This window comes from Saccoglossus kowalevskii, chromosome 14 (genome assembly GCF_978046115.1).
Source record: "Saccoglossus kowalevskii chromosome 14, keSacKowa6.1, whole genome shotgun sequence".
Classification (NCBI taxonomy): domain Eukaryota; kingdom Metazoa; phylum Hemichordata; class Enteropneusta; family Harrimaniidae; genus Saccoglossus; species Saccoglossus kowalevskii.
The window spans coordinates 18,243,900-18,315,988 of NC_140654.1; the positions used below are offsets into that span (position 1 = coordinate 18,243,900).

The following is a 72,089-nucleotide window of genomic DNA, read 5'->3' on the forward strand; positions in this document are numbered from 1 at the left end:
CCTGACAGATATTTTAATTAGTTAATTAGGAAACCAAGATGACCTCCCTTGTCCACAAAACTATATATTTTCGGAAAGCTTATTGTATGAATTTTAAATTTTTTTTAGTACTTTTTTATGCACACTGTAGTTTGAAATATGCACAAAAATGTGCTTTTTTTGATAAAAAGTGATTTAAAAAAATTAGCTCCTAAACCATGCTTCTGTTTCCTGTCAATATTGGTTTGTGGGTACATCTGTTTACTATGAAGAAAGCGCTGTCGTCTTGAAAACCGTCTACCAGTTGTCAATTTTGCAGAGCTGCAGCCCAAATTTCACTACTTCAAGTTTATGCATAAATTAACACCCAGTCTAGCTGTCTGTATGATTTCTGTAACACTGTTCAACCAAAAACAATGCCCCGCCGGCATTTTGAAGATAAACACATTGTCAATCATTTGTGAAAATTTAAAAACAAAAGGTCAAAGCGTCTAGGAGCTATTTTTTTTTAAAGTTCTGTGATGTGCACTAAAAAGAAGCTGAGATAATTGCTAATTTGCATAACAACTCACTCAGTAAGAAGTTTGCTAACGCTCATAATTAAAATGGCTGTAACAGTTCCAAATTTAAATGTATTATCGTTTGTAGCTGTGGGTCCATAGCTCTGCTTGTGTCGATCTGATGTTATAATAAACGTACTTGAAATTTGTATGGTATTGTCGACACAGTAGAGCTATGGTGACAGCCATAGAGTACCGTCCATGTTGTGCCGCAATAAAACCATTGCGCAAATAAACGATTCAAAATCATGCAATGTCTTGTGAAAAACGACTCCAAACTAAGGTCGATAGATTGTACATTTATTAAATACTCACCACAGCAATTGAAACTTAATAATTTCAAATAAAGCCCATTCACCCGAGTATTCTTGGACGGTCACGCTAAAACACAGCTTGTCGCCATCTTACACACACTGGACGAGGTCGGTATCACATGATCAATATGACGTCACGTTGTTGTCATTACGTAATGCGGTTAGGGATTCCCCAAGAATACTTGCGTAAGAAAGTAGCCCTTTCATGTTAGACTTGTCGGTACACCCGATAAACTATACGTAATGGCAACATTAAATGATATAGTTTGTTCTTGGGAGAACACGTTCAATCGCATAAAACGTTCTTACAATGTGCATTATCATCTGAAACCCGAGCAAATTGATGTCATTACTCATATTTTGCGAAATGAAAATTGCTTTGCTGTGCTACCAACTGGATTTGGGAAAAGTATCTGTTACATGCTCCCACCAGTTTTGTTAAATGAAACAATCAGTGATAAACGGCATTACGGTTTGATTATATCGCCACTACGAAGCCTAATGTACGACCAGGTGCGTAGTTGCAATGCTATGGGCATTAAGTCATGCTGCATCACAAGGAAGAAAGATATGGATACAGAAACTATTGAAGGTACGCGAAATTTGTAATTGTCTCAAATTAATATTTTCTCAATGTTTTATCGAGATAGTAAAATTATTGAAACGTTAATAACTAGATTGGCCTCCTAGTTACTGAGACTGTATTCTGTATCATAGGTATAAAGAAAGGACTGTTTACACTTTTATTTATGTCGCCCGAAGCATTGTTATTTATTGACTCGTGGAGGCCAATTTTGCTTCAATCCAAAATCTACGGAGATGGAGTTTGTCTCATAGCCATAGATGAATGTCATGTCCTAGAATTATGGTAAGTATTTCCGAAGTTAAGTCTCCACAACTATATATTTAATTAATATATAATTATTTTTGTCGTTGTATTAGTATAATTGTAAACCAGCATTGTATTATTCTGATTTATTTTATTTAACAGGGGTGACGATTTCAGACCAACATACAGAATGTTAGGCGAACTACGAAGCCATTTTTCTTGTTCGTTTTTAATTCTGACGAATGTTATGAAACGTAACATTCTTAAACAATTGTACTTCGGTGAAAATGAGATGCAGCTTGTTTCCAAAGTGCCCGACAGGTAAATTAACCATTATACGTACATAAGATAATCGTCTCAATTACGTTTCAATGTTGGACTTTACCTACGTATTTTCTAATATCGTGTAATTAAAGATGTGTGATATCATTACCTATTTCTCAATCTGACTGATTTACACAGAGTTAATTGTTAAATTAATTATTGAATTATTTAGGCCTAACATTAGTCTCTACTACAAGTTTGGCTCATTGTCCATTACTGAAGAGATGGCTTGGTATCTAAGGGAACTCAAAAGTGACGGCATCACAGCACGGAAAGCCATCATTTATGTCAGGTATATCATTTTTATACATATGTATAATAACAATAAACAGGTAGTTGATTGTTTTTTGAAAGTTTACAAACACGAGAACGTTTAAATGTAGATCTAATGTATAATATAATATAATATAATATAATATAATATAATATAATATAATAACAATTTAGTAAATTACTGACTTTTCGACTTTTTCCTTGCAGAACCATCACTCAGTGTGGCAAAGTATTTGCTAATTTTATGGCCTACCTGGGAAATGCTGCTTATGGAGATGGAAGCAAAGTTATACAAAACCGAATTTTGGAAGTTTACCACGGGGCATTGGCCAGCACAGACCAGGAGAGAGTTGTTTCACGTTTCTCGCAGGATAATGTTTTAAGATGTATAATTTGCACTGTGGCGTTTGGGATGGGGGTGAACATCCCAGATTTAAATATAGTTGTTCATTGGGGATGTAGTAACAGCATAGTTGAATACTGGCAGGAAGTAGGTCGTGCTGGGCGAAATGGTGATCCAGCGGAGGCACATTTATTTCCGCTGCCAAGAACGGTTTTACACGTTGAAGATGATATGAAATCACTCTGTGAACAACTTAAACATTCAAACATTCCATGTCTACGAGTCCACATTTTGGAACACCTCACTATTAAAGGAATGAATCCTCATATAATTGACGAGATAAAACATCGCAAGTCATGTGACATGAAATGTGAGTGTTGTGTTTGCCTCAATTGTAAGTGTTGCACAGCTTGTAAGCTTAAATGTCCATGTCGGGTCAATTAAACTCGCAGAGGTAGGCGTCGAAATACTGTCAAATTGCCATTTTTTATTTTATTTTTTGGTTGTTGTTCAGCATGTTAGAATTATGTTATTGAGTTAAATCTTCACACGCAGATAGCAAATATGGCCACATAGTGTTATGTTTATTGTGTACCACAGTATTGTGACAACATTGTCTTTTCATCCTGTGGTATATTTAATATGCGAATAAAATAAATGCTTCTTGGCATTGAAACATCGTTATATTCAGTTGTATTTATTTTCATCATCTTTTGGTGTCATCCTCTCGTGCGCGAGATTTATAAGTTCGACAATCAAGGATGAACTAAAATGATAAATCAATATTCTATTTGAAGCATTTCCCAGTATGATGCACACAAAAACTATTATTTCCTCTGTTCGCGCTAATTGAACAATAATTCATAATGTGATTTAATAATAAACTGACTGTACTGAATGACTGCTTGAAAACTTATTTCATTTGTAATCGGCACCAGAAATTTAGATAATGATGTTTTTAGGTTTCACTCTGGTAAAAAAATAAAGCTGATGAACATATCTTCATCATAACGAAGGTATTGCTTGCTATAAAATAAGGTGAACGAAAAAGTAACCCAGCCAACAGTAAAGGAATATAGCTCACTGTTTGGCTAACAAAGTAGTAATATTTATTGTTCCAATGTAACAATCCGTAATCCAATCATGGGAAACAACTAATCCTGTGGAAGGATTTCCTTCAACAGGTCAAGGGTTCTACAGTGTGATTTCAGTCGGGATACCAACTTATCACCACTGTGAATGGCTACTTTATTTCGAAAGTTGGAAAATCCAGCGTGATACCGACCCGGAATTTGTTGAAATATGCCATCGTCTCTGTACTCCTTTACAAATTAGGAGACGTCTCGTCTGTAATTAGCAGATGTAGTTTTAGATTTATGAACATATTCGTCCATAAATTTGGTCATGTAAACACATTCTAAGTCAGTGGCCAATCTTCCAACCAGCTGACTACATCTAGCAACATGGGTGTCTGTGTAGCGACCATGGCAGTGTTTTAGGTTCTCTGCAATGTATATGGAAATAAGCATTTGATTACTAATCATATATAACAAACGGGTGTAAATACAAATAGATATTTTCACACATAAACAACGGACACATATATGCCGAAAGTATTGGTTGGGTTGATGTAAAAACATACATTCAGTTAGTAAAAAAAGACCTTTCACCATTCCTAATTGTACACTTACGTTTAAAGTCATTATTTAGAAACTCGTTAACAAGATCTAGCGGTATGTTGTTCCCAGCTCCTCCTTTCAGGTTAGCAGTGCTATTCCAAAGCATTTCTTCTCCTTGCCTTGGCGAAACATAACCATTTATACCTGAAGTAAACGTTGAATATATTAACCAATATTTACTTGTGAGGATCGCCAGTAATTTTAATCACATATTTGAAAGTTACTGAAAAAACGATAAAATAAACTTACATGCTAGCAATCTATGGCCAATTATAAGATATTTATAATGGTTATTTTCCCAGAAATCTAACATTGAAACTCTCCAATTCGACATCATTGCGGGACCATCGTTTTCGCGTTCTGCATCTCTTTCTGCCATATGGAATAACCCTCTCCATAATACATGACAGGAGTAATTGAAGAGGTAGTCAGCACCGGTGTCCTGGTCTGGATTTGATAAAGGCCCTTTAACTTGACAGTCATCTGAACAAAACCAAGAACCATCTAGTGGAAAATTTATCAACAGATTATTATTATTATTATTATTTTTATTATTATTATTATTATAAAAATATGTAGTTATGGGCCTATCAGCTTACCTGGGCATTGATTCAAACCAACACATGGCATATGAAACCATTCTCCATTAGGGCACATGAACTCCCTGTCACACCCTATCCACTTATCATCATCAGTATCTTCTTTCTTTTTACAGAAACAATAAATTGATGATTGTTCACAGTCCGGGCTACACCACCACTCGTCATCTGGTACAGATTCAGGTTGTAATTCAACACAATCGAGGTGGAACCATCTGCCTCTTTTACACTGTGAGAGTGCAGAACATTCAATCATGGTCCCTCCTAGGTCTGTGAATAAAGGGATGGTTTGTTATATTGTATTGAGTTCAGTAGTATAATCTATCTTCCTATTGCGTTGTTTCACAGATCACCATACATGCACATACCTGTTTTACATACGCAATAATCATCATCTTCATCATCATAATTATCAATGCATGGCTGTTGATCACTATCACTAAGTGGTACTTCATCTACATCCGGCCAAATAAAAGAAACTATTTCCTCTGCTAACTTTTCAACGTAGTCTTTCTGCTGGTCCGGTTGAATAGTCGGCTTATCACATAGGCTGGTCAGTCTTCTTAAATGCATTGCCAATATACAGGTATAGCCTTCGGTCATAAAGTTAAGACAATCCACTGTGTGATTAACATCATCAATCACCTTCTTTTTCACTGCACGGTGACCAAACTTAATTTTGACATGGAATAAAGACCCACGTGCACTTGCCGAACTTCCACTGAATAGTTTGTTCATGGTGTCCTTCAAATAAAAGAAAAAATTACACATGCATACATACATAATTTATAACATTATATTTATATTACGAGCATGTAACTACCCAGTATTTACCTGCATTGTGATGCACCTTTTGTGGAACTCCTGGGGCCTTGGTTCGAGCCCAACAAGACGATTGACATGGTCTTGGCTACATGCCATAGAAAACCTGGCATCAACCATACGTTCAATTGATAATTGATCACCGTGACATACAACGTTATAGAGGGGTTTTCCATTTTGTGATGGTACATACTGTCCAAGATGTCGCATTATCTCAATCACACCTTTGCTGGAGGAAGGGTTGGCTTTTATTACACCAAGGTTAACCTGAACAACGCAAATATATCAATATCCAGAGTAAGTATATAACCACTGACTTGGACGTAGTTAGAAATTTAAATCATATTCCATCATGCTATAGTCCGAGAAACCATCCGATTTATTGTTTGGACTGTTATATATTACTGTACATTTCGGCCGTAGTATAGTGTCAATTTCCATTGACCTATTTCAAAACGTTACACTTCATATTGGTTTAAAGACTTTAACGTGAGTTTAGACTATAGTTAGAAATGTGTCAAGATGGATATTTAGTGTGAAATGAGTGTAAAGTATCTATTTTAATTGTCATCATTTTACGACTAACTTTACTGCGACACAACTTAACACCATAATAGAGTAAGTTTAGTTTTGGGTGTGAATATTATGTGATATTGGGACTTACAATCTCACTCTTTAATCGTGACTCAGAAGAGTACTTGTGCGATATATGCCATTGTATTTGTGTGTCCTTGAAACACTCAAAGTTGCGCACAAGAATACGCTGAACTAGTGTTTTCATCCTTGTTCTTACTCGAGTCCAATCACTCTGTGAAGGCAAAAAAAACCGCAACAGGGATATCGACTGCTTTTTTGGTCCTGATGTCATCGTAGTCGCGAAATGATATACGGTTTTTGGTAGCGAATGACAGTGCCCAGAGCATCATTTTATTTTTGACTTTCTGGGATTGGTGTCTGGCTTCAGAGAGCTTTTGAACGTTGTCCCAGCACAGACTGTATCCGGGTTCTACAGAAATATAGCAGAGAAGCAAAAATACATGTATATTACTGTAAATGCAAGAGGGCAGATCTATCGGAAAATGCATACAGAATAAAAAAAGTAGCATTAAAATGATACCTCTTACTAAAATCGGTGTAAGGGGTTGCTTGCCTGGACAAAATATAACATTTCTCAGGAACTCGCAAGTCGGACGGACGTCGTTAGGTTTTAGCTAGCATTAGACAATATATATTATCCTAAAATTGTGTCTCCTGCAATATTGAGGTCACTTATACCAAAATAAACACGTCATGTATATTCAAAAATAATATCTATGTGGGAAGCAATATAATGAATTCAACATGCCTCTTTCGAAAGTTTCTACGTCATCTTCAATATCACTGGCCCCATCTGGGCTCATTGAAACACAGTCTTCATCGGATCCGTTAGTTGATTTGGTATGATCGCTCTCTGCCGATTCGTCAAACTCTGAGATCAAGGAAGAATGTACGCTATCGTCGGTGTGCATACTGCTGTCACAGTTTGCAGAGAGTTCATGCTAAAGAAAATTTGGATAATAAGAGTGATGTTACTGGTGATAAGAGGGGCGTACTGTAACACCAAAACCAGGCGTCACTAAAATACGAAACTAAGACTATAATTATAAAAAGACGAAAACACAAACCTGAATATGTTGTTTCCAGATTATTATTTCACTATCGAATCCTTTACGTAAACGGTCAACAGAGTTTCTTGTGGCATGTATCCCAATGCTCAGTCCGATCTTGTTAAACCATTTAAAAATCTGCGCAAAAAACCCAATTTCATTGATTCGTATTGCGTACTATCTGTACTTCGCTACGTAACACTCAGAAACATTGATATTGTATTATTACGAATAAAAAAGTTTGTATACTGTTGAATGATTCGGTACATCTCAACAATATTAATACAAAAAACTAGTTTAGCAACTAACCTTTTGATTGCAGCCACTTCGGTACATTTGAAGTGCATTAATATTTTGTAGAAAATTAAATTTCTTGGGTTTTCGCAAGTTTAGTATGGTACCAATTGTAAAACCTAAGCCGGGAACTAAGGAGCCACACTTTCCATCATCGTCACTGGTAAAAAGAATCAATAAAAAGTCACTATATTCGTACATCTGAATTGTGTCAAACTGAATTTGAAAACATATCAGGAATCCAAATACATATTTCACTATTTATGATTATTCCGTGTGATTATGCAAATTCCATTGTTTTGAAAAAAAAATTACATATAGAATAATATAATATTCGCTCATTAGGTTGACACTTATCCTGACAGGTATAAATTCAATATTACAAAACCGTATGTACATTCATGGCTTTAAAAGGCATTATTTGAAATGTTTTTCGTGAATACGAACATTTTTATATTTGTATCAGGATTTCGAAGATATTTGGATAATTATTTAAATTACTCACATACAAATCTTATCAGCGGACAATCGGTTTGACAGGGAACCTTCAATTACAGCATGTAATATTGGCAGGTGCTTCCTAGTTTCATTTAGAAAGCGAAACCATTGAAACTTCTTTATGTTTTCAATTGTGGTTTCTTGGGACGGTATTCGACTTGTTTTCCAATAAAACGAAACTTCCTGTCGAGATTCATGTACCAGAAGACGGTGAAAAACATCTCTAAATTTACGACTGTTTTTCAGAAGATGTTTAATTCCAGACCAATAATTATATTTCTTGATGTGATTGATAGCAACATCTATGAAAGTAGACTTCTGTAAATAATCAAATAATATTAAAATTAGTAGATGAACCAAGTATGCAATATTCCTCATAATGAAAAATTTTGAATGAGAAAATAACAATGGCTTTAAATATAGGTTGATAAATGTAAATTAGAACTATATAAAGAATTATCGAAATACATACCTCTGCGTCTGTTTTCTCTACTACCGGTTGCATCGATGTCGTAACTTTTGGTGGAAGTTGAAAAACCACTTGTTTGGCAGACGTTGCCCCTGAAGCCTCTTCTTCGCTGGATTTTCTTTTAAATCCAACACAGGGAGAAAAACATCGTTCGCGGAGCTCGTCTTTAACACATTGAGCTTTTTCTCTTAGTTTGCCAAACCTACAGATTAGACTGTAACATGTTTGGCAAACAAAACCACCATTTTGTGGTTCCTTGGACAATTCAACTAGAATGTCATAAACAGTGAAATTGGCACAAACATTTGTGCCAACTCCATATAGTTTCAAACCTTTATTGCGTTTCTGAAACGGTTGGTTGCAATAAACACACGTTATTGACGCAATGCCGGACATGGTGTGTACATTCTTGGGGAATCCCTAACCGCATTACGTAATGACAACAACGTGACGTCATATTGATCATGTGATACCGACCTCGTCCAGTGTGTGTAAAATGGCGACAAGCTGTGTTTTAGCGTGACCGTCCAAGAATACTCGGGTGAATGGGCTTTATTTGAAATTATTAAGTTTCAATCCTTGCTGTGGTGAGTATTTAATAAATGTACAATCTATCGACCTTAGTTTGGAGTCGTTTTTCACAAGACATTGCATGATTTTGAATCGTTTATTTGCGCAATGGTTTTATTGCGGCACAACATGGACGGTACTCTATGGCTGTCACCATAGCTCTACTGTGTCGACAATACCATACAAATTTCAAGTACGTTTATTATAACATCAGATCGACACAAGCAGAGCTATGGACCCACAGCTATATCGTTTGGTAAAAGTTATATATAGTGCATAATATGGAGATCCCGTCATTTCTTTTTTTCACCATGTTTCTTTTTTGTTATTTATGTACAGCCTTGCTAAATCTTGCTAAGTATTCAAAAGAGAGAATGTTTGCACCTGTTATCTATATTTTAAAATGTTTTTTTGAGTATATTCCACTATTCACAATTCTACAAAATTTTAACAGTCTATAGCCAAGATAATAAAAAGCAAAAAAAAAAAAAAATCACTCCCAAGTGCCCACAAACATGCATACACACACATAATATATACACACAACTTTATCCTTACTTTTTCAAATGTTGATGAAGATCTGCAGTCAATAGGAAAATTATGTCAATTTGGTTCAAAAATAGGAAAAATAGAGAAAAATATGAATATATAACGTATAAAAGTAATAGACGATTTTCAAGAAGTTATTAGAAAAGAAAATCATGTAGGTCATGGACCAACTGCCTGTCATCTTTAATGATAGCAAGCTAAAAATCATTTTTTTACATATTTAGTATAATCACAAATTATATGATCTGTTGTGTATTTAAAAAGGGAGTGTACGACTAAATATCAATCATGCATTCAGACCATATTTCTAGTGAGCTTATATTCAGAAACACAGAGCCAGCCATTTTGTACTGGATATTCTCACTCTATCCTAATGTAAGCCACAACTTGATTACAGTTCCTATATGCATATCTTTTTCAACAACACATTCAAACGTCAGCCAGAAGATTTTGTTGATACATGTTTGACTACCCTCAAGCAAAATCCATCTGTGAATCAAAAAGCAGTCACTATTGGTTCACTAATTAAATCATGCAAGCCAAAAGGTTGTGGCTAACTTTTCAGGCTATCGCACATGCATTTCTGATGCAAAGGGTATTGAACTATTTACAATGTATCTGTCCAATCGCATATATTGACAATGTAAACACCGAATAAATTATTTTATCGTCTGATTGGTTGCAGTTGATGCAAACAAATTTATTAACCACATAATGTTGTACATTGTATTACATTGTATAACATTAAATTACACCAAATTCCTTGTAAATTCAACAGAACAATAATTCACAAAGAGCAGAAAATATGTGAATGTTTAAACAAAATAAGGGGTGGAGAAAAAGAAAATTAAATTTTCTGAACTACATTTGTTTGGGTAATATTGTCTACTGTATGCTATACAGGTACTTTGCAAGATCGATTGAGTTATGTTTGAACTAGCACGTGAATTATCATAGGTGAGCAACATAACTATCACAAAAAAACATGACTATTCTTGCTGTGAACATTACAAGTATGAACCTGTGATATAAGTGTATTCAACAATTTGGTGATAATTTTTGACATTTGTGATAATCAAGAAAACTTCAATAGACATGGGCACACAAATGCAACAACAAATAAATATAACTTACAGTACTTAATAATAGGCTTTGTGTGTCCAAAAAATGTATTGTATTAACTAACTCAATCAGAACAGTTTTGAACTGAACTGTTACATGTAATGAACTTTTGTAGAATGTCAATCTACACTCATACTTTCATCGTCGTCTTTTTCATTTTTCCCTTTATCACTGCTTTCTTTGTCTTTTTTATCTGCCGGCTTCACAGTTTGCATGGCACGGGCAAAACCTTCTAAATCTGTCAAATAAAATGATAAAAGAACTCGCACGCATGTTCCAAAATTTTTGTACCACAGTGTCATTTTTCACATTGACCGACAGGCCTTACTTTTTGAAAATGACCTGGGAGCTAAAAATGACTCCTCTGAAAACCGTAATTAAGGAACCTACATGTATGCTATAAGCTTTTCCCCACCATTTCCCTCTTTTCATCACAAATTCACAAAATAGTCCCTTTTATAGTATGCACTTTCCTTCAGAATAACTGAAAATTGACTTAAATTTTGTCTGTTGGCTCAAAAATTTCATTTCCAGAAATATTGAAGAATAGGTTTGGCAAGAAAGTCTGGTGGTGAAAAGGTTAAAGTTAAAGTCTCTTCAAAATGATAATTAGATTTTCTGGGTCATGATTTGAGCGAGTGATATGCAAATGAAATCTGGATCTGCCACATTTTTTTATTCTGCCCAAAACAGTAAAGTTTATAATTGTAAACTCACCCCAATTACCGAGACTAAAGAGACATTTTAAAGAACTCTCAGATACAGATTTGAACACTCTTTGCCATTACAATTCCATACAGGTGTTCATTTTCTATTGTTCCAGTATGATAACAGAGAGCATTCTGAAAACTATCATAAAAATATTTGCTCTTAAATTTTTATGATTGATGTTGCAGTTTTTAAACATTTTAAGTGGAACCTACCTCCTTTGTTTGCAGCATCAATAGCCTGTGCATTTAAACCAAACTGACCCATTAATGGCCCCAGCTGACCAGACTGTAAAGCCATACCAAATAAACTCATTGCCTAAGCAATAAATCAGAAGAACATGGAATAATTTTGAGTTTATTACTATTATGAAATTATATAGAATTTCGTGAGACATTGAAAATAGGGGAATTTTGTACCAGTGAACATTCCACTGAAAGATGTTCAAATTCTGACAGGTGGCTAAACTGGTGCTTAATCTTTGTTATCCCTGGGTCAACTAAATTGGATCAAACTGGATCAATAATTTGAGTCCAGAAAATGGACACAGTTTTATGTCTAAGTCGTCTTGTAAAAATACAAGACTATACAAATGACGAGTTACCTGTTGAAACTGAGGTGACTGCAGAGTACTAGAGAGTTGCTCAGGATCTCGAGGTAACGACTCCCCAACTGGTAAATGCTCCATCAATTGCTTCTGGATTTCTGAATTAGTCAGTATGGGAGCCATCACGTCAGCAGAGATAGCTTGGGATAAATCAATACCTAACACAAAGAATGACAATAAAATGATTATAGTCTTATTGTAAGCTTGTACATGTACAACTGAAATGATTGTGATTATACAAGTAATAGTGAGAGTTTCGGTCTGAAGAACATGCGTGAAATTTTGACTGCTACAAAATTCACCAATCGGCTTTCTGGAAATTTATTTCCTACAAATTTAGAGCAGCTCACGAAATGCTGTATCACATACAGTGTTGGAAATATACATACAGAGAATTGAAAATTGTCCTTCAGTTAAATCTATTTATTTTCATACATGACATAGACAAGCACATGTGTTTATGTATTAAAATATCATGATGTAGAATTCAAAGAATAATATTTTTTTCCCATTGAATGTTGAAAAACTATCACACAGAAACTTATAAAAAAACAAGTCATTGTCAATGACACGTCCCCGTTCCGTTCATATTTGAGTGACATATACATTCAAAGCAGTGCATGACCGAAATCTCAGACCACTTTCAGTTTTTTGATCCGAAATGCACCTGCATATGTACAACACATTGTACTAAATCTGAACAAAATCCATCCATGCATGACTGAGATCTGGTTCCGGAATTGTGAAAATACGTGTTTTTGATGCATTTTTGGCCTTAAAACAGCCATCATTCAGCTATTGTTAAGCGGATCATGAAACAAATGCACATATCTATTTGTGACATGATGTACCATGTGTGTGTGAAGTTTGAACTTGATCAATCCAGACATGTCTCGGATACGGATCTAGAACTGAATTCTTGAAAAACAAAATGGCCGCCAGTCGGCCATTTCAAACTTGATCCGAAAAAAAAAATGTTGTGCATCAAGGTCCTATTATGTTTAATGTATATACCAAATTTGAACAAAATCCCTCCATGCATAACTGAGATCCAGGTCTGGAATGGTGAAAATGTGCGATTTCAATGCATTTTCGGCCTTAAAGCGGCCGCCATTTGGCTATCGTTAATGAGATCATGAAACAAATGCACATACATATTTGTGACATGATGTACCTTGTATGTGTGAAGTTTGAACTCGATCAATCCAGGCATGTCTCAGATACGGATCCAGAACTGAATTCTTTAAAACAAAATGGCCGCTAGTCGGCCATTTCAGACCCGATCCCAAAAAAAAAAAGGTGCATCAAGGTCCTATTATGTTTAATCTATGTACCAAATTTGAACAAAATCCGTCTATGCATAACTGAGATCCGGTGTCCGGAATGGTGAAAATGTGCGATTTTGATACATTTTCGGCCTTATAATGGCCGCTATTCGGCTATCGTTAATCGGATCATGGAAAAAATGCATGTGCATATGTCCCATATAATGTGTGATGTATGAGTGAAGTTTCAACTTAATCGGTCCATGCATGTTCGAGATACAGGTGATCACGAACGCACAGAGGGCAAACCACGTCCGAACGGGGACTAAATAAAAATATGCCATTATTTCGAACATTTTTAACAATATATGAACAATATATTTTTCACAAGTTAAAATAAAATGCACATTTTGTTACTTTGGACTCTTGATTCTCAAATGTTTTGTTAACCACAATTTAATTTCTCATCTGTTTTCTCTAGAAGCACTAAATTTCGAAGTGATTATAGATTAATTGATGCTAAATAAATTTCTTAATTTCATTATTGACTTCAAGTAGACTTGGGTGCTTGGGTGCACCTGAATTCAGCGATAGGATCATCAGTGGGAGTTATAGCATTGCACTGTGCCAGGTTTTTTGGTTATCCTGCTTTTAGTTTTTGAACACGACCCATATCATGCTTCACACTCCCATCAATGTCAGCTAGGAAGTGTCATTATTAATTGTTGTGTTTTTTTTTAAATTGTTTTTTGTGCCAGGCGACAGTTCCAGACATTGAATGTCACTGTTGTTTTGCCTGACTTTTTTTTTGTAAGTGCAAATTGCAGACACATAGTGCATTTTTGCCACAGAAGTCATATTCATGTTTGCAACTACATGACAGGGCTGTGTGGCCATCAAATGGTAATTTGATGCGATATCCCAGCGTCAAACAGGCTCGGTTAAACACAAGCACCTGCGGACATTAACCATGGTTCTCCCAAAGTTGCATTTGTGAATTAATCTTGGCCAGTGGAATTGGCCTTCCCATTGAGTCTGTGGCACACTCACCCATGATAGGGGTTGACCCTTTTTAATGTTCAGCCTAAAGTAGGATTTGAACTTGGGTCTGATGCGACAACCACTAGGCTACCAGTGACTTCACTACTAGTTGTTTGCTTTGTATAATGTGTTTATAATAACACTGGAGATAGTAAATGTGCTTATGATGACAGGATAAAAATAGTAGATTAGATCAGCCGAGGTGAAATATCTCAAGACTTGTGTTGCAAGTTGTCAGAATACAATGTAACAATGAAAATCACAGAATAGTGGTCCCACTACTTCATAACACTTTTGCGGTACTCAAATAGGAATAGAGCAAATACAGCATTTGTGAAGCTGGGTATGAGGCAATGTATAAACTCATAACAAGGAAAGAATAAAAAAATTACACCTTTAATTTGGTCTGAATCACTTTCACATGGATGAAAATGGTCAAACAACTAAACCAGTTGTGGCGTGTGAGACACATTTCAATCATTCTCTGATTCTGTAGTAATTAGTAAGACTTTCGCAGGAATAAACATTCCTACAGACATCATCATCTTATATGGTAGCTGATATGCATGCCTGCTCCATAGGGCTTACAGTATGTATGACATAATGAAAAATAGTGTTTTCTTACTCAAAGACTGGCGTTGTTCAGACTGATTACTCTGTCCAGCTGGTACTGCAAATATAAAATAATTCAAGGTGGAGATCAAACAATTTCACATTGGATATCAAGTGACATGAGCTGTGTTGTTTTCAATATTTGTTAGTAATTTTAATCAATGAAAGACCAAGCCAAAATGATCTTTGCAGAACAAATTGAATAAACTTATGGTTACGAGTCATGACAAAAGATGTATACATGTATTTATGACGATATAGCATGCAAATAGCTGATTTGTTTCCAAACACTTTCTAAAACGTGATATGTGTATTTATTATTTATTTGTCAACAATAAAGTTTTAACTGTGAAAATTGCAAGCAACAAAAAAACAGTAGGAGTAATTCCTACAGATACTGCATATGGCTAAAGAAAAATAGGCTTCATGGCAATATGTATATGCATGTATGAAATTTGAATATAAATGGTCAAGGCATGTCAGAGATATGGCTTCGGAACAGCATTTGTTAAAATAAACTTTCCCACAGTTTGTCAATTTGAATCTGAGCTGAAAAAAAAATAAATATATGCATCAAGGTTAAATTATGTTCAACATACATATTTTGATGCATTTTTAAACATTGAAATGACTGCAATTTGGTCATACTGAATCAGATTGTAAAATGAATCCATGAACATATGTGTAACATAATGTATGTATGTACCAAAGTATGAATTAATCAGCCAAGGTATATTCAAGATACCAGTGGGGACGCATACACGAAGGTCATCTATCGGTCATTGTCTTTAGACAGCATCTGAAAGGAGACTAATAATTGTAGTTATATAACTTTTTTTTCCAACTTACAGTTCATACTGCCAAGAATACTTTGCAGATCACTAAGCTGAATGGGTTGCTTCGGTGTTTGAGTAGGGAGAGCAGCTGCTGCAGTTGACGGTCGCTGTGAGGCTGGCTTATCATTACCACTTGTACCAGCACCAACACTACTACTAGCGGCTGTAGTTGTCCCACCACTTGCCCGAGTTTGCCCCAATGCAGACTGTGTTCTAGATGGCCTACAGAGAGTAGGAAAAAATTAACAAAGCTTTGTAGAATGCTGGAATGAATGAAGAATAGTCATGAAAAAAAGTCACCAAAAACAGTTTTTTTTAAATAAAAATCCTATACTGTGTGTCACAAAGATTCAGATTTATTTGATATAGAATTGATAGTCTACATTTTGCTTCTTAATTATAAATCAAAGAAAGCTTAGAAAGAAATTAATTCAAAATTACTTGTACCTGAGATATTGATGGAAAAACTGAAAACTAATTATGTAAATCAGGTAACTAATATGAACAGAACAGAGCAAAAAAATTATGAATTATTATGCTAATAGAGAATTAATATGAACAAATTTTAACTCATAATTAATCAGGCCTGTCTATTGTTCTAGAGCATTTATGTACCAAATTTTATTCAAATGTGATGATCAGTTATTCAGATATCAGTGTTAATTAACTATGTTAATTAGGTGATTAATAAGCATAAATAATTACCAAAAACTAATGGGGTCTCTGCATAGTTCTAGATTCATTGAAATGTGATGAGTACTCTTTAAAAGTTTCATTAAAATCTAATTTGTGGTATTTATATATCAGTGGAACATTCATAGAAACAATTAACTAATTATGCTAATAAGGTAATTAATATGCACAAATATTTACTCCAAAACTAATCAGGGGTCTGCACAGTCCTTAAGTAACTATGTACCAAGTTTCATTGAAATGTGATGATTACTACTTGAAATATCAAAAGCTGAAAATTAATTAATTATGCAAATTAGGTAATTAATATGTACTGATATTACCCTAAAAATATCAGGTTTGTGCAGTGTCCTATGACATCTATGTACCAAGTTTTATTGAAATGTGATGATTAGTACTTGAGATATCAGTGGAAAAACCGAAAATTGATTAATCATTATGCATATTAGGTAATTAATATTGCACAGATTTTTACCCAATACTAATCAAATCTGTGCATTAGTTTGGAGCATCTATGTGTCAAGTTTCATCAAAATCCAATGAGTGGTTCTTTAGATATCAGTAGAAAAGTCATGGAACAGCTAAAAATCAGCTAATTATCATGCAAATTAGGTAATTAATATGCATGGATTTTTACCAAAAACTAATCAAATCTGCGCATTGGCCCAGAGCATCTATGCACAAAGTTTCATCAAAAAACAATGAATGGTTCTTGAGATATCGATGGAACAGACACACACAGACAGACACACTAACTGCAAAGACTCCCTTTTTGTGCTTCGCACACAGGAGTCAATAACAACTCAGAACAGATGGCTTGACGTGACATGAAAGGAAGCGAGGAACCAGAATGACTAGCAGTGTTTTTACAGCAAATGTCAGCCACGACTCAACAGGACAAAGTGAAGTTTTCAATTATTGATCTTTTTATACTTACGTGGAAGAAGTGGATGACTGAGCACTGTTAGGTCTGCCTTCACCAATCAGAGCACCAAGTCCACCTAAAGTATATCCCATGACAAGTAAATTAGTTAAAGACCGACATGATATATAAACAGGCACGGACGGAGCTAATTATTCAAATGAAGTCACCCTCACCCACATCAAGAACAGTGACTAAAAGCTCCACAAAAACACGAGAAACAGTGATTGAAAAAACAGAAAAAACTAAAAACATGATCACTGGTGATGGCACGAACACGTGAATATTTGACGCGAAACTAACCATTTCCCGTACGATAACAAAAATATTACGACTCGGTGACCAAGTCGCTCTTGCCCGTGAGGTCAAATCTGTGACTGAATGGTTTTCATTTCACCTGGGTCTGAGATGATGCAAGGACAATCAAAATAAATATTATTTAAATATACAGCTCTCTTAGTTGTCTGAAGTAAAAAGTGATCGCTCAGAGACCAAATATTTACTTGACGTGACGTAATTTATGTCTTTGAATATCTTTATTGAACATTGCAGCATAGCCGTGTCACTTTAGAATGAAGTGTGCATACTAGCATACCCGACTTGAATTCGAATTCTAACAAGCTGCCTCGTCACCAGAAATGAATTGTTTATTTCACTTTACACAGCTCAGATCAGTAACTATAAACATAAACAAAAGATTAGGACTATCTACATTTAATGAACGATTGACAGTTGCTGTCTTTGAATAATCAGTCAAATCAGAATACTAAGCTATGCCCAGCCCATGGGTAGTAAATGTCGGTCTTTAATTAGATATATGAAGATGAAGCATTAATTCGAGTTTTTGTCAAGAGAAACATATTTAACTGAAGGACAATTTTCAATTCTCTGTCTGTATATTTCCCACACTGTATGTGGTTATTTGAAGTTGAGGCTTTCATGGTTACAGATGTTAAAAATCAACTTGCATTTCTTATTTAAGGTAAAGATGCAGTTTACCTGACAGGTATTTTAATTAGTTAATTAGGAAACCAAGATGACCTCCCTTGTCCACAAAACTATATATTTTCAGAAAGCTTATTGTATGAATTTAACAATTTTGTAAGTATTTTTTTTTATGGACACTGTAGTTTGAAATATGTACAAAAATGTGCTTTTTTGGTAAAAAAGTGATTTAAAAAAAAATTAGCTTTTACAGCATGCCTCTGTTTCCTGTCAAAATTGGTCTACGGGTACATATGTTTACTATGAAGAAAGTGTCGTCTTGAAAACTGTCTACTATGCATAAATTAACACCCAGGCTAGTTGTCTGTACGATTGTTGTAACACTGTTCAACCAAAAACAATGCCCCGACGGCGTTTTGAAGATAAACACATTGTCAATCATTTGTGAAAATTTCAAAACAAAGGGTCAAAGCTATTTTTTTTAAAGTTCTGGGATGTGCACTAAAAAGAAGCTGAGATAATTGCTAATTTGCATAACAATTTACTCAGTAAGAAGTTTGCTAACGCTCGTAATTAAAATGGCTGTAACAGTTCCAAATTTAAATGTATTACCGTTTTGTAAAAAAGTTAAATATAGTGCATAGTATGGAGATCCCGTCAGTTCTTTTTTTCACCATGTTTTTTTTTTATTATTTATGTACAGCCTTGCTAAATCTTGCTAAGCATTCAAAAGAGAGAATGTTTGCACCTGTTATCCATATTTTAAAATCGTTTTTTGAGCATGTTTGACTATTCAAAATTATATAGTCTATAGCCAAGACTGATTGGACAATAAAAAGTAAAAAAAAATTTCACTTGCACTCAAGTGCCCACGAACCTACATCTCTACATTAAAGGTACCATAAACATTGGACACTGCAGTTATGCATGAATATTCATAGCCAACAACAAGGATAATATACCAAAGTCAGACCATTTATACCCATGATCACTCTCCAAATTTTATTTGGAAAACCTTTAATGCCATTAATGTACCACAGCTGTCCTGAGTTCGGATAATGGGCGTTCTAGAATGTTCATGGTTATATGCCATAATGCGACTACAAACTAAGCTAAGCGTAATCATAACTTGTAGAAACATCCAGATTTTGTGACAGTAGTGGTGCAAACTTAAAATTACAGTCTTTTGGTGGTTACAGCCATAAATCACTTGCGTTTAAATAGAATAGCTAAGTGCCATCATTAATTTCTTCACCTGGATAATTTTTTTCATATTCATACATGTTGATATAACAAGACTTAAACACTTACCTAAAGCACTGAGTCCTCTTCCTCCAAGCAACTGCATGAGTTGCTGTTGATCCATGTTACCTAACATGCCTCCCAATCCACCCTCTCCTGAAAAGAATTTCAGCTTATAATGTGGGTTAGGAATTAACAAAAGTCGCATAATATGTAGTACTGATATGTAATAATAAACGAATAAATTGAGTATAAAGTATCCTATAAATGCCTTTAGACTACATGTATAATTGAAATTGTTGAAGGAAACATTTTAAGGGAAACAGAGGTAGAACCAGGCATTAGAAGTGATAAAAATAGGCCTGGGATATGTGGTAATAATTATGGATATGTGGTAATAATTAATGTAGGAGGCCAAGATATGTTCTCAAAGAATACACGATAATGAAATGTACATGCATGGAGTGCATGGAGACCATAAATTTGATGCACACAAATAAACAAAACAGTGCCACATAAAGGCCATCATATTTCTTTACGTTTTGTCTCTCCTGACTTTTTTCTTTCATGTGCAAATTTTACCACAGAAGTCACATTCATGTTTGGAACTAAATGACAGGGCTGTGCGACCATCTTCCTATCAAATTGAAATTCAATCAATTGAAAATCAACGCTATCCTGGCGTCAACCAAGCCCGACACAAGCACCTGTATACCTGAACCAAGGTTTCACCAAAGTCCCATTTGTTAGTGAATGAATCTCGGCCAGTGGAATTGGCTTTCCTATTGAGTCTGTGGCACACTCACCCAAGGTAAGGTCGATCCTTGGTGTTCAGCCTAAGGTAGGTTTGGAACTGGGGTCTACCAATCACGAGTCTGAAGCAACAACCACTATGTCACCAGTAACCGACAGACTATTTATTATATAGTGTCTTAACATACCTCCCATTGCGGCTAATTCCGAGGGTAGACCACTTGATCTGTTTCCTCCAGATGACCCAGGCGGTGGTGGGTTATTAAGAAATTCATTCAATTTCTTGCAGTTTTCTTCATCCTTGTCCGTTTTGCCTTCCTGTAATGAAATGAATAGGGTATGTTGAACATTGTGAACAGGGATTTTTCTACCACTCTGAGTGACAAAAATGTGTGCAATGCTTGGTCAAAAAACAAAATTGACTTGTAAATATATGACTTTGAAGGTACATTACAGGTGCTTGGGTTTCACTGGACCAGATGAACCGATTTGCCTAATGCAATTTCATGGTCATACAACTCCATCGAATTGTAAATGCACCAGATGTCCGTGGATCAAAACCCATCATTGCACGATTTAGTCACTATAAAGACAGGGAAATGGTTATGTCGAAGGCAAAGAAATTGAAAGGGTCAAATGTGAGTGTTGGTGAGGACTTCTCCAAGCGGCTACGAGGTATCCGTGCTAAACTTTTCAGCCATCGTAGTACGCTGGTTGCAGGAAACTCAAAACTAAAAGCATTTTTACGTTATGATAAACTTGTTATAACAGATGAAAATGGAAAGAAATCACGATTCAAAGTTGACGACGATACCGGTAAGGTAGTGGAAATTATCCCATAGAGGCGTGGTCAAAGCCCAAAACAAATCGTTGACAAGTGTGTCCATGCTAGCAATAGTATCTCATTTTTAGAATGGAATATCAGAGGTCTTAGAAGTAAATTATGTAATACTGAGTTTATATCATTCTGCCAATCTGCCGATATCGTAGGTCTAATTGAGACTTTTTGTACAAACGATGTTGATCTGGCCATTTTAGAAAATTATATCCTGTTTACAAGTCACGCTACTCGGCATAATATTAGAGGAAGACCTAGTGGAGGCGTGGCACTGTATGTGAAAAAATGCCTAGCTGGAAATATTACCAAAATCCAATGTGATTTAGAAAATTGTATTTTTATTCGTTTTGATAAGTCGGTATTATCTGTGGACAAAGATCTTCTGTTTGGTTGCTGTTATATTCGCCCCGAAAATGCTTCTCAATATATCGATAACCTAAATGGAAAATTAGCAGAGTATATTTCAGGAAACCCAGAGTTGTATATTATGTTAATGGGTGATTTTAATGCCAGAACTGGTATCATTGCTGACTATATTGTGGATGACTCGATTTCTTCTCTTCCTATTGAAAACACTGTTTACAATGCAGACAATTTTCGCATGCCACGCTCGTCAAATGACAAAGTGGTAAATGCGCAAGGTGTATCTTTAATCGAGTTGTGTAAACATTTTGATGTTCACATAGCCAATGGCAGATTGGGAAATGATTCGGCTGGGAATTTTACTTGCATTACGACAAACGGGGCAAGTGTTGTCGATTACTGTATCCTGCAATCATATCTTTTCAGTTATGTAACCGATTTTGACATACCATTGCGTCATGAATCAGACCATATGCCAATTATTTGCAAGATGAATTGTGTCCCAGATAAGTCTAAGGTTATGCAAACAAATCCATGTATTATGTCGTCTGCTAAACACGCTCGTTTTAGATGGAATGAAAAACACAGTGAAGAGTTTTCGCAGAAAATCAAATCCGAAGAATTTCAAAAATTAATTTTGGATTCAACCAACGCCTTGCCTGATGTTGAAATTGCACTGTCCAAATTAAATTCAGCGTTGAAATTTGCTGGGAGAAAAATGGAAATTAAGAATGTCACAATTATCGATAAACAACCTAACAATCAGCCATCATGGTTCGATAGAGAATGTCATCAAAGAAAACGATGTATGTATAATAAGCTGAAATTATTTAGACGGCTGGGAAATGAGGTGAATTTAAATGAATTCGTAAATGCGAAGAAAAAATTCAAATTAGTCTGTAAAGACAAAAAGAAAGAGTGGCAGGCATTCATCAAAGACCGTTTAAATGATGCAGCTGTGTCGGGTTCAGTTGAATTATGGGAAATCCTAAAGAGATTTATTCAGAACAAAAATTAAAGTAAATCATTGAATAACATCAGCTTGCATGAATGGTATGTCCATTTCAGTAACCTGTATAGTGTGAATCATGGCAAATCGAGGGATCTTGTTTTCATGAATACAGTTGATGAAGCAGTTTTACATGGGGAAATTTCAGGGTTGTCCGTCCAAAATAATGGTGGGGTTGATCATTTGAACCAAGAAATTACGGAGGATGAAATTTTGAAAAGTTTAAATAAACTCAAGCATAGTAAAGCGCCAGGTGACGATGGGCTTCCAAATGAGTTTTTTAAATTTTCGGCCCCAATTATTCTTCCTGTTCTAACCCTTCTGTTCAACTTTATTTACAATTCAGGTGACTTTCCGAAAGAGTGGGCATCAAGTGTTGTTATTCCCATATTGAAGCACGGGGGGAAAAATTATGTAAACAACTACCGGGGGGATATCATTATTAAATGTTTTAGGAAAGATTTTTACAGCAATCTTAAATGATAGGCTAAGTTTATGGGCAGAACATAGTGGCGTGTTATCCGATTGTCAATCAGGTTTTCAAAAAAATCACAGTACTATAGATAATATTTTTGTTTTATATGCTATTGTGCAGAAGTATTTGGCTAAAAGGGGTGGTAAATTTTATTGTCTCTTCGTGGATTTTTCTAAAGCATTCGACAGGATAAATCATTCACTATTATTATATAAATTATTAACAATCGGTATCCATGGTAACATGTTTTGTATCTTGCGTTCTATGTATAGTAATGTTAAGTCTTGTGTCAAATCTGAATCGAATCTTTCAAGTTCCTTTGAATGTCCGATAGGGGTCAAACAAGGATGTATGTTGAGCCCTATTTTATTTAGTTTCTTTATTGAAGAATTAAATTTGATGTTGGTTAACTCGGGAAATTTGGGGATTCAACTAACACAGGACATTTATAATCTGTTCGCTTTACTTTATGCAGATGATGTAGCCATTTTTAGTGACTCAATTCCAAACCTGCAGAATTTGATTAATATCTTATCGCAATTTTGTAGCAAGTGGTGTATGAAAGTTAATTTACAAAAAACAAAAGTTATGGTTTTCCGCAAAGGCGGTCACGCTTCACGAAACGAGAAGTGGTACCTTGAGGGATGCGAGTTAGAAGTTGTCTCCTATTATAAGTATTTAGGTCTCGTGCTTTCTTCCAGGAATATTTGGTCTAAAGCAGTTTCTACTTTAGCGGACCAGGCTGGGAAAACGCTTATTAGGATTCTTTCATCGGTATCTGTTAAACTTAATGGGGTTCATTTTGACACCCATTTCAAATTATTTGATTCAATTATATCTCCTATTCTGTGTTACGGATCTGAAATATGGGGATTTCAATACTACGACCAAGTTGAAAAAGTACATAGGAAATGGTGCAGGAGGCTTCTTGGGCTCCCTCAAGGTACTGCCAAAGAAGCTATAGTTGGAGAATGTGGGCGACTTCCAATCTTTGTTTCCACACTTAAACGTTGTATTAAGTATTGGCTTAGACTCTTAGAACTCCCCCCGACGAGAATTCCCAGGCATGCCTATTCAATGTTGCGTAATCTCAATGACCTAGGTAGAAATAACTGGGTGACGGCAATTAAACACATTTTGTATTCATATGGCTTTGGGTATGTCTGGCTAGCTCAAGAAGTAGGTAGCAAGGACGTTTTTCTTTCTGAATTTGTACTGCGAGTCTCCGACACGCAGAAACAGCTTTGGAAAGCGAATGCGTCCTTGAAACCTAAATTACGTAATTACATTGAGTTCAAGAGTACCTTACAACCGGAGAAATATTTATCTTTAAATTGCAATCTGAAACTCGTCCGCATTTTTGCCTGTTTTCGTTGTTGGGTTTTACCATTTAGAATTGAAGAAGGTAGGCGCAAAGGTTTGCCTTCAACGGAAAGATTCTGTAAAGTATGTCGTGCTAATTTTGTTGAGGATGAATATCATTTTCTGTTGATTTGCCCAGCCTATAACACATTAAGACAAGAGTTAATCCCCCAACATTTTTCATTCCAACCAAACATGGATAAAGTTCAAAGGCTCGTTCAAGCAACAAATGGTGTTATTCTACGAAATGTTTGTGTGTTTGTGTACAGAGCATTTGAAGTTAGGAAGCAATTGTTAACAAACTAATTATTATTTAATTCCATGTGATCAATAACCGAGAATATTATCATATTCTACTTGTACCCGTTACATTTTAAACATTGGTTTGATATGTTTGTATATGGGCCGGTGGCCTAGGAAAGCAATAACAATACTTATTACTTATGTCATACAACTATACATGTAGTCCAAATGTGGAATACAGTCTCTATGACAAAATCTATGTCAGATTTGCATTCATGCATTATTTACATTCTTGCACAAACACACCACTGACTATTTTTTTTCATTTTCATACACTAGGTATACATGTACATTTCTTACTTGAAACATCATTCCAATTAGTTTGTGATGTACATGTAGAAACTGGAACAATTATCTTCAAGTATATTTAAATGCTTCCTGAAAACAGTGAAATTTTTCATTGTTTTTCACAGAATTTAAACTCATATAATTTAAGCACATATAAAGTGGATAAAAGTTCCAAAAAATAAAAAACTTTTGAGATATATTTACAATTGTATGTGCATAAAATATAGTTTCTCCACATTAGCATTATGTATCATGTTCACCCATGTACAAGCCTTTATTCAAACTACATGTACCAGGCACCCCATCATCATGCGCACATTACAAAAGTGAGTGTATCAAAAATCTTTGGCTCCATCTCCAACTTACACAAAACTTTTGTGGATTTATAGAAAATTGAGTAAATATGCAGTTATGAAATGACTTGACTAAAATAATATACTTGCCTGTAACCAGAAAAATAACTTGCGACTTGATGATTTGAATTTCAGTATATATACACGACCCGTGGTACACTGGGAGACTCGTTTAAATTCACAGTCATCAGGAAATATGATCAGATCCTATTAGAGATATATAACAGTGAAACAACTGAAACCTTGCCACTTGAAAGGATGTATAATACTAATCTAAATAAGACATTTGTTGTATTGTTTTAAATTATATTTTAAATTATTTATTTACTTTTAGTGCTATGAGAATCTTTAAATTATTTTGGCCATAGAAACACACCAGTCTATACTCATGTACATGAGCGCATGCATCTCAGGCTGAAATTCCACCTTAAAAAAATTACCACAATTAGAAATATTACTATTAATATGTCTCAAATAGTTTTGTACTGATTAGACAATTACAATTTCCAAAAATATAGATTTGAATGCAGAAATTAAATTTATTGGAATTAGGTTGAGGGCGCTATTATGTGTAAGTATAAGTGGTATAAAATATCATGACTCACGTCTTCGACTTTACCGGTCGTGCGGTCTTTCCAACAAAAATGTACAAGCGAGTCGTCGGATTGATGTACATAAAGCAAACCCTTTCGTTTATCTGGAGTAACAGTTGTGCCATTCAGGCGCATCTTTCCTGCGCGAAACTCGACCAAATGTTTGCTCCCCCCACGATTTGTCGCACTAGAACCGAACAGAGCTCCAGACGCCATTTTACAGTACAGGTGACTTTCATTTACAGGCCGTGAATTCGACAAAAACATAACCTGCAGAAAACTTGAGCACGTAAACTATGCGTGTATAAAATATAGTAAGGTAATAAATTGAATGCTCAAAATTATAAATATTGGTGAGTTCGGTGATTTTTTCTGTATTTTGTGCTTCGCGAATCTGTTACTGACAATGCCAAGCTAACACTATGTCAGGTCAAGTCATGCATCGGTCATGCACAGGGACCGTGTTTTAAACATGGGTAGGGTATGACAAATAATTGTGTCAAATAATCTTCGAATTTCACATCAAGCGGACCGAAGTTAAATACTTATCTCAGGTCACGAGATGAAGCTGACATAATTGGAACGTAATTAAGTTACATTATCTATTTATCCATCCATCCATGATCCATCCAACCAACCAACCCAGCAACTAAACTTGTTTTGTCAACGATGGAAAAGTTACGGGAATATGCCAGTCATTTACAGTCGATGTCAGTTGTAGTGGGATTTGGTGTAGCTTATACTGCGTATTACTTATTCTGCGTTGCCAAGGTGATTAACTAAGTTGTTTCACATTATTATTGAAAACAACAAATTAGAGGCTGATTATTAGAAATTCTGGAAGGGGAGAAAAACGTGTAAAGCGCGGTAGTCGTCGCGCTACGCATGTGCGGAGATATGTGGGTCTCATACGTTGTGTCGTCACCGGAAGCGCTGTCCCAGCACAAACCTGTGTCATATGACGCCTTACTAGCCGATTTTGGCTAAAATTCCGCTCCGCCGCCTCTTTACAACAGTGTTTATACGCGGAACTTGATATTGCTTTTTACAATTTGGGTTGCCTTTGAATCACATATTTTAGTGAAATATTGTTTATAGAGTGAAATATTATTGTCATACATAATTCAATCTTTGAAACAACAGAAACTAACACATAATAACGATAATCAAATTTGTGTTTGAAGTTCGAAAGTAGTTGCGTTATTTCCGGTTTCAACTAGTTCGAAAATAGAACGTCCTTGAGCGCAATAAAATCATGTGTAGAACTCCATCCGAACCAGACTCTAGCAGCGTAAACTTATTGCAATTTGCGCGATTTGGGCCCAGTTTGTTCTTATAAGTTTTCTAAGTTGCATTTATCATTATTTAGTAAACAGGTCTCTGAAACGATTTAATATATCCGTAAAATACGTGTCAATCGACGATTGACTTCGAAATGTTCGAAATTTCAAACAAACTCCCGGCACTTCTAGCACGATATGCGTCAGATCGGTGTAGAAGACGCCGAACTGCAGCGTCAATGGGGTCTCATATAAACAAAGATGGCGACTTTGACTGTTGTGCAGATCAACGAGTACATGTACAAACTGAGACGTTTCCAAGCTTTAATTGAGTAATTTTCATGTGATTGGAAGGTATATCAAAGGAGTCACCGCGGCGGCAATTAGTGCAAGTCGCGCCAGGGTCAAACCTTATACTTGTGATTTCCATTTGAAGAGTGCATTGGATTGTGGAAAAATCAATGTTGATCAACACAAATGTCGCACATGCGCAGCGCGACGGCTACCATGCTTTGACATTTTTTTATTGACCACAAGCCTGCACTTGAACCAATGTTTATGACTGTAAATATGTATGAATAGATTGTTTTCGTTTAAAAAATGTTTTGTTTTCTATTTATTGATGTTACATTCATAAATTTGACAGTGTGGATTCTTTCCCCCTAATTCACCATCCTCAAGTTTATAATCGTCAGCCCGTAGTTTACAAATATTTCCAAATAAATGCTGTGTTCTAATTTTTGTGAATCTGCATATTATTCTTTTCATTTTTTACAAATATTTATAAATTTCACACTTCAAATTTTAGTGAGTATTTCGATCATTTTTGGTAGAAAAGGCTATTTTTAGAATTCTTATTGAAAATGATTCACCAGATTCTTTTGATATTGTGTAGATACATGTAACCAGAGGTACATTACTTGGGGTTTGCAACTACGGTGACATGATACCAAGATCCTGTTTCAATCTCGCTCTCACATAAGCGTTTCAACTCAAAAAAATGCGAATGCGCATGCCCGAGGTAACTAGGATACTGGGATGTCCAGGTGGATCAAAATAGCTGCTCACGATATGACGGATTACAATAACTACATTTTCTGTACATTTTCGATGTATTACATTTTATTCACTACGAATGTGGTAATACATGTTTTATTGTTTTATTACAAACCGTCTATATCATGTCAGAAGGTTGTAGCATCAGTCTCGCTATCTACGAGATGAGACTTGAATGGGATCTTGGCATTGATGTCACCACACAGTACTATGCGCGTTGCAAACCCCAAGTAATATACCTCCCAAGTAATGTAACTAAACATTTAGCTAGATTTAACCCTCATCCTGCCAGCCCCATGTACATTTACATTGGCTTGGCCAGATAAGAATGAGCGTACAGTACGTAAAAACTACAATAAATAAGTTGAATTAATTAATGGTACTTGATTTAAAAAGTTTTTATGAAAAGCCAAAGCCAACTGATAGCCAGTTTGGGAGACTCAGACTGTACTACCTTGGATGGATCACTGTCAATTTAATTTCATTCATGTCTCTATCAGATTAATTCATTTACCACATGTTCATAGTGCGTAAATCATTCACAGTTGTATTGTTCAGGGTGCAGGGTAACTGATATTTCAAACTAAATGTGATGTTATGTATCGGTACATGTATCTAGTATGGTAAGCATCATCAGTCTCTGTGTGCTCTGTGTACGCAGAGATAAATAAATCATGTGACAGTACTGTTCTCTTTTATTGCCTTTTTTAAAGAGTGCTAATTTCCTCTTTTAAAAAAAATCGTGCAGCAAAATCAGTGATAACAAATGATTGAAATCTTACCATAACTTTCATAATGATAAATTTTACTTTCTAATGCATTATGCAATCGCAAATATTTGGGAACTAATGGTAGTACCACCTGGTATTAAGCTTGGTTAATGGAACTCTTGATCTATCACGTCAAAGAATACAGGGTAGGTCAACTCATGATCAAGAAAACTTGTTTAATATTAATACAAACTTGATGTTTACATGTGTTTGTAGCAAACCATGAAATTTTTTCAAATCATATCATGAACGAATAATAATTAATGCTGTTAGTGTTAGAACTTTGGAAAAGTCATTTCTTTTGTACATGTATGTACCGGTATTAGATGATCACTTGTGAGATGTTTTGATTCTTCAGTGGTTTACAGTTACTGTTTTCATTAAATAAAACCTCAATTAGAGTTGATTCTTTGTTGCAAGAGTTAAAATCTAGGGTGAAGTTTTAAGTTTTGGGGTAAAAATTAATATATTATTAGTATAATCTGCAAAATTAATAGGTGGTTGAATTTTTGGAATAGGCAAGTTTTTAGAGTTTTTATAGTAATAAAAACAAACCTGTACAGGTACGGTATATTTGAACACATTGCTGGAAACATCAAATTTGTTTTATTCAAGGGAAGAGTTGAGTGAGCACTCTCTTTGATTTAACATGCCTTATATTTTCTGATTGCAAGTTTCATTCCATTGAATTGTGTAATAACAATCTATACCTCTCATTTACATGTACAATGTACTTTGTTTATTCACTGTAGAAACCAATGCTGGTTGGCAAAGACAGGAGGTTAATGCAGTTTCTATTGAATCATTGCCCAACACTCAGTGAGAAGTACTTTCCTACATTTTGGTGCATTGAAGCTAGGGCCAATACAATAATGAGATCAGTACTGATGGAAAAACCTGCCATGGAGCCATATAGATGGTAAGACATTGTACCATAAAAACTTATTTGTGGTCTATTAATCTGAGCACCCAATACATTTAAAAAAAATGACTATTACTTCAATTCACATTGTTCTTAAACAAATTTAAATTTGTACATCCTGTGTATCCAGTTAATTCTTGCTCTAATGTTTTATGGCTGTAATTCATTATTATCAAGCCAGTTGTCTAAAATCTATATTGAAACACGTAGTAATATTTGCTGGTCTGTAGCTACAGACATATACCAGTAATCTATTTTTGACTCCCTTGTGCGAGGCACACAATGGGAGTTTTTGCAGTTAGTCTGTCTGTATGTATGTGTATGTGTATGTGTGTCCGTCTGTTCCACTGATATCTCAAGAGCCATATGTTTGTTTTTGATGAAACTTGATGCATAGATGCACTGGGCAAATGCGCAGATTTGATTAGGTTTTATTTAAAATCAATGCTTATTAATTACCTAATTTGCATGATAAATAGCTGATATTTACCTGTTCCAACGATATCTATAGAACCACTTATTGGATTTTGATGAAACTTGGTACATAGATGTTCGGGGACAATGCGAAGACCTGATTATTTTTGGGTGAAATTCAATTGCCATGCATATTAATTACCTATTTTGCATAATGATTTGTCAATTTTCGACTTTTCTACTGATATCTCAAGTACTAACCACCACATTACAATGGAACTTGGTACATAAATGTCATGGGACAATGCACAGATCTAAAAAGTTTTTGTTAATATCCATGCATATTAATTACATAAATTGCATATATAATTAGTAATTGTTTTGGCTTTTCCGCTTATGCATGTATTTCGAGTACTAATCATTACATTTCAATGAAACTTGGTACTAGTACATAGATGCTCTATGACTATTCATAGACCTGATTAGTTTTGGCAAAAAATCTGTGCATAATAATTACCTTAAGCAAGTTTGTGGTAATAAGGCATGATATCTAATCACACAGGTGGATCCGGAGTCATGAAATTGGCAGAAATTTTACGCTTTGCGATATTAATAAAACGTGGTTCCATTGATTGATTTGGTTTTTCTCTACATACTGTTATTAATGTTCATCATGCATATCGCTATGTTTAGTTATCAGCAAAATAATTTCTCACTAAACGTCACTACTACGTGTATGAATGATATGCACCATCTTTAATAATAGAGAAATTTAATAATTTTTTTTGTTTGTCAAAAATATTACTTATTAAAACCAGTATTTATACTTACTACTTTCACTGTTTGTACCTTACATCATTATTATTATTGGTCTGCACATGTTATTAGATTTTCTTTAGGCACAAACTGTTTCTTAAATTTTGAACTTGCTGACATTTTTACCCCTTCTAGTTGGAGTGTGTGTGTCATTGTCTCAGGCTTTCATTATTAGGAGTCAGTCTCATTCGGGTACAGTTAATGAAAATTATAATTCATAAGTTTGCATGTCTTTCTGTTTGATGACTAAATAGAATGTTGGTATGAATCCTCCTTGATATTGTTGATATTTAGTATTTTTTTTTTCAATTTTAAAATTTCTAGTGAACGTTTAGAATTACCTGATGGAGGGGAAGTGTTTCTGCACTGGTTAGATAACCACAAGAGTCCAAGTTCACCAGATACAGATATAAGGCCAACAGTAATCATTCTACCTGGATTGACTGGTAACTATCCTGTGTGTTTTTTAGCTCCGCTGTCGACAAAGTCGACACAGCGGAGCTGTTCATATTACTGATTGTCTGTCGTCGTCAACTTTACAATTTCTTCTTCGAGTGTTTTCAAATTTGATATGCAAGTACCTTAGATGGTTCTTTTTCAGATTTGTTCATTTCATGTCAAAATCTCAAATTCTCTATTTTTGGTGAATATTTTTGGTAAAAAATGATATTTTTGACTTCTTGTAAAAAAAACACAAGCTTGATTACTTTGATATTACATAGATAGGTACTACATGTGGACTTCTCTCAGATTTGTTCATTTCGTGATGATATCTTCAATTCTCTAATTTTGATGAATATTTTTGTCATTTTTGGTAAATATTACATATATACATGTAGGTACTACATATGGACCTCTCTCGGATTTGTTCATTTCGTGATGATATCTTTAATTCTCTAATTTTGATGAATATTTTTGTCATTTTTGGTAAAAAGTGATATTTTCAACTTCTTGTTAAAAACCACAAGTCTGATTGCTTTGGTACTATACATATTGTTCATTTTCTAATGATATCTTAATTGAAAGTGCATTGCTAACAGCGGTGCTATTTCAGCTTTGTGTTTGCTGTGCTAGTACATGTGACAGACATAGTCAACATAGTAGTCAGGTGATGATGTTTTTGTTCTCCCAGAGTAAGTTTAGAATCCCCACCACCACGGGGGGGGGGGGGGGGAACTTTAGATTTAGGGAGAGCGAAAGTTATAAATTATAAACTATAAAATTTTAATGTACTTTTCTTTTTGTGCTGTAATTGAACACAGAGGGCCCAGTTTGTTTCTTTATCTTATGCATCATCACTTTTTTATCTCTTTCAGTATGGTGATATTTTGCTGAAAATTAACTTCCATTATGTTATCTCAACTGCTGGTCAAATCTGAAAAATTAGTGGGTGGACTAATACTCGAGGACCATCTCAGAAAAAAAAAAAAATTTTGGGGGTGTTTAAAATTGTAACCATCTTCCCACCCATGAATAATTATCCAAATTACATTTTTCGTTCACAGCGCCGGTGTTGAAGAAATAATACGCCCTTTTGAGAAAAAAAATGCACAAACATCGAGTCGTCATTGATTGATCATGGATATTAGCAACTTAGGACTACCTCATTCACCTGTCCACAGGGACGGGCAATTTGTACATTTATTTGTCCCAGCTAAAATCTGCCTGCCTGGGACGAGTGGATAGGCCTTAATTTTAATATTGACTCACAATACCTCAATAAATTACCTTACCGGTATGTCTTTTTTATAATAAATCGTTGGTAGAGGGCGCTGGCCACTCAGACTTTCATATCCTCGGGGGCTGAGCTACGTCGCAAGACGTTCCATGTTGCTAAGACGCGCACCACTGTACATGCATTTCTATGGGCTCTGTGCGTGCTGCTTGGGAACGCCGGTCGAGCTGGTGAAAATTCAAGAAAACAACACAAACTCAACTTTGAAGTAATCTTGAACAACCAAATTTATATATGTTACACACGTAGGGCTAATCTTGTTACACTGTTCAGGGGAGTCTCAACAACCATCCCGAAGTACTGTTTTCTGCGAGTTTTTGGCCTTTGTTTTCACTGCGAGGGTTGCCAAGCGGTGAAGATGCCCGCCCCCGAGGATACAAAGTTAATTGATAATCAAGTCCTGATTCGAATCATTTTATCAGATCATATTATTATTATATTCTTCTGATTTAGGAAGTGCTGATGCCAATTATGTTCTTAGTTTTGTGGATGATATAACCAAACTTGGATACAGGACTGTTGTATTCAATAACCGAGGCAATGGTGGAGCAACGCTTAGAATAAGTTACTATCTTAAGACTGGGGAGTCGTCACCTGCACATGCGTCAGATGGCCATAGGGTGTCATTGTTTACAAATAAGCATGTACCCATGAGCCTTTGCATTTTTAGCGTGTGTTGTTATCGTCGCTTAAACTAAATTCCCGTGCATGCGCAGGTGACGTCCCTCGCGCTTTAATTCGTCAGATCAATATGTAACACGCAGCATCACATGTGAAGCATGTTGGCCTCTGATATCTTTTCTAGTTCCATATGCGATATGTGATTCAGTATCATCTCTGGAGTTTTTTGGTGTCTATAAAATGGTTCTTGGGTTATGATTCTTATTTCTTTATTAACAATACACAGGGCAGTATGAGAAAAATATAAAATTACTAATACTTTTTCCTTCCCCGGTACATGTATGAAAGTGTGAAAAAAAGGTCAGTAAAAGCACTTTTCCCAGAAATGGAGATTATGTCCAAATGGGAGAATTTGCTATATCAGTATACAAATAGAGGAAAAAAAGTAAAAGTCTATTGATTTTGGAGATAATCTCTTGATAATTAGACCCCGTTCGGACGAAGTCCGAAAACGGGGACTTATAATTCGGTCTCCGTCCGTCCGTCTGTCCGTCCGTCCGTCCGTCCGGAGTCAGAATCCTTTGGATCGATTCCGTTCATTCTTTGCATGTGCCTAGTACTTTATGTGGGACATATGCACATGCAGTGGTTTAGCGATTCAATTCAAAATGGCCGACTGGCAGGCATCTTGTTTTGTTTTTTATGTTTGGTATCTTGGACTTGCTTTGTCAGTTTTCATTCAAATTTGGCACATACTTTATACACATACTTTGGCCTTACTACAATATTTCCAAGATTTATGTCCCATTTTTCATTCGTATTTGGCACATACATCATACATGTAAGTTTGTTTCATAATCAGATCAAAGATGGCTATATCGCTGTCACCCATGTATCATTTTCATTGATATTTAGCATGTCATAAATGGATACATGTACTTGGCCAACTGGCGGCCATCTTGTTTGTTTAAAATGTGATAAGCTGGACATGCTTTCACTTTTGATCTATGTTTTTCTTTGCTGTCTTAAACCGGAGGGGTCGTCACGGAACACATGTTTGAATTTGATGTGAATAAATAATCTGTTGTATATGCCACTTGGGACTCAAGTTTCAAAAACAAGCACGCGACAACCCCTTCGCTTTAATATGACGAATGGGGACTGTGCCATTTTCAATGACTTGTTTAACATAATTTTATTCACACCTTCATTTTATTTTTTGGGATTTGTCAAAAATAATTCACTATAATGTATACTAACTGAGAATATTCCTTGATTTGAAGATACTCTCCATTTCAAGAAAAGTGCCTTGCTGAAATTGATTCCCTGAAGAATCTACAGATTTTGCACATTTCTATTCTTCTCAGTTAGTTTCAGACCATGACTGATTAATAAAGTTAATTGATTATTACTCTGTGTTTGTAATTGTGATTGTTTGATTCAAAATTCAAATTTGAATGTTTTTTTTTGTAAATATATACCTTACATTGTATTTTATCTTCATTCCAGACTCCAAGAACATATTGTGCTGCTAATACTGAAGATATGCATTGTGTTGTCAACCACATTAAACAGAATTATCCTAAAGCACCATTGATTGGTGTTGGGGTTTCTCTTGGAGGGTGAGTGTATGTTCATTGTATATCCCTCTATAACTGCAGTATGTGCTTAAAGTGAGCCACACCCAACACTATTGGCTTACATAGCATACATGTATATGTGACAAGGTAACTACTATAAAGCACTTATTTTAGCTGGAATTAATTTTTGCAAAAAAGACTTTTTGGGTGTTTTATATAGAATTTATTTTCACTGATTTTTGACAAGATGAATGTAAAATATAGAAAAAAGGTATATTCACTCGATTTTATTTTCACTGAACCATCCCTACAGTGAAAATAGTTTAAATAAATTCTGAGTGAAAATAATGTATTTTACAGTATTCAGAGCCATCATTTTTCATGCCAACATTTTGGTACTACATTTTACAGACTTTTATGTATTTTTCTATAATTTCTTTGTTAAATTTGGACAAAAAGGGCATAATTTTCCATCTGACATAAGTACACACATTTGACAGCACTTTTCATGCCAAACATGCATGAAAATTGCATATTTTCAGTATTCCCGCACCGGATCTCAGTCCTGTGTGTACAGATTCTGTTCAAACTTGCTTACATACATTGAACATAATTTTATTTTTCGGATTGGATTCATGCCTGGACCGATCAAGTTGAAGTTTCACACATACATCATACATCATATCGGACATATGCACATGCAATTTTGTCATCATATCAAAAATGGCTGACTGGTGGTCATCTTATTGCAAAGAATGCAGTTCCACAGAGCCATATTTCATACATTCCTGGACCAATCAAATTCAAACTTCACACATACATTATATCGGACATATGCACATGTTTTTTTTACATCGTCGCATCCAAAATGGCTGACTGGTGGTCATCTTGTAATCAACATAATGCAGTTCCACAGAGCTATATTTCATACATGCCTGGACCAATCAAATTAAAAGTTTACAAATACATCACACATTAGGTCATATGTGTACCTCACATCCATAATACAAATGAGGACACTGACAATTACTTGTTTTAAATATTTTTGTGCCAAGTGGACACTCAATGTCACCGATGTCAAGCTAAACTGTTTTCATTTGCAAATTACTAAGTGCTGATTGTACATGTACCATATTTACTCTATTAGAACCACATCTCCAATAGAATCACACATAAAACTGCATTACCGTTAAAGTCCTAATATAAACCGCGGTTTATATTACAATGTATCAATTTAAAAATTGGGATCAAAAGCTCAAGTTCGGGGTGCGGTTTCTATTACGTACATATTGCAATCACTAAATGGGCGTGGTCATTTTTTGCCCACAACACTTGCACAAAACAAACAATACACCGTACAATCTCTTGAATAGGCGTCAGGGAAGAGTGAGAGGCTTTACTTTGGTTCTAAAATAGGCGTTACGAAATGTTACAGTTACAGTCAATCAAAAAAACTGTACACATGATAAAAAAATACTCATTATATTTAATGTAATAATTTTTTTTTTAATTTTCTTGTTAACGAAAAGTATATTCTAACAGAAGTTTCATGTAAAAACAAACACGAATGCACTGCTTAGTAGCAAATGATCACAGAACGGTAGCGCAATCTGGCCATGCTGTGGTTCACAAGTGAATAACTTACTTGTTTTCGAAGTGTTTAAATTGGCAATTATTATTCATTAGTGATTACAATAACGTACGAAAAATAAATCCGTTTCCGTAGTTTCACCGTAAACGAATGATTTCAGTCACATGTAAACGGTCGATACGATACCGGCCATGTTTTTGAATGCACACGTGACGTTTTATTGACCGAATAGGTCATGTCGCTAATTAACCAATCAAAATGCTGGATGGTGCCCACGTGTCTAAATTACATAGCTCATTTAAATATGTTAATGAAAGTTCAGCGACCTCATGGTGAACACGGAAGAGATTTACCGATAATGTAGTGCGATGTCTTGGCTTTGATTTCCATGGGAAAACGACATGATTTTTTTTGTAAATCAAGAAATTATTTGTTTTCGAAAGATAAACTGAGCATTGAAGAAGAATTTAATACTTTTACGGTGATAACAGCTCATTGTCAAAAACTTACGAAACACAGACGTATTCAGACGAGTATTGACAGAGGTTGCCGCCAGAACAAAAGCAGTTTCATTGCGTGTCTGACATCCTATCACCGCTGAACAATAAATAGGTGTGACTATTTTTAGGCACGTTGTCGAAACAAATGAATAGGTTTAGGAACAATGCCGTTTTGGACCAGCTGGTTGAAACAATGAAGTCAGTGACGGTCTTGTTGAATTGGGGGTGCGGTTAGTAATAGGTACTTTTCAAGTTTTCAATTTTTGTTGAACTCTTCAACCCTGAAGCCGGAATTGGGGGTGCGGTTACTATTACGTATGCGGTTTATATTAGGACTTTAACGGTAGTTGTTAGTGCTACTTTAAGCCATATCTACCTTATATCCAATCAATAGAAAGATATTGTTTGAAACTCTTGGGCATTTTTTGATAATTACTCCAATACTGAACACTTCTAATGATTGAGTAATTACCAAGAGGTTCAATTGATATCTGCCTATCAATTGAGGTAAAAAGTAAGTTTGGTTTCACTATATGTAGAATGTTGAATTACCATTCCAGTGAATTTGTTAATTTTATTGTATGCCTAATCATTAAAATATGTCTCATTCTGTCTATAAAATGCATAAGCACACATGTACATTCTAACTTGTTTATAGCAGTGAATATTTCATTTTTACTTTTGTGATAGGGCTGTGTGACCATCTTTCTCATCTAACCAAGTAGGATTCAAAGACTAACCTATCAATCTTTACAGGCATTCTTCACTTGCAGTTGAAACTTTACACTGTTTATTCACTGCAGTGCTCATATTGTTTATTGAAATACTGTAGAATAATTTATTTTCGCTTAGAATTTATTTTCGCTATTTTCGCTGAAGGGATGATACCGTGAAAATAAAATCCAGCAAATATACTTTTTTTTATATATTTCACATTCAACTCATCAAAAATCAGTGAAAATAAATTCCATAAAAAACGCCCAAAAAGCCTTTTCAGCGAAAATAAAGTATTCCACAGTACCTTACATTTGCTTTCTCGCAGAATGATACTGGTAAATTACTTGGCTAAGACAGGACGAGACTGTGGTCTTCAAGCTGCAATGGTGATATCCACAGCATGGAATATATTTAAATCTACTGATTCACTAGAGACACCCCTCAATTATTTTCTGTTCAATCATTTTTTAACAAGACTACTCAGAGATGCCGTCCTCCGGTAGGTATTTGTACATTTGATCTTTACAAATTTTGCCACATTTTAATATGAGAATTGATGGGGAATCTTCTATACAGCAGTTAATTCTCAAAATGATGATATTACCTAGGTTTTCACCAATTTTCAACTTTTAGTAATCAACCAAAATTGAAAAAAAAAAAATTATCTGAAAAAATATTGTGATCTTTCATGTTATATTCACCCAGTTTTAACAAGTGGCTAATCAAGCTTTTCTATGGCTAAGAAAAAAAAATGTTGTATTGGCCACTGTTACATATTCATTTATATTGGAAAATGTTTAGTAACTCAATATACAGTATTGCTTAAAATAGTCAAATGGTGGAAAAAGTGACAAAGATTTTATTTGTAAAATGTTGCTTAGAATGTATGCAGTGTTCCATTCAATATAAGCCACTCAACTAACAACTGACCTCTCCCCTCTCTTCTCCCATAAAGCAAAGTGTGATTTTTTAAAAGTACAACACTTGTATTGTTACTTTCCTTGTGTACATTTGTACGTTGCCTGTTTTTTGTATCGCGTGTACAATGGTCTTATAACTTATAGACTTATAAGACCAGGTAGCATAAATTACAGTTTCCACTCTCAGGTTCCCCTCAGTCACTCACTTTATACATCTCTGTACAGCCACATACTGCAGATGTATATGAAATATAGAGTTAACATATCAATTTTTCAATTATAACAAGTGACTATGCATCTTTCAACAGAAATATTCATATGTATGAGAACCATGTAGAACTAGATGTGAATCACGTTTTGCAGGTATGTTCATGATAAGTAAGAGAAGTATAGGGTGTATAATAATAATAATAATAATAATTATTATTATACATCGGTCACCGTACTGCCATAAGTTACAGTGTGTCGTAATTTTGCAGTAATTTACAGGGTATTTTCATCCTACCATATAAGGAAATGCAATTTTCTAATAATGATTACGTGCGTAAGTGGCCTCTAATAATAAAAACAAACATGGCTGCCATCGGGGTTTGACCAGACTCCACACAAAGAAGTTTGCTGATACTGTTCTAAACTTTTTTCAGCTTTCCCATGATGTATCCTTGGAAAGAAAAGATGTATAATAATAAGGTTATTACGAGAATACCTCAAAGTATGCACTCAGATAGTACGCCGCGCATCAACCTCCGATGCACATCGGTACTCCAGCTGTCTTCGTGCATACTTTGAGGTATTCTCGTAATAACCTCATATTATAACAGGGTTCGACATTAAAGGACCATTAAAAGTGGAAGTCCGAAGGACTAGTGGGTCTTTTTCATTGTTTCACCTGTAAAATTTATGTGAACTCAATGCTATCCACAATGTTAAAGTACTCTTTAAATGCTCAGTTTTCCCATCAAAATCAAAGCCAAAAGAGCGCAAACATCAGCAAATCTCTTCTGTGTTGCGTTCATACATTAAACATACATTATTCGAATGAGCTATGGTAATTTGATCACATTGGCATCATCCAGCATTTCGATTCATTTGGTTAATTAACGACTTGACCTATCTGGTCAAAGAACACAAGCAGCATGGCGGATATTGTACTGCAACAAGTGTTTATATGCGATCGGAATCATTCGCTTACGATGAAATTAAGTTGAATTTTACTTGAATTTTAATTTTAATTTTTGTACGTTATTATAATCACTACTAAGTAATAATCGTAACTGGAATGCAGCGTGACCGGATTTTGCTATCGTAATCATTTACTTCTAAGCGATGCATTTGTGTTTGTCAAGTTTCTCTGATGATCATACGGCAAACTGTGAATGTGTTTTAAAGGATGATACTTTTTGCATAACTTTCTAGACTGTCTGACAACAGGTCATTTACTTAGTATTTAATAAAATAAAGGCTGCAGCGACTAAGTGTCAGACTGTAACACAGACTAGTGCAAAAACAATGTATTGAAACACAGTTACTAGGACTTGAAGCGCTTGAAAAAAAGCGCCATTTGTAACAAAGTTGCCAAAATTTAACCACAAATAAGCGCCACCATGAAATGAAATTGTAACAAAGTGGTGCCTAGTTGAAGAAAAATACGATATTTACAACTATCATGGAAGTGCGGGTACACGTCTCTGTGCAGGGTATATATAATAGCTCTCCCATTACTATTTGAGAGCATAGCTATGTAAGTATTTTCTATCAAAAGAGACAACTCTTCAAAAAAGTAGCAGGACCAGTAAGATTTTAGGTGGGATAGCATTTTTCCAAGTTCACTAGACCTATTGGATAGTGATGAATTTTCTTGACTGTCTAACCCTGTTATAATACTAATAACTGTTCGTATTTGTTGTTTCCTATGACTAAGCCAGAATTACCTGTCTGGTACCAACTAAGTTTAAAAAAAGATGGTAATATTGGATAATATAATCTATATGCTTGTATGCTAATAGCATATCAAAACTTAAAGACAATATCCAGCATTATAATATCATGAATAAACAAACAAGTCATTCACTGCCAAGTCATCGAGCTATATACATGGAGCTCCATGCAACAAACAACCCAATAATTTAGGTGTATTTGAAGACTGAATTTTAGTTTTCTGTCACTATTAAAATGGAATTTTGTTTGAAGCAGCTGTCGCATCACATCCAGTTCGATATGGGACTCACAGTGACGTATACACCGTGTGTAAAATACATTGTTCGTTTACATGAGATTCAAAAACAAGCTGCGCGCCGACCACCATCCTTTAACCTTGCACCAAAGGACAGTAACAAAGAATTTTACATTTTTTGTAACTGACTGTTACTGTTGTTATGTGACTGTTTTTATGATCATATTACCTTGCCCCGTGTAGAATATTTTGTATGTTTTGGCGAAAAGTCAGTCGATGAATATGGGGGGGTGGGGGGGGGGGTGCACTGATCAAAGGTTCAGTGGTGAATACCTAGTTTGTTTGTTCATAGTAAGCTAATATAATGCAGGACATTGCAGCTTCCAGCTATGTGTGTAGCGCTTGTAAATCCTGGAAGTTTACCCATCATATAATCAGTTGATATCACAAAGTTCATTTTGGCTCACTATTCCATTGATTAAAAAATCGTCAAAGTAAATCAACAAAAAATGTAGCATATTCTATTAGATTATGCAAATTGAAAGAGAGTGTATCAATTACAAGGTAACCTTGTGCATATCCATTTATCCACCATTCTGATTTCCTATTTATAATTAATCTATTCAGTCATGTACATATTTGTTTTAATGTTTCAGTCTCGAACTATAAGAGATTTTGATGAGAGGTTCACAAGCAAAATGTTTGGCTATCAGAGCGTGAGCCACTACTATCAAGATGCTAGTACATTTAATAAATTACATGCCGTTAAAATTCCAGTCTTGGTCCTGACATCGGCAGATGACCCATTTTCGCCCAAAAGCTGTGAGTATACCTTTATACATACAAATTGAAATTTACATGTTAGTGGATGAGATGCATACCAGGGAACTTGCCATGTTGGTCAGCTCAGACCTGCAATAAAAATTAACAACCACCACCGAAACATTCAAACAATTGTTCTATTCCTATCACGATCACAGTTAAGGTACCACATATATTAACTAGAGATACTATAAAGTGTTCCTGTGTGAAGTGAAATAAATGCTATTTTTGTGTTTGGTGAACAGATAACAAACAACCAGTGAATGAAAAAAAAATTATCTTATATTTTTTTTTAGTTGCTAATAGCAATTTCTATTACTGTAAAAGGATTAATTATTCACTGGGTTTTCATTTTGCTCATTTCGTTGACTGGAAAATGTGCTAAATTAAAACCCAGTGAATATGTAAAATTAGCATGAAACACATTATCTAAATGATAAAACCGTGAATTTAAAATCGACTGAATATGCCTAGCATGGTAAATCAGCGAAATTTAAACCCAGTGAAAATTAGTCATTTTACATTATGAGTAATTTATATTTCTGTTTCTATTTACCTAGCTTTGCCATTGGAAGAAGTGAAACAGCACCCAAATATCGTCTTCGCGGTCACATCACATGGTGGCCATATAGGTTTCTGTGAAGGCTGGTTGCCACGAGGCAAGAATTACATGGACAGAGTACTGAGTCAGTATATAGACGCCATATTTAAACATGCAGATAAAGAATTGATATAAACATACATGCAGTGTATATTTCAAATTATTTCAATTTTGAAGTTCACATTTCATGTTTATTGTGTTTTTCTATTTAGCTTTTTTGAAATGGTTCATTTAGTTTATGTTTCTAAACTTGGGCAGTTACAGTATTGTTGTATTAGATATATAATATTATGTGATTTGTATATAATAAATGTTTTTTCTAATACTGCAAGTCATGATTCATAGTTAAGGTTACTGACGATAGTGTCCCAAACATGGAGGTTCAAAGGGCAAATTATTGAAACTGTCGTATTTTTACAAATAGGTCTGTACACACACATTATTTCATTAAAAAAAAATTGTAAAGATTTATTCTAATTGAACTGGTCATGTTTCACTTTTTTCCTATGGAAGTCCCATCATCATGGAATCGTCATACAGTAATATTTATCTCAAAAGATTTGTCCATATCCAAATTATTTTTTTGGGACTTATATAACCTTGTAAAGCAATAAACAATCTATTTGCAACATATGAAAAAAACTGTATTCAGCAACCTTAATAACCTTAAGGATGTGGTTGACTTTCTAAGAAATTTAAAAAAGTTGAGTTATATATAAGAATATTTACTATACTAAACCTGTATATGGTATATATATATTCTGATATAGATTGTAACCAATTCTTTATAAATATAAATATTAATTTATTTCAGATATTTTGTACATGGGATCTGTAGGTAGTAAGTGTCAGCATTTTAACTTTGCCACAACACATAATATATATGGTGGAATAATGTAAATCTCCTATAAAGATGTGTAGTGTGTATTATATCATCTTCTCAATGTTTTTTTTTTATTATTATTGGGTAATGCCATTAAGATACTGACAATTTTTTGAGTAAAAGGGAGTAGGAAATGTTAAAGAAAATGGTTAAATATTGTTAAATGTTTTTTACACAACTGACAATTTTGTGATATATATGTGCAGTAACATGCTCAGTGGTGCAATTTTTCTTTGTGACTTTTGTATTGATTGTAAGTTGTCTTATGGTATTTGTGTTTGTGAAGATGGGTCACAGAGAAATTGGTTAAAAATGCTAATGTTGGTGAAATTAACAACAGTTTCGGACATAGCGTTTTGACTGAAGCTTCACTACTTTTTAATCCCTGTTTAGATGTAGTTCAAAAATTGAGACTTATTGATTGACATTTGTGCATTCATGCGTCCATATCCACCAGTATCAGCCATGCATGAACTGATTAAGTCAAAACTTAACAGGTACATCATACAATGTGTCGAACATATGCACATGATTTTGTTTCATGATCTTATTGAAGCTCCCTGAACGATTGCCATTGCAAGGCCAACAATGTGTTGTAATTGCATACTTTCATCAGACATGTCAAGTACATCCATGAGAATTTGTTGTCATGATTTTTCTCTTGCCTTAAAATAAAGTTCAGGGCAAGGTGTAGTTGGCAAAATGACTGTTGTCGGTTGTCTGTTTGTCCATCCGTCACTGGTTCATTGTGAACTCAACTAGCCAAAAAGTTGACATGTGACCCTTTCCAAACTGATACATCTTGTGGTTTAAGTATGTAATCTGGATCTGCTGAAAATTGGAATATACGTGCATATTTTTTGATATATCATAAAACTATGTTTGACCTTGTGATCTTATTGAATTTCAAAGGAGCACAAATAAGATACGAGAAAGAATGAATCACAATTTTCCAACGATTCAGCATAATTTATTTACATTTTGAATTTGTTCGCAATGTGCATTGGCATAGACGAGCACCTCAACTTTCATCTATGTTTTTCTTTTATATGTTGAGCACATAATGACAATGATTGGGACTGCCCATTTCATTGACTTGTAACGCCTATTTTCGATTTCTTTTATGATGTATTTTTTTTTTTGTTATTTTATAATTATTCAGAAATAATGTATGTCAGGGAATGTGTGTCAAAATGACCACAGAGAATCTTGCTAAGACAGCATTTCAATTGTTTTCACTTGAATTGTCAAACAAGTGAATTTCGGTAGATGGCGCCACCGTGCGATTGAGAATTATTATAAATGAGATAATCTTACATTGAGAATATGTTCAGTGAAATGAGAAATTGAATCTAAGGAATATCGCCCTCAATGCAACGTAGATTGAACAAAGCTCACACAATACACACTAATGTGAAAAGCTCCCTCAAGTGTTAACTATTTCCTTGATATTTTGTTTGATTTCCCTGCCTCTGAGGTAATATCGAATTGTTATTTGAGAAAAGTATTGCATTTACTCCTACCTTAAATCAGTCACGTATTTCGTGCTGTTTTATGCAAATGATATGCTATGAGAGTTGTATATAATGGTCATATTGCTGCTGATAAGTCCACGTGTCGGCAACACCTCTCAGGGTAAACACAATTCAGTGTATGGTAGTTTAACGGGGACTCGTATACAAATCGTCTATGCTTTTGATTCTAAGGCGATTATTGTAATAATCCAAGCACTAACCAAAATTTTGCCTTCAGTTACTTTCCACAAACACATATTACACTGTAAAAAGTACAGAAGAGGTGAAAGACACTCTGCTTTTTGAGCTATCTAGAATACGTGTCGGTCAATGGCTTTGTGGCCTTCGCAATGTCGGTCATGCTGCCTAAACATTTTATCTGGGGCAGATTTTATACAGGAATAGTCCATACGAGGTGTTATTCTATAGATAACATTGCCTGACTGTACATTAGGCTTGCATACTAGTAAATTGAAACCGGTTACAATAACAATAATGCATTTACGCAACTGATACACTTGTTTAATAAATATTAATGGAATTAATTATTTATATCAATTATTGTTTCAGTTTGTGTTCACTATTTCTTTAATTTAACCCGATCAGGGGCTTAATAGTTTTACCATGTTTGCTCATTATCAGAAGATTGTAGATTATATTCCTATCATCAGACCAATGTTACATAGTTGGGCGAATTAGTTCCAGTTGGAAGGAGCATAAGAGTTGTTATCCCATATGCGATTCCTCAACGCGTATAAACATGGTCTTTTTTATAGCAACGAATCACGATGCTGGATTACTGTAGAATATCTAACATACTTTTTGTCTCGGGACCTGAATAGTATAGATGACCGTTCTGTTTCTCTTTTTCAGGGTTACAATATAATGCACTCACATCGCTGAAATCAACATAAAATATATGCATATGTTGATTTAATACTAAGTATATGGAGTACGAGTTTGGCTAACTAAATAGCAATCATCTGCCGAGAGAGAGAGATTTCGCCTTCTGAATAAGAACAGCGCCGATGGAGACAATTTATTTGAACTTAATTGACCATTTAATGAATCACTGTTTTCTCCAAAGTTAATTAAAAGGTTTGTAATTAATGCAAAAGTACTTCGATGATAATAATAGCATATGACAGTAAATAAAATAAATAAATAAAAGGTAACGACTCATGCTTGGGGCCTTCTGATTACATACTATATTCTACCTTTAAAGGAGGCTTTATATTCTACAAGAGATTTGAATTGTCTTTCTCTATTTTGTGAGTACATCAGTAATATTCATTCTTTTTCCACAGGAATTATGTGTTGTAGCCGCCCCAATTAAGAAAGATGCGTGTTGTAAATGCCCCCGCCAAGTAAAGGAGGCTCTGTTTTTCCTGTGTCTGTTTATCTGTCTGATGAGTTGTGGATTTAGTTGTCATGGGCAGCATATGCGGGGGTGAATCTTTTTTCAATTTTAAGTCATTTATGATATTGGCGAACGCAATTGTCTTTCAGACAAGGACAAATTATAATTTAGTAGATATGTGAATCCGGTTGCCATGAAAACGCCAACATACCCCCCCCCAAGTTCAAGAATATCTGGAAGGGTTGACCTTCAAACAAGAACATTCGGTGGGATTTCCCCCCAGAGGTGTAGACATGGGTTGTCATGGAAACAACAATTGTTTTGGGGAGATCTAATTCGGAATCACATTGATATAAAAGCAAGGTTGTTGATTTCGATTTCTTTTCATAAATCTTTGTATTGGAAACAATGACACGGTATCTTCTCTTTGTTCACCATGCTTTCATATTATCAGAATACCAAAACTGAAAAACAACTGGGGTCACGTGACAATTTATCGAGATTCGAGAGTTTGAAATGTTATGAAAAATGGTCTAAATCATGTCTAATAACACATTTGTAACAAATAAACGTGGGTCACGTAGGCACCCAAATAAAATCCTCTCCAATGAAGTGAAGTCAGTAGTAGTAAATTTTCTAATGCAATGCCAATACCAGTGTAGTTAAAGCGGGAGGGTCGTCACCTGCGCACGCGCGGGAATTGAGTCCCAATTGATGATAACAACACACGCTAAAAACGCAAAGGCTCATGGGTGGACGCTTGTTTGTAAACAATGACACGTCATGGCCATCTGGCGCATGCGCAGGTGATGACTCGCACGCTTTAAATCGATTTCCTTTCGCACTTTTAACATGATGATGTTGTTTAATATTAGATTTAAAAAAAATACAGACAATTCAATCGTTTTATTTATTTAATTGTGTATGAATGTTTGTACTTAATTGGATCTGCTTTTTTTTTCTTGCATACTGTGGAATGTCCTTACATTCACCTCATATCGATATAGAAAATGTAATTGAAGTATGAGACCTGAGGGTTACTACAACATATGCACGATGGACGTTATTAGTCGCATCGACCTCCTCTGTGCATCTGACAATACAAGCTGAACTTTCTCTGTGCATACTGTGAAGTGTTCTCGCAATAACCTCAATCATTCACATTAGGTTCGTTAATGAGTACGACACGACCTAGGGCATTCGACTTATGATACCGGCACTAGAACGACGATAATGCACGCCGCACGCATGCTTTCTCAGTATTACGTCTCCCTGTAGCGTATCTTCATTTGCCGCTCTTATGATTCGTGCTATTTGGCACATAGTTTACCTATTTTCTGTAACACGAAAACACCATACGTGACTGGGTTATCTTCCTATGTTACTGGCAAATGAATGTTCCTGCAGCTGTTTGGTGTGAAACAACGCCTGGTCGAGCACACGCGGAGCTTAAAAGGCGACAGTCGTCGCGCCGCGTCCTGTTCGATATGGGACTCGTAGCGACGTATACAACGCGTGTAAAATACATTGTTTATTTACATGGAATTCGAACACGCGCTGCGCGACGACCACCGCGCGGTTTCGTAAAAGCAGCATCCCTCAAGTGAATCAATCTTGACTAGTGAATTTGACTTCTAATTTGGCGTCTGTGACTAATAAGTCAGGAATCAGCCTCTATGTTGTCCCCAACACCCCCTTCCCCTAGAAAGGATTTGAACCACCGATCATGAATCAGATGTACGGGTGCTTAGATTGAACATTTACTTTTCATTTCGAATTGTTGAGGTTTTTTTTTTATTTTCAGTGCGTCTACCTACGCACAGAGTGACGTACCGATTATCATTGAATGTTATTATTTTAGTTATGTGTCTAATCAATTAGATTAGTGGTTATGGCGGTCGACATTCATTCCCTACGACGCTCTGGAAGTTGAGGCATAATTAGCGAGGAAGACATTAGCCGAAAATGGCATCAATTTAGAGTGCCGCTGCCGCGCGTGAATGAATGCGAGCATGATCGATGATTTTAATTGGCATATGTATGTAAGGAGCAGTTCGGAAGGATCGGGTGATTCTTAGTATATACATTGCCAAAGAAGATTTTTTCCCGGTCGGTAAAACCTCATTTTTAGAATTCTAATGATATATCCGCTACAAACGCTGATGAATTGAATGTATACAAACATCCATGTATTTGCAATAACCAAAACCAATTTCATAAAAATAACCCAATGGCTACGCTATGAGTGACCTCGCAGCGAACTCCAAAATAACGCGTGAAATAACGAGACTGCAATTCATTATGGATTATACATCATGTCTTCCCAATAGATTTGGTAAATTACATCGTGGTTCTAATTACCGGCGCTTTTCCTGCCTCGTATTGAATCGGCCGAACACCCATTCATATACACCCATTCACTCGCGCTAATCTCCGGGGGAGCCTGCGCCCCATAAACACTATAACAATAGCGACATAGAGCAAATCAGCTGAAATGAGCAGTTTCAGATTTCCCTTTGCAAAACACGGAAATTGATTTGGGAAATTCAGTCGCTGAGTGATGCAATTTAAAGAGAAATATCGAAATATGTATTTATATTTCGACTAGGAGTTCAAACAGGCTACAGGTCTCATATTACACCTTACATCATCAAATACACGATCATAGCAATCTCAAAATAAATTATCTATATCTCGAAAACACGCTATATATCGGGTATCAGTTAATATAAGTTTGTTAGATGGGCAGAGGAGCCATATATATATATATATATATATATATATATATATATTGTTTTGCTGGTTATAGCATGCTGTACGTATATATGCTGTATATATATATATATATATATATATATATATATATATATATATATATATATATATATATATATATATATATATATATATATATATATATATATATATATCATACACTTCATGATGCATCGTTTACTCAATCCCGAGTTAGTACAGGTGTTATGATATACTTGTGAGCGCAATTTTGGATTATAACTCATGGTCAGTGTCTTATGAAGTTGTTAATTTAATCCATTCGCATTCAAGGACATACACTGATATATATGTATTCCATTCAAAATTCTGTGTGAACTTATGCCTGCGTCAGACAAAAATGCACCATATTTGATGTATATTGATTTGATCTACAATATTCATAGTTAATTGGCCACCGCCAACCAAATTAATATCACAATTAATGACCGTTTGACATTTTAATTGACTCAACGCATCTTAAAAAAAATCAAAATAAATTTAAGCAGAACGAATTTAAAGAAAACAAGAGAACTATTAATATGACGATAACGAAAAGGGTAAACATTAGTAATCAAGTTTTCGAATCGCTACCGTCTTAAATAGCTTAGTTGAGTTTCCATGTTCTACAGACATTAAGGGGAAAAGTAACGGTTGTCTGAATTATGTATATTTCATCTGTCTCCTGCTGCACTTTAAATATTAAACCAATGAGACAATTTGTTCCGGCCCTAAACTTTCGAAAATATTGAGTATTCACTTGAAACAGAAACTACTACTCGAAACTTTTGTCTTTCGATTTGTTAACAAACGGTGAAATACACCATTTTTAAATGTCACGTTCTTTAACGGCGAGAAGTTTTTACGGCAGACTTAAATGCGTGTTGCAGGCGCCATTCATTTCGTCGCGATTATTCGTGTATAACAACTTGTTTTGGGGAGATTCACTGTAATTAAAATCGACGAACGGCTACACATCCAAATATAGCTGTCTATTTTAACGACAAAGTTTTCACCATCGACGACATTTTGATTCTCAATTGCGTTTCGCAGCAACTTGATGCGATAACAATCTAATCAATTTGATGATCAGAGTTTACACATAACCACAATGACATTTGGATATATCACATCACGGCGACTCAATCATTTTAAAATTTGTAACTTGTAATTTGATACATTACGTAACACCTGTGACGATTATAACCCTATCAAATTTATAGCAACTGTTTATTTTATTTAATCCAATTTTAGCGAATTCCCCGGGACGCGTGGGCGAAAAAACTTAAAGTTAATATACATTCATAATATAACGGCATATCAAACGATTCACTAATGAACTAACATAGATGATATATGAATGTATATATGTATATGTTGGCTGACTCATTTTGGAGACAGTCAATTCTCAAGAGTCAGCAATTTGATTTACGGACAAATTCATTGATACTATTTATATATGAGTGGAGCTGAAATTGAAGAAACAGATTAAAATGTATTTCTAGATTTCAAGCTATCGTGATTATAATTACGAATTAACCTCCATGTGTGTTGCAGAAATATGAAAAGTCAATGATTGGAGGAAATATATAGGCAATATATATGTCCTTTAATATTCGCAACAATGATTACAAGAGTGCATTCCGCCTGTTTCAGCTCAGTCCAGATAAAGCTGTTTTATCTCTTCTAATTTTGTGTGTATATAGGGAACGTTGGATGAGTAAGGAATCAAAATAGTATTAGTGTTTAATTTATTCATTTTAAAATTTAACGTTCGATTATATTTCATTTCAGCGATCAGAACAACATTTAATTTGTCTGCAGTACACCTTTGGGTTATGTATTTGAGTATATACTTTACACGCAATATGGCCACCATACACGTGATCTCGCAGAGAGCGAGATTTCCACAAGGCAGACCTTTTACACTCAAATAGGGTTCCGTTCTGACCATTAGTGCATTTATTTATTTTTTATCAAGAATTTTTATAACCATGGAATTTATTACAGCGACGACGGGAGAAAGTGGAACACTTTTTGAAAGACTCTCCAATCTCGAACAAATCTCGACAGCCTTCTAGAGGATACACGTCATATCACATATATCACATCGGGTTGTTTAAACGTTGTAGAATTTTATTCGTTAGGAGCATTCTATATTTTTAAAATCTTATAATAATCTAAATATTGTCTCAAGGTCTCAAAGCACTATTATACGTGGGACACATCTTAAAATAAAAACGAACACCAGTGTATGATTGCACTGTTCTGATCGATCAACGTAGTGCGCTGTATGTAAATTGTAGCTGTGCACAACACATTACATACCGTATTTACTCTATTAGAAGCGCATCTCCATTAGAAGAGCATTTGCCCCGAATATATTGTTTATTTGTATTCTAATTGTAGCACGTATGTCCCGAAGTGGGAGTGTTATCTAAAGCACGTTTACAGTGTCAATGGGTTACGTTAAAACAAACTACATTTATAATATGCACATCTAAAACGTGGTAAAAACAAATTATTGACAGAAAAGCATTACAGTAACGGTATTTTCTTTAAAAGGATGTGATGGCCCTGAAAATGGCCGTTTGGTTATATTTTGCACTAAGGCAAAAGGTCGGCACAAACAAACATAATTTTTTTAGCGGTGACAGCTAACATAACTGATCTTTATTTTTATTAAATATCAAGTTTAAACGTACTTGCTTGAAAGGAAACACCATAGAGTAAAGTACAAACAAAAACAAACACTCAGTTCCTGAAATACGATAAATTTGACCTCCAACGGAAGCGCACATTTGCCAATTACGTAAGCGCATGCGTATAGGTAATACGGTTCATACATCATACATACACACCCGTATACTCAAAGCATGCAAACACAGGCCAATTGTAGTAGAAATTAAAATTAACTGCTTCAAATAAACGGTAAGTGTGAGTGTGAGAGTAAAACAATTGTATCACTAAAATATTATTATAATTTATTTTTTATTTTTTTATTCGCAACTATTCATCAGGCAAGAAGCTCAATAAGAGGAACATCTAAGACAAACGCCCGATTATAACACAATCTAAACACAAAAGATAATAGTAAAATATTTTGAACAATTCGTTTTCAAAAGTAAAGAAAGAATCGGTAAAATCATTATCAATGCTGGTAATAAGCACACAAACACGTGATAGACAGGAGATTTTTTATGTTTATTAAAATAAACGCTTTTTTTTTGAAGAACCCATTCAGGAACATTTATGCTATACACGCTGAGTATAATATTATATTACTGATACATTTAAATGAAAATATTCGGTGTAAAACATGTCTGTAGAAAATCTAAAATGGTTGCATAAATTGATAAATTAGAGCATATTAAATATTTGACAAATTTAATTTGTTAAATTTGGCTATTGAATAGTTTTGCGACGCTAACCAGCCATGAACGCATTACTCCAGATTACTACTCACTTTTATAGAAGAAGTACAATTACTTTAAAACTCTAACATCGTCAAAAATGAAGCACGTAGGATTAAGAAGATTTAGCATTTCAAAAGCTTTGGTAACAATAACACTGATGTGCATACTGAATGATATGATACCCAAACCTTCAACAGAGTTTATTCTATCCACGATAAATCAATAAATCGTGTATTTCGTACCAATTGTTAATTAATAAAGGTACGAACATTACATTTGTTATTAAATTTCAATTTTCATACCTGGCACCAACGCTCACAATAGTTTCAGACAGTTTTACGAATAATATGATTGCATGATTTATGAGTAAAATATTTGTATACTTAACAAGGTCATGTTATTGAAGTACATAACAAACAGCATATGGCCGACAAGAGAACTTTGTGTCACTTCGTAGGTTACCTTCGTCCAAGCAGATTCATGGCCACCCACGTAGGTCACATCCACTATTCCTCTGATCTAGAGAACCAAGATACTTGAACGTGACGGGAATGAAAGGGAATAACTTGATAATGTGATAGCTTGATAATGTTTATTTACGACCATAGATTACATAAAATAAATAAATAAATAAATAAATAAATAAATAAATAAATAAATAAATAAATAAATAAATAAATAAATGAATAAATAAATAAATAAATAAATAAATAAATTAATTAATTAATTAATTAATATTAATAATAAATAATAAATAATGAATATTAATAAATACTAATATTAAACCATGGCTGGGAAACATAAATTAGCTGATGCAGAGCTAGTCTAGTCTGTTTCCATCAAAATATCTTATATATTGAAATGCTATTTGAAGGAAAAAAATGTTTTTCTCGTTCTCAACGATATATCGGCGGCCATTGATGTCTTAGGTCCATTTACACAATTTTGCGTGTCCTTCGAATATAAAATATTTGCCTGCCATGTTCTGGGAGATAGATAATATCGGATGACATTTCAAATCTAGTCACAATCTAAAAAAGAACAAGATAGAGAATTTCTTGATTTACTCGGACGAAAATATCACGTGTTGATGATATTTGTAATGAACCATAATGACGTGTCACTGATTCTAACAATCGTTCTCACAGTGGCAGTTTATTTAGGTGTTAGTATGAATGTATGTCGCTTGCAATCCACCAACCTTTGAATGATAACAATATAACTGTATAAACACTATGTGCGAATCATTTTAACCTGGGCTTAACACACATTTAGCTTGTTTTCAAATATCAGTTCTATATATATATTGCATGTCCATAATTGAGCTTTATTTATTTATTCGATCGGTGTTTATGTTGCATTTGTTTCAACATTATATATACTGTAAAGGATATCCCATGAGTTACACCAGAATATCAGATTTGTTGAACGAGTGTACTAGTTTTCATTTTCAGTATAGATATATATGTTGGTAGATACCGCGTTATATGGGTTTTCTATTTGGATTGACCTGGCGGAAATGGATGACAATCGAGATGCATACATTATAATACGAGACAAATATTGCATTTTACATGTGACTCAGTTAACAATACAAAGGAACATGTAGATCGAGCGTTGATGTAGTTAATACAAATGGTTAGTAAAGCTGATTCCAAATATTCGTTCAGTTTACTTACATTCGTCCAGGACTGTGATAATCGCATGAATGAATTAAAAAGGGTATGAAAATACGTTTATTTTTGTCAAAATTCTAACAGGAGCAGCGCGATATCCACCGTGTTTAGTAGAGCATTCAATAAATTCCATTAGCCTGAATGGAAAAAATCAATTTAAAAAAAATACAACCAGCAAAAGCGAAACTTATCTTTATTTATTTCGTTCACTGACAAATTATTGTATAATCTATAGTTCAGGCATTGATGTATATAGCTAGAGTAAGCAAATACTGATTATGAGTTCGATAACTGAGTAACATCTTCGTAACTCAAATAAATAACCGATGGTTCACCCCGAGACTATGCTTAGGGTAATGTAGACTAGAGATACCGACGGCTGATTACAGAATGACGAATTCCATTACAATCTCGTTTATCAACTTTATCAAAGAATTCCTTCCATTTGTGGCTACAGGTGACATTCTTTTCCATTAGTTGGGATTATGTTATTTAATACACGTTACCCAGGCTGAACTGGCAATCGACACACTTTCTTTTAAATATTAATAAATAACTAGTTACTTTCTTTTTTATGATTAGTCTTTTCATATATTTTTAGAAGTAACTAATATTAACATAGCCTGTTTAATGGCTGATTGGTATATTAAATGCCGTGATTATAACAGGCATGGTATCAAGTGCGTCGGTACGACATGTGACTATTCAACAAAATCAAATAATACCCTTTGTGGTTGGTGTGATAGAAAAATGATGAAAAAAACAACAACATTATTTACAAAACTCGTAAATCATCGGCGTCAGGAAAAAATATGACAGAGATGTACATTTATTAAAATTAAATTTTCGCATTTCTTTAGCTATCGTTATATATGATGAATTATATTCTAGTATGTAGTGATTTTGAATAAATCATCTGGCTGATCCTGACCAATTTGCATGAATGGTCATCGTTAAAGAATACCGAATATTACCAGTTTAACTTAATGTTATTAAACAAATGTTTAACTTTATAGCCAGCAATATATTTACAGTTTAAGGAATGTATTGATAATTACTAAATACTAATATTAGGGAAAATTTATTATAATTCACATTTGACCACTGAACCTGGGTAAGACGGGTTGTCGTTCGCGGACAAAATGAAGTTTGAAGAATTGAGATATGATGCGTCACGCCGATATGCGTCTTTATAACGCAGGTACATCTTGATATCTGCAACTATTATACACATTTTAATTGCTATAATTTCAAACAACGGTCCAAAAAATGGGGATCTTGTCAGCCAAAGTTTGTTGCCATTTGTTATTGCGATCAATTGACTTGATATATGGGATAAAATAAACTGTCACATGCATATCGCACGTGATTTAATACATGACATACCAGAAACATACCATATAGTTCGACATTATATACTACTAACTTGGTTTGCTTTTATTGTACTCGCTTCCGAGTCTTTGTTGTTCTATATAACCTAATAACTACGAAATATAATAAACATTGGGGATATGTAAACATTATTTACTAAACTATATTTTGTTTTGTTTCTGACATCAAATTAGAAGAAATAGTGCAGGGGTTATACCTCAGCATTCCATCAGAATTAAACATGGACGGAATAACGTCACCATTCGAATAGCATATATATTACTTCACTTTAATGTCTCTGAAAGTCAGAAATAAACACAAACAAATTATTCACCCAGAATGTAAGTATACACGCAGCATTTCGTCTGTGGATTGAGCTAGCGGAAAGGAATGAGAATCAAGGCATGGGGTTGTGTTTTAAAGAAAACATGACTCAGTTGACAACACAATGCAACACATAGATACAGTGTTGATAATGTTGATACGTATGGTTAGAAAGTTAATTATTATTAATTATTAGCTCAGGTTACTCGTATTCATACTCGCTCATCGTAAGCCAATTAAATGGGCATTCAAGTAATTCCACACAAGTGGAAATAATAGTTAAAGAAATGAAACCTTTTTTTTTGTATCATACGTATATCAGACATTGACGTGTATACCTAGATCACAAAGCCCGATGCTGTAGTATGTAAACCTAATAAATGAATGAAATCGGAATCAATCAAATAAATAATCTGCCTCTAAATCATACCCAGGGTGCTGTAAATTAGAGATGCAAACTGCCAAATACAGAATAACGAAATCCCATCAGTAGGCAAGTAAGGATGAGTTTGTCCTATTTCAGTTTAACAGAACTTACCCAGGGTAATCATCTGGTATGTGGCACGCTACCATTATGATTAGGTCGAAAATGGCGAGTGAACGTTCTAATTACACAGATTACTGATGTCCCTGCTTATAGATTTCGACGTAGTTGATTTTCACATTGTCGGTTAAATAGCTCATTATACAATTATGTTTGCACAGCAATGTTATGAACCCATCGTCCAGCTCCTATGTGTAAGTAGAACATGGATGATGGACAAAATAAATAAATGATCTATTTCCATCTGACTACCTGTTGGGATTGTCGCATATTGGCAATACATTCTGAACGCTTATTTGTACGCTGTCAACGGTCCTCCCGGAATGTTTTCGTTTAGGAAGAACAGATTTGAACTGCTCATACAATAGGCATACAGTTGATGGCAAAGTTATTGTATTGGAGATACGTAGATAAAAAGATTGACGTTTGCATGCTATTTTGGCCTTTGCATAATGAATTGGACATTGGCGTGAACTGGTCTTATTCCCTGAAATCCTACTACGCTCAATTTACAATAATATCTGTTTATTCTAACTTTTTATCCATCTTTTACAAGTAATCGTTCACTAACAAAGCGCCAACCTCCATAATGTGTATTTCCGGCAAGCCTAGTCGATCGATACCGCATACTGAACAGTCCACAGATGTTTGCTAACTAGACACGGCGCTTACATAATCATTAAACACGAGACACGCATGTGTGACGTAACTGTCGTGATTCGCTTTTTATGTTGTCCATTCATGCAATAAATTGCAGATCGCAAGCATTAGCGACCAACAGTTCTAACATTTCCGGACACGGCTAAGTAACACATGAATGAGTCGTTCTGCTGAATTACGGACATACACGTATGCCACACGTATTTTTGAAAGGCAAGCCCACTGTTTTGTTTGTATAATAATCATATTTAGTTGATTAGCACATTTAATCCCTAGTCCGGTTTTTTATGAAGATTGCATGGGACAAAGAACTATTTGCAACTATGCTAGTTTCAATTACTGTCACTTTGAAGCAGATGTTCTTAAGCCCCCCTATTTGCTAGGTAACTCCTCGATACCATTGCAACATGCATCAGTAGTTGTCTGACTAACTGCCGTGTATATACAACGCTAATGTAATAATCAGACGTGGTCTGCATGCATATGACGGATTACCTGCCTGGAAATACTTCACCACATGTCGTCAATCTAAGTGTCTAAAAGTTTTTTTTTTCTCCAGTAAAGTTAGCTTATGGTTAACCCAGAGAATTCATGTCTCGATCGTTTTTTACCGAACATCGAATTATAAAAAAATACTGAAAAATACAATATTTCATGAAAATAATCTCCACTTATTCTCAGACCTGCAAACTGTAATACTAGTATATAATTGACGCCCTAGCTTACCTGTAGAAGATTACATATTCCAATTGTTATTTTTTATTTCGAGACATGCAATACCTCGCTGTAAATTTCTCGGTCGACGTAACCTCGGTTAGACACATTGCATGACGCTGCGGGTTGTATGTGAGAAAGTGTTTTTGAAGGTAAGTATATATTCGTAAACACATGGGGTAGACACGTAACATTCAATCTTCTTCATTGTAAAGTATGTAATAAACCGCTGTCGGCTACTGTATGTATATATATATGAATGCCAGTAATTTAGAACTTCTAAATATGACAAAGCGCCCTCAATTTTAAACATGTCAAACATAAGTTAGGCACTGTATTTTACGATCTCGGTGAGTGAAGGTTTCTCATATTTTGGTCACCGGGGATACTTTCATTGGTAAGATGTACCCATAAGCAAAAGGTTTTGGTATGGTGTATCATTTTGAGAGCAAGTATCCGTCTTCAACTTTGTCTAAAAGTGATTTATCTCCTCCACTGGATGTTGGTCACACATTGTCAGCGCTGTGCAATGTTTGGTAAGGTTCTAAACGTGTTTCTCTTCGGTGCATACACGATATTTAATGTAATCTCGTGAAGAACGACAGCGCCACGCGAGATGTTTTTTGCCCTCCCCCCATATAGTGATCCGTTTTCTATAACAAACGCAACCGCGTCCACTGACACACGTTGGCGTCAAAGAATAGTATACTATCGAGGAACCGGCAATACAAGTCTCGTGGCTCTCTCACTGTCAACGTGATCTCGACGGCCATTTCGAACTAAATATATATATATATATATATTCTACTATATTCTACTAGGTGTGTGGCTGTATAAACACTGTAATATAGAGCGGTTTTCAATATGATTGTATATTCAGACACATTTAACACGTACCCGTCTTACAATGTTAATGGCATGGTCCCATAAACACATGTTTAAACATTACCCATAAATTTGATTATCTTTAAGTAGGTAAATTCAAATCAATGTGACGTCATGTTCACATCATGGTTTGATAAAATCAATAGTGCAGATGTAAACATATCACTCAGTAACTGTTTTCTATTGGATGCAGACGATACAGTTTAACCGCGAGATATAATCACGGAAAGGCAAGCGAGCTCATGGCTATGCCACACCGAGTGACATAAAATGCTTGAAATGGCGTGTAACGAGCACGACCTCAAAGTTACTAGTTGTTAAAGCACAATCTGAATACACACAGCGAATAGTATTTAGCTTCGCACATTAAGCCTAGTAATTATGCAGCAGTGTTTTTCATTGTGCGTTCAACGCCCTTTAGTTTTAGGACACAGAAGTTCATCTGAGTTCAACTTAAAACTACATAAGGTGACGTAAGCATAATTTGTTATACACTAGTGACTTGCCATGTGTGTTTAGTGTGTCGTTTTGCGTCACGTCGCTACCACTTGGGGCGATGGGTATCAATCAAATCGATTTGCTAAAATCAATAATTTAGATCGATGTACGAACCATTCGAATAAAGAAATAATGAGACTAATCGATGCATATAAATTGTTCAAATTGTTATTTAGAATATGATCCAAGCTCTGGTCGAATCATCGACAGCGACTCGTGACGCCCGTTTAGCTGTCATTCAAAAACAGTGTTTACAGTCGATGATACCTCAATAATTTTCGTGAATATAATTTAGCATTTATACCTTAAAACACTGTTTCAATACCGAATTTTATGTCGTAAGCAAGTATTATTGGCTCATTCGGGGCAAACAATATTAAGATGTTAGTTGCATATATCGCTTACCCGCTAGTGGTTTGCACTTCATGCAGCGAGCGCAAAGGCCAACCACCCATTGAGTCATGCGGATGTGTAATATACTAGTATGTTTGCCTTAATTAATGAGATACAGCATCCTCATAACGTTTCACGATTTTTTGTATGCAAAAATAGTTGTTCTTCATAATAAAGGTATATAACAAAAATAGTTTTGTTAAAAGATTTAGTTGTTTTATTTGTTTTTGTTAATAAACAAAACTCGTATCTCGAGGTAGTGTCTCGTCATAACAAACATTAGTATAGCGGGTGTTTCTTATTCTTGAATGAAGAATTGTGGATCAGGTGAAACCATTTCATCAGCATTTAGTAATGTTATGCGAATAATACTATAGCGCAATGGGCGAATAAGAAGAATAACATGAAGATCGTTGTATACAGACTTGGGACATGATATGCTCTGTACGTGTCACCCCTAATTAAAATACCATGCCGCAAAGCATATGGAACAGACATATGCATGATGTTGATCGAAGGTCCCACGGATCCACATGACGGAGTATTTAACAAAATACTTGTAAACCGAGCCTTGTGGTTTGCCTATACTAAGAATGAGACATAATTACTTCCGGACGCACATTGATTGTATACTCTGCCATACGTTCACAAATCTATATATAACGTCTCAGCACGATTAATGTCACCAGTTTAACAAAAAAAAAATATTTTGTATCTAAGTTGGACTCCCCCCTTTCCCCGAAACTAAAATGTCCTACGTTTGCCCGCAGGATTGTTTGTCGCCCAGACAAAAAACAACCACTCTTTAGATCAGGAAAAGACAGCCAATTAAACAGGATGCGCTACCGTCGCTATAGAAACCGCAGATATATTGATGTAAGCTTGCCAGGGTCGATGCGCAGATGCAGGAGTATGCGAGTCGAGTACAGAGTATGAAGAGCACAATCTTTCTGTCTATCGCTACCTTACGTGTGTTTCTGCGTCTAAGGTTGGTAAAATTTCCATCATAGGGCATTTATATAATCAAAACCTTGCGATTACACCGCTGTTAGTCAAGATTGCTCTCCAATTTATCATGCGAAATGTTAAAATGAAATTCATATTAGTGTTTTTTTCTTCAAAATATTTTTTTATACTGAGTGTACACTGAGCGCGTGTATTCATGCACGTGTTATGTTATCCATTTTTTTCACCCTTACGCACTACCGGAAAGTATTGTCTAGTTTTGTCCTGCAATGCAGAGTAGACACTTTCGTGCACACTATATATAGAAATTTCATTGGTTTGTCGTACGTTTAATATGTTGATGTTCGCTTATTTTGTCTCAATACTTATACACGCTGTTTAGTTGGTTCGTACATATACAAACACATAGAATTACTACTTTGTAGACACAGTGTTACTACAAGCTGGCACAATCATTGCTTTTAATCACGGTGATTACTCGGTATGCGAGCAATATAGTATACTAATTTCACTAATATGATATACAAGTTAAGGTGAAAACTACTGATGTATCGTCTATCTCGAATAAAGGCTGGGATGCGTATTTTTGTAGCATCCGCTCAGCATGTTGCAACCCAAAACGAAAGGATTAAATGTGGGCACCGCATTTACCAACAGACTTGTTTATCGTTAAAACTCAATTGTTTTGCTTCCACGCAATTTTCCTAAGATGAGCTTACTCTATGTAGGCAACTGGTCAGCGGTATTCCTATTGCGGCTTTCGCTCCGACACATGACTATATGTGACCACGTGGCTCTACCCACGTTTATTGGATGGTTTGTACAGCCCACTGTTGTATAACAGTGTATAATAAAATTCAACACAGTCAAGCTGTATGCACTACTAACATCCGAGCCTATCGCGCCATAAACGTTCACATTGTGATATATATATATATATATATATATATATATATATATATATATATATATATATATATATATATATATATATATATATATATATATATATATATATATATATATATATATATATATATATATACTGAGATACGAGTATATATTAGTGAGATACGTTGTGTGTGTTATTTACGTAGCGGCTTATGCTTAGCTATTCGGAGCAAAATAGGGTATTTAATTTTATGCAAATCACGATACCTTGTCACTTTCACACATACATTTATTATTGAAAGTAGAGTTCATTTATTTCCGCTTTATTCTCACCTTGCTTCATTTAAAAACCCCAAGAGAAATTTTAGGGAATTTGCTCATGAAATTGGGCGTGAACTTGAAAGGTTAAATGGTTCATGCCTATTATTGGCTCGGTATTCTTAATATACAGAAGTGATGAAAAAACCTCTAAATGTGATTAGAATATTGATTGTTTTCAAATCACAAGACACGTCAAACCACGTTTAGAAAAATCGGAATTTTCATGACTATTTTCAAGCGTACTTCTAGGCTGTCAAATGTTGTTGCTCTCCTGACACCTTTTCACAGAACCTTCGACAATCACTCATCCATATTTGGAATAGAGTAAGCAGTCTCCTGACACAGTAAGCATATTTATTTTAGAGTTGCAAAAAACTGTGATTGAATCGTGATTTGTGTTGTGTATGGCAGACTCGCATGTACTGTGTTATTAGTTTACTTTCTTCAGCCGTCTCGATCTTAAACTGTTCTTGTACGTTATTGTGTTTCGTTGTACCCTGGAAATTCCAGCGTTTAACAAACTTTGTAAACAAGGATGTCCTGTTTTGTATTCAAGGCATGAAATATCACACATATCTACGATACGTTGTAATTGAGTCAGGTACTTACTGGCTTTGGCCACACACCGCTAAATGTAGCACCGTGTTAAACTCATCCAGGGTTACGTCTGTTCAATGTCATTGTTTCATGGTTTATTGCGGGAGCTCAAATCACAAAACGTCTGTGTGTGCATAACCTTGAATGGTGTGAACGTAGTAGTTTTGCACGCGAGCTTCATCCGTTTGTCAAATAACTACTAGACAAGGGAACGCATTCACGTAAGAAATACAACGATGGACACTTAATTGCTTATGTTATATCAGGAACGCGCAGTGATAATGCTAAAAGATAAGAACGTCACGTGTGTGTATATTTAATGAATAGCCCCCCCCCCCCCCCCCAAAGACGGGTATATCCCGAGAACCGGAACTAGTATACGTCGATTATAATTACGCAGAGCTGCGGCTGAAATTCACACCGGTATATGAAAAATTGATCCATTCGACTAAATTATAAAACAAATGCATACGCTGATTAGCGCCACCCGAATACATTTTGATGATTGACATTACTTGCGGGATAACAGGTCAACCACTGCGCACTGCAACAATGTTGGTGTCGTTTGTGTAATTCTAAAAAAATAAACTATTTTTCTCGTGTATCCAAAATATTATTTTGCAGATTTTGCTGTCAGAAGAGTAAATCTCTTCGGTGTGTTATTTGCATTTAGGACGAAAACCATAGCGTGCATGATTAATAACACGGTCTCGTCCAATCAGAACGAATAAAGACAATTAAAATTCCGGTGAATATAATTGTGATTTTCGAACCTAGTGACGCAGTACTGTAAAAAAACTTAATTTTCGCTTGAAATTAAATTTCTTTATTTTTGCTGAAGGAATGATTCAGTGAAAATAAAATCCAGCGAATTTACCTTTTCCCCTGTATTTTACATTCAATTAGTCAAAAATCAGTGAAAATAAGTTAGTTGCTCACATCGACCAACAAACTTCACAGTACAGTAGCGCCAAGAAGTATCTGGTGAGGCTAAATGCGCTAGAATTATACACCCTCATGCTGCTCTGATCGTGTGCTGGTCCCACTACGCGTTCCTGCTCCTGGACATTTTTACACTCATTACACCCAAACAAGTTTGTGTCCTTCGTTGTAAATTAAACTATTAAAGAATTTAACTTCCTGACAATTCCACGAAGTTGATTTAAAAATAAAATTATTTAAACAGAACGCGAATTTGGTATTTAAATGTAATGTTCGTGCTTTGGCACAAATTCTTATCTGTGTCACTCATTACAGCAATATGACAAAGCAGATTTACGTCATGTCCATTTTGATCAATAATGGATATAATGATAGGCAATTCAAGTACAAGATCTATGCCGATCTGATGTGGTAATTAAATGTGATTGGGTCGTACGTGTAAAACATCATGACGGCCATCGCATGATTATATCATTTACTAGTTATTCCCGTCACGTTGATGAATACAACCCAGTGATGTTTGACTACAGCGTTGACACTTTGCAAGTTATTTTATATCCACTAACAATATATTAGTACTACGTGAACGTGTTCATGAATACAATACGCTGATCGTGCGATCACATTTGGCATGTACGTGATAAGAGTTACTAGTTAGAAATAACAACCCGAAATGCCGGAAAATAATTACGGGGGCCGCGCCATCGAACGTCACTGTCATCAAATATATACTTCCACACGCAGTGTGTACAAGCGAGAAACGAATCGTAAATTATTATTTGCTCACGAGTTTAACACCAGAGTATTTTTACTGGCAGGCCGGAGCAGTGGCGGATCCAGAGGGAGTCATATGATCTTGATTACGCATAGCTTCTCTGCGATTTACGCTCCGTATATCTTAAGCGAAGCTTGGACCCCCCCCCCCAATACATTTTGCTGGATCCGCCACTGGGCCGGAGCCTATGACGTTTTTTTAAGACTACTGTATTGCTTAAGGCTTAAGATATGTACAAGAAAAGCTGATCGTTATAAGATTAATATATCTCGTTCGAGGAGAGTATGCAGTTAACATTTAAGAATATGGGTTATAGCTAGGTGATAGAGCGGTATTTTTCTATACCACATGGCTGCGCTCTATGCCCAAAATAGTGCACACGGAATAATCGTCTGAGAAGTGTCATGTTTCATGTCTGATCCCATCCTTATGGCGAATGTTATTGTCCTCAACAGTTCACATTGCACACGACGGTGCCTAACGGCGGCTCGTGGCGATATAATTCTCGAAGTCGTCAGGTCAAAATCTATACAGAAAGAAAAGTTTTACCCTACTGTGTACTAAGTATTGCTGTTCGGGACGGTGTCAATTTTGTTGTTTTGATATAACAAATATACAATAGCATCTGTGCTCCGATCGGGCTACTGACCAACCAAAGAAACTCTAAGTTAAGGGGGGGGGTCCGACGAGATCTCTAAACAATATATTGTACACCTTGAATCATAAATATTGTTGTTCATTGTTATCAACAACCAACATAATTGATAATGTTTTATCATATTAGATAGTAGTAGTTGAATAGTTTCATGTATCAAACAGGTAGATATGTGCAATAAGATCGATCGATCTGATGCCGTGGTGTCTACTGGAAATTTGGTGACAGAATTCCCTGAGCGCTTTGATGGTTAAATTGTGATAAAGATATTCTGAAAATCGACACACTCAGCAGTTGACGCATGCGCGAGATATCGGTCTCTTATGAATAAAGATGGCGCTTTTGACTGCACACCAACGGGAACATAATGAGAGGTTACCAAGCCTCAATTAGATATTTTTATTGGGTTTGGAAGGTATCGAAGGAGTCGTCGGCGGCAATTAGTGAGAATAACGCCCAGAATAAAACTAATACTCGTGATTTAATTAAAAAGGCGCATTTGATTATGGGAAAATCAATGTTTATCAACATACGTGTCGCACATGCGCAGCACGACGACCACTGACCTTTAATGCATAATGCGCACAGTTCCAACATTGAGACTGTATACTGTCAAATATTCTATATGATGCCATATTATCAGCATAAAGCTTGCTATTATTACCAATGTATTCTAGAAAAGAGTAACTATACTCCTGCCTGTGCGTGTAACTGGTATGCTCCGAGGTCAACTTTACAGCACTAAACCACGTACATTAGTTATTATGCTTGAAACGACTTCTAACAGTAGCGAGTATACACCCGAATAAAGTAAGGAAGTTCAAATTGTGTTTCAGGCAGTTAACTTGATTTTAAGAATGGAATTCCCATATATGCTGCATCCGACACTAACTGGGATATATAATCAACGAAAGTTTAACGAATCTCATTTCTGATTCAGTTAGCCATATGTTACGTAACGCCCCCCCCAATGACATGTACGTTACTGTCATAATTCTAGGACACCGTGTTCTAAAAAACAAAGAAGGAAAGCTAAATATGTCATTTGGATATAATCTAGTCTGATTTATAGAATCAGTTGACTGTGATAATACAAAATAGTTTTTCAGTATTAAAAATGTCGTTGTCCCAAGGTTGAATGAAATGTACATCAGTATAAAATCCATTGTCCATTTCGTCGGAGAACTTTAGCTGAAATGTACGTTACTCAAGATAACGTACATTTCTGCAACTTAATATTGCACTAAAGATTAACGATTGTAACCTTTTTCGAAAAAAAAACTTTATTATTATCCACATATAATATGAGGTTATTACGAGGATACCTCAAAGTATGCACGGATACAGTACAGCGGGAGTATCGACCGACGCGCAGCAGAGGTCGATGCGAAGGCGTACTGTCTGAGTGCATACTTTGAGGTATCCTCGTAATAACCTTTTTATTATACATCTTTTCCTTCCAAGGATATATCATGGGAATGCCGAAATCCAAAATGTTTAGAACAGAATCAGCAAACTTCGTTGTGTAGAGTCCGGTCAAGCCCTGGTGGCAGCCATGTTTGTTTTTATTGTTAGAGGACGCATATGCGCGTAATCATTCCTTATTTGGAATTCGCATTTCCTTGTATGGTAGGATGAAAATACCCCGTAAAATACCGCAAAATTACGACACGCTGTAACTTGTGGTGTTACGGTGACAGATTATTCTCTGCGCATGGATTATACATATATATCACTTTGATAGTAATCTCAACATAAAGGTATAATGGATTATTTAGTATAAACAAAGCAACGAACATAGCAAATAATACATCTCTCCTTCAGGCGTGTCCATCGATTTTACAAGAATAATAAGATCGGAACACGTTAAACAAAATGCGATAGACGCGCTTGTTAGGAGAGTAAAGCCAATAGCCAGAATCCTATCATCCTGGGATTTGAGAGACCCGGAGGCCCACCACTCTCTATATAGTAACATGAATGTACATTATATCCTTAACAAATAACACGAAAAAAAACATTATTCAGTGACTAATTATACATTGCGTAGAATTGAGTCTTTACTGGGTATTTAAAGAATGATAATATGTTAACTTTGCTTGATGTTAACTCATTATAATAGTCGAAATGCATACTAAGCAGGGTGTGATTTATTTTTTTATGAAAACAACGATTATTGTTAATAAACCTTAATGTTTGAAATGCATGTTACATAATTTGTTTAATGTACATTACATGTTTAGTGGATACACATATTAATATATAAATTATTTCCTGAATGAGCACGGTGATTACACTCACGTCATACGTATTCAGTAGAGAGTGTAATGACTTAAAAGATAAAATAGCACAGCGTCGCAGAACGTTGCACACACGAACTAATTGTAAAAAAGGCTCAACTTCCACACACGAGCACAAAATGTTTGACGTCACGATCATTGTATGTTATTTATGAACATTCTTATTATGAAAAGCCACGAGGAAGATGATGACCGTGATGGACCTGAGTTCCCAAACCATAATAAAGAGTTCTATAACACTCAACTTTGAACAACTTTTAATTTATGTTTATGATATGTAAAGATGTAAAGTTTTCCAGAACGTCTTTTAATATACTTCCATCGCACCATTTTATTGTGTTTGGACGTGTGTTCTTACATCTAATCATGTCGAATGTTGCATTGTCTCAACAAAAAAACGGCATCGAACGTGACTACCCGTACTACTAACACAAACTGTCCAGGTCTGATCATCGAACTATCAGACACAGTCAGGTTCCGGTTTCAGAGTAATCAGCGGCTTAACGATCCGTATTTATCTCAAGGAGTTTCAACTGTCGGTTTTTGTCTTTTGCTCGACACCTGCTCCAACTCCAGATAATAAATTCCCTGTTTACTCCCTGTGTTATTGATCATTTGACGCAATATTCAGACCGATTGCGTGAAGGGTGCAAAATAAAAAATACGCTATTCTGATCAATATCATAAGAGAACACAGTGAACACATGGCAATTTTCTAAGAGTTTGTGATTGCGTAAGCAGAGGTGAGAAGGATTATCGCCATATTCGCATACACAATACGCACGTAATGCAACATTGCTAAATAGCTCTAGACAAACACTTCTTGCAAACCAGAAGAAAAATCCAAACTTTCACAGCCGAACGGGCGGTCGGGAGTAATTTTTGAGAGTGTTCTAAGATCTGTGCGTGTTCGTATGTAAATTATTTAATGGGTAAATCTTATAACTATTTTTTTTTATTATTTTCATCACAACTTAATTCGTTTGGACGTGTATGTATAATATAATAGGAAGATCGTTGATTAAAATGTACATTGCATTATTGATCAGTGTATTGATACCATATGATTGCGATGTTAAAAATCGTAGCTATTCCGGAACTGTCAAACGAATATTGTTCAAATTGTGCGTGAATAGATTCGTAGGTCATACTTTGTGATACATACGAACGTGGTCCAAGCATCACACTATATTTTCGACATCAGAGAGAATTTTATTCTTGGGCTACAATTACAACTATCACAAGCCGTCAATTTTGTTTTAATTTGTGTAATGATTGTATACGTAACTGTGTTTTGTGGTGTCGTCGAATGTCGCGGCGACCGCCAGCAAACTGTGCCCGTCTGTAATCATATGGATCCGACACACTGGGACAGTTCTTTCGATAAGGTGACGTGAGTGTATGTAAACCAATGCAGATTCTATTATAATTGCTTTAAGCATATAAATCCGTACAGATTACAAGAAATATTTGATAAAGATATGCAAACATTTCTTCATTAAATATGTTGAATATTTAGTTTTGGTCTGGGCATTCCTTATTCGACATTTTGTTTCTAATCGGTACTTGCAAGTCGATAGTTGAATTTTGTTACAAAATAGAGGTAACAGTATTTAATTCGGTCCTCATCATTCGAAATTAAAATTAGAGATACGAAACAAAAGATAGGTAACGAAAATACAATTTTGCTATTTTAGAGCCTTTTTATTAATTTCTGAGTATTTTTTATTATCAAGCACGTTTTGTCGCTCGTGGATATAATGGCACGAGCTGCAGCCGTCACGACAGAAGTGAAAAGCGCGCAATCAGTCTGTATACTAGGTTAATTGGTCAAGAGAATAAAGTGGGGTCGGATAGTTTCGGGTCAAATATAGTATTGCACTTTTACCCGGGCCACAGTTTCGTCAGTAGTAACAATCGACGCTGTTTTCATCTCCATTAGTAAAGTTCATATCTCTTCTACGCCAGATGACTGAGTTACGCCAGTTTTTCCTTTATACATTTTGAGCACACAGAGCAGCAGTGTCATGACATATCGTCAGTAACCATGCTTATATATTATATTTGACAAGTCATTCCGTCACAATCACACCCATTTTGCGTTCACTCATATGATTTTGTTTTCTTTGCTTCCATAACGCATAGGATGGTTCTGATTTACAGTTAGCAGTAACTTTGAATTTTTAACACGATTTGAACAATTTTGAACATCGTTAATGTATGTGATCAACTTTACAATAACATTTACACCAAACACACCACACTCGCCTTTCAGGGATATCCAGTGAGTTTCTAGAATTATAAATTATTCAGACTACAAACAGCTTTTTGATTTGTCACCTTAAAAGCAGTGTCGGCTTTTTAGTCGAAATGCTAGTATATAAGATGACCAATACATGCCAATTATATCGCATTTTTTAAATTTGCTAACGGCAGTATGAACCCCCGACGCAGTAAAGCAGCTAACCTGATCTGCCGAGACCAAAAATACATATGATGAGTCTTTGTGAGTTCGTCGATAAATCGTAAGAATCCATTTTGCTGCCGCTCGGAAAAAAATGACGGTAAATCTGTACTCTGTATTTTGATAGTGTGAAAAAACAGCCCACTTACTATAAACACGGACAAAAAAAAACAGTAATTTCCGAATAAACGAAGAGTTCTTTCTTTGTAATATGTATACAAAAAAGAGTATTCTCTGAGTAAATGCTGACAGAAATTCAGGATAAAAACAACGCTCTATCGGAAATAAACATTGTACTAAATATGACGTATACTTTCGATAGCTGACAGTTTCTCGTTCGGCATCTTTTGTCAACATTTACTCTGAAATTACTATTTGTTTGTTTAAAACAGTCCGCGTGTACTGGTTTCTGGCGTATCAACTGGTGTTAGAACCGGGGTCAATAGAGATGTTTACATGATGAGAAACAAACATACACTATGGGTTTCACGTGTACTCATTTAATTGAAGCAAGTAAAAACAAACCAGATGCGTATTTAGCCTAAACGTACGAATTTGTGTTTAATGCGTCAGGCACGTCTGGGTTGGCTAGCATGCTTTGTGAAATTGGTTTGATAAAATGCTCTAATCGATTGTAACCATAAATAAAACTGTCATGGAAAGCCTTTTCAGGCAGCTCAATTAATTTTGATTGTAAATTTTCGACTAATGAGTACATGCCCTTTCAGTATTGAAACAGATAAATCTGACCACGCTTCCTAGCTATGCCCCACTTCTACAGGAAACAGTTAATACCACTCGTATTTTGCGCACGAAAACATCAAGTTCTTGTGTCTATTTTGATTATTTGAGCAGCGATTGCGGACAGGATCTGTAACTGTTCTAAATGCGAACAGTATGTCCATCAAATAATGCACTTTACACATGTTTCCCCCTGAACACGCAATTGTCTAAACACCTATTGATAAAAGTACCATACTTAAACCCTCGCCATATGAAATATTAATTCTGTGTCACATATACATAGGTAAAGTCGCCATGTAGCTATCATCCCTATCAATCAAACGACTGCAAGTAAGAATCGCGTCATATGGGAAATTATTTTTTTCAAGAGTACTATTACATAAGTACATGTCTGTTAGTGGATATGAATCGTTTGTTGCCAGGCTGTGTATTTGTAATGTATCAGACGTGTAATTTATCGTTCAGTCAGACTAAGGGATTACGTAATACATCTATTCGATCGAGCTATTCATGCAATCGACTAAACTATTATCTATAATGAATTTCTCTATATGCATTGCGTTTTAGGTCTTTTAATTAACATCAGATGATCATGTGTGTGTATATTATTATTCAGGAATCTTACAACGTCATAAACTCTCTGTTCAACTCTACTTTGGTCTGTAATGTCTTTGTTGACGTACACTGATTGATTTTAAGAGCAGTTGAGTGCAGAAACCCAGAACCTATCAGGATATACTTTTTTCTTTATAAGTATTATCTAAATATTATTATGGTGTAGTTTTCACATGTGCATATGTTTCTTAGATTGATAATAGCTTCTTAATGCCGACTTGATCTCTTGGGATTGCAAAGTAATGTTTCCCACGCTATTTCATCATTCTGTTTTTAAACTCGATGTCCGTGTACGTACATAACCTCTGTGACAGTGGGAACGCTACACATAGAAAACATATCTACACATTGAACAGTTGATATTGTCCAAAAGACTAATTAATTGTATTTATTTGATCCCACATTATAGATATGGAGGATAATACTCTGCTTGATTCAAATGGAGATCAACTCTCCATGAGTTATGACTACGATGATCTGGTCGAGAAAGCCGCAAAATTAAACACACCACCGGAGATTACCGTCGCTTTTGGAATATTATTCATGACACTGATAATTGTGGGAAACACGTGGGTGATCATCGCCGTGTTTCGTCAACCCAAACTGAGGAACTCCGCAACAAGCCTTTTTATTGTCTCATTATCGGTATCCGATCTAATGATAGCGGTCTTCTTCATCCCTTACCACGTTGGACACTTCGCATACAGTCTCCCGATATCCAACAGAGCAGTGTGCAAACTATTCGGATATTTGCACTGGGCGGCGCAGTGTGGAACTACGTTTTCGCTTATTGGTATAGCAGTGGACCGCTATCGTGCCATCGTGCTGCCCATGAAACCAAAACTAACCGTACAACACGCTTTAATCGGTTGCGCCATTGTGTGGAGTTGTGCGCTTGGATATTCGTCTTTTAAACTGTCCGTAAATGACGTACTTGTCGAGAATAAGACGGTCACGACGGAAGTAAACAACGTAACTTTGTATGATTATGAAGTAGTACACACATGCTACGTTCGGGACGAAGATACAGATCGATGGTTTCGCTTGACAGACTTGGTTTTAATGTACATACTTCCACTATTGATATTATTAGTTCTTTACTCGATAATGATATTCACACTATGGTTCAGCGAATCACCAACAAATGCTAGCAGCCATAACAAGAAGAAGGCAGTTAGAATGCTAAGTTTCGTCGTGCTACAATTTGCATTAA

The 72,089-nt window shown here is 35.3% G+C and overlaps 3 protein-coding genes, 1 long non-coding RNA gene and 1 pseudogene across 5 annotated transcripts in view; 3 read left to right on the forward strand and 2 right to left on the reverse strand.

Moving 5' to 3' along the window:
• Positions 1-3,283: 3,283 nt before the first annotated feature.
• Positions 3,284-9,025, reverse strand: LOC146734512 (uncharacterized; annotated as a pseudogene). Its single transcript, XR_014931456.1, has 12 exons — positions 8,633-9,025; positions 8,168-8,478; positions 7,678-7,822; positions 7,387-7,506; positions 7,087-7,260; positions 6,387-6,530; positions 5,735-5,989; positions 5,269-5,644; positions 4,901-5,170; positions 4,551-4,805; positions 4,314-4,445; positions 3,284-4,126 (listed from the first exon to the last, which is right to left on the reverse strand). The product of XR_014931456.1 is annotated as an uncharacterized LOC146734512 (transcript).
• A 66-nt stretch (positions 9,026-9,091) lies between these two features.
• Positions 9,092-16,286, forward strand: LOC146734513 (uncharacterized). The gene is made up of 2 exons (XR_014931618.1): positions 9,092-9,216; positions 15,955-16,286. It is a non-coding gene; the product is annotated as an uncharacterized LOC146734513 (long non-coding RNA).
• LOC100374175 (proteasomal ubiquitin receptor ADRM1-like) lies at positions 10,428-26,309 on the reverse strand. Its single transcript, XM_078010505.2, has 10 exons — positions 26,091-26,309; positions 25,576-25,692; positions 20,683-20,812; positions 19,811-19,897; positions 17,570-17,633; positions 15,953-16,161; positions 15,117-15,161; positions 12,183-12,343; positions 11,794-11,896; positions 10,428-11,108 (listed from the first exon to the last, which is right to left on the reverse strand). The coding sequence occupies exons 1-10, from the start codon at positions 26,292-26,294 to the stop codon at positions 10,990-10,992; spliced, it is 1,239 nt and encodes a 412-aa protein (XP_077866631.1). The 5' UTR covers positions 26,295-26,309; the 3' UTR covers positions 10,428-10,989.
• Positions 26,310-26,500: 191 nt separating this feature from the next.
• LOC100374631 (phospholipase ABHD3-like) lies at positions 26,501-43,526 on the forward strand. The gene is made up of 9 exons (XM_085507993.1): positions 26,501-26,849; positions 29,937-30,103; positions 31,661-31,782; positions 33,525-33,629; positions 35,200-35,314; positions 38,406-38,579; positions 39,309-39,363; positions 41,830-41,995; positions 42,556-43,526. Exons 1-9 carry the CDS (start codon positions 26,748-26,750, stop codon positions 42,729-42,731), a joined length of 1,182 nt encoding a protein of 393 aa, XP_085364119.1. The 5' UTR covers positions 26,501-26,747; the 3' UTR covers positions 42,732-43,526.
• Positions 43,527-71,287: 27,761 nt separating this feature from the next.
• Positions 71,288-72,089, forward strand: part of LOC100374323 (neuropeptide FF receptor 2-like) — a 1,516-nt gene continuing 714 nt past the window's right edge. The window contains exon 1 of the mRNA XM_002736179.3: positions 71,288-72,089. This exon is cut by the window's right edge and continues 714 nt beyond it. Within this exon, the coding sequence (XP_002736225.2) occupies positions 71,288-72,089 (802 nt within the window).

Excerpts from the sequence above, each read along its gene's own strand:
- LOC100374631 (XM_085507993.1), top strand. The coding sequence starts at position 26,748 with ATGGAAAAGTTACGGGAATATGCCAGTCATTTACAGTCGATGTCAGTT. Across the intron at positions 26,850-29,936 it reads ACTTATTCTGCGTTGCCAAG|AAACCAATGCTGGTTGGCAA; the intron begins GTGATTAACTAA and ends TATTCACTGTAG. Across the intron at positions 30,104-31,660 it reads GCCATGGAGCCATATAGATG|TGAACGTTTAGAATTACCTG; the intron begins GTAAGACATTGT and ends TAAAATTTCTAG.
- LOC100374175 (XM_078010505.2), bottom strand. The coding sequence starts at position 26,294 with ATGGCGTCTGGAGCTCTGTTCGGTTCTAGTGCGACAAATCGTGGGGGG. Across the intron at positions 12,344-15,116 it reads TGAACAACGCCAGTCTTTGA|GTATTGATTTATCCCAAGCT; the intron begins GTAAGAAAACAC and ends TCTTTGTGTTAG. Across the intron at positions 11,109-11,793 it reads TGATGCTGCAAACAAAGGAG|ATTTAGAAGGTTTTGCCCGT; the intron begins GTAGGTTCCACT and ends TTTATTTGACAG.